Source organism: Pyxicephalus adspersus, chromosome 5 (assembly GCF_032062135.1).
Source record: "Pyxicephalus adspersus chromosome 5, UCB_Pads_2.0, whole genome shotgun sequence".
In the NCBI taxonomy this organism is placed as follows: domain Eukaryota; kingdom Metazoa; phylum Chordata; class Amphibia; order Anura; family Pyxicephalidae; genus Pyxicephalus; species Pyxicephalus adspersus.
Window position 1 is genome coordinate 80,824,913 of NC_092862.1, and position 60,409 is coordinate 80,885,321.

Sequence of the window (60,409 nt, forward strand, 5' to 3'; positions counted from 1 at the left end):
ATATACACCTAAATATATAATTTCCTACCAACCAGTGACTTTTCAGAGCAGTACAAATAAATATGAAATCAATAAAAGCAACATTATGCAGATACACTTGCTTGACAACAGATTGAAACCTTATGATTCACCAGTATTTATGTAGCGCCAACCTATTACACAGTGCTTTACAAAGACTATTGAAATGTCACTAACTGTCCCTACCATAAGCATATGTCACTAAAAAAAGTATATATATATATATATATATATATATATATATATATATATATATATATATATATATATACACACACACATCAAAAATCTGGCAACCTCTGGACCTGAGTTTTGCCGGATTTTTTTTTATACTTACCTCCACACACAGGCCAGTCTTCCTCACGCAGCACCACGGACATCTGGCACAGTGCCAGGGAGCAGGCAGCAGGGACGTCTCAATGTGTATTTAGTTTAGCAAGCAAGACCTAACAGCTGTTTCTGCATATATATATTATATATAATCAGGAAAGTTGATTAACCTAACTGAATTTTTTGGGGATGTGGCTAGAGTGCTAAGCTCTAAGCCAACTGTGCTGCCCTTGATCATGTAACCTTCCTTTAACATGTAATCAGAAAACAGTGTTTTTTTCTCTGCATCCGAACAAATAGCATAAGTTAAAGCAGACCAAACCTCACACTTACCTGGAGTTTATAGATTATCTAAACCTGGGTTACTCTAATCTGTATGGGTTTTACTTTTGTTTAAAAGCTTCTAAACTTCTTAAACTGTCAAAACACTGCTCTGCCCCCTGCCCCCTGGGATCTCCATTACCGTGGCAATAAAGAGAAGACTGCAAAGGCTCATGGGAGATTGACATTATCAGTCAAGGAGAAAAAAAAAAGGAAAGTAAAGAGTAAACTTGCTAATCAATCACAGCAGTGGGAGTGTTTTTTCTCTGTGATAACGTCACTCTCTAAAGCTGCGTACACACTTCCAATTTTTATCGTTCAAAATGAACGACGAATGAACAACGAACGATCGATTGGGCAAAAATCGTTCGTAAAAAAAGTAACCAACGACGCCGACGAACGAGGAAAGTCGTTGGAAATATACGATCGTTCGCAGATATCGTGCAGGATCGTTCGTCGTTCGTTTACCAACGATAATAATTGGAAGTGTGTACGTAGCTTAACTTATAACAGCAGGGGAGACCTCAGTTCTGAATGAAAGATTGTTTTGTTATTTATCAACGTTAACACAAAAGGAAGTGACAACGTGGATTAGGGTGACAATGGGCTCCACAGATGAGGGTAACATTTTGGGTGAGGGATTGTGGATGACAGATTAGGGTGACAATGGGCTCTACAGATGAGGATTATGGTGATACTGTGCACTGGTCTGATATGGCACTTGGATGGGGTCCCTGATCTGTATCTATGACATCAGCACCAACCAATTACAGAAGACAACACACTTACTGATTGGTTAGAGAGCCTGGGTGGGGCTTGAGCAGTGAGGGATGGCTGTGGGCAAAGAAGAAGTTCAGGACTGGTTGGGAAGGCAGTTTGCCAAAGGCAAGATGGCCACTTCCATGCATATAATGTTTTTAATTTTATGGATACAAGCTGTCACTGTCTGCACCACTAAGGGGACTGACATTTCAGTGCAAGAAGGTAAGAATAGAAATCTAATATTTCTGATGTTAGCATTTAGGTCCCCTTTAAGCCCTTGCCTTTTCACCATAGCCCTCAAACACTGGCGTCAGGGACATTTTTACAATAGAAAACCAATTGGTCTCTGCCAGCAGGAGGGGCTGCACAAGTATTGTTTATTATTTTTGGATTATTTGTAAGAACAACTATGAGCACTTATAGATACACCCAACAGCAGTTGTTTAGCAGGAACCTTAGAGCTATTGAAGAGTTATTGATCCTCCATAATTATCCCTCTCTGTTGGTAAATGCTGGACCAAACAGTCAAAAATAATTTTATCTTCGTTTTTGTGACGTTAACCAACTAACATGGCTGATGACAGGACATTGTCATTTGAATGTGTCAAATAAAAATGTATAACGGTGTCAATGTAATTGTTCATATAATCATAAAAAACATTCTACTTGGTAGATCAGAGGGAGCATATTGGGTTAAAAGGTGGAGTCCACACTCCTATGTACATGTAGTTTGTAATATAATACTTAGGAGCCCCCATGCTTCCACCAGAGGAATATGAGAGCTGGATGCCTAATTACAAGAATTCTGTGCACATGTGAACATATACCTAAAAGGTTCTTATGTAAAATAAGGGATTTCTAAGGCGCTAAAAGCACCTGCAACAATATCTAAAATTTTACAAGAATTTTAAGAACCACACAGCACCTTTTTGAAAAATTTAGTTTATTTTTAACACTATTTTTTACCACAAAAATTAAATTATATTATACTCAATTATTACAATTATGAATCAGTAGTTTAAAAACAAATAATTCTATAAAAATTTTAGCCATAATGGAAAATCATCATGATCATGTGGGTCCTACTTTATTGCATCAGATTCAAAATAACCAATAACCTGTGGACAATATCCGTACAAAGTAGAATAAAAAGTGCTGCACTGTGACAAACACAATCATTAAACATCACTGCAAAATTATATAAGCACATGCAGCCATTTATGAAATTATGTTTTGCTTTTTTTTTTGTTTTCAGCAGGTTTCCTTTGATAGGTACACTGTTTAAAAATGCCCATTCTGAGGTGATATAAAATGAACTTAACTTTTGGTCAGAAAGAAGTAGCAATTTCTGTGTCTGGAAAATACAGTAACAATCAAAAACATTTAAACAAAAACTGACATTATAAATAATAAATACATAATTTTCATTTATGAATAACTCTTATGTGATATATCATATGATGGTAAAAGTATGTAACTTATGTTTGGCACAAAGGTATAGCAAGGTGGAGGATGGAGGGAAAAAAATAGCAACAACAAGCCCAACTCTAGCCGAGCTCTGCCTTTTTTTTTTTTTGTTTAAAGAGTGTAAAAAACCTGTCAAATATTTATCAGGTAATTTGTTTTTACCAATGGAGACATGATTCTGGTAGTTTTCAAGGCCACTACAAAGAAACAATGTCCAGTGTATTTTCCTCTAACACAAATTGTCCTTTACCTACACACCAAATCTCTTAATATAATAACCCGGGAGTCTATTTAGAAAGTAGTGAATCCAGCATTCACCTTAACATTCCCTGGTGTAGAATCAATTACTGCCACTACAACACATGGACCATGTACAGCAGATTCCCTGCTTTATATATAGACCCCTCAGGGCTGTCTGGGTGCTGCCACCACAACTGCCACAGTCAGTCACAGACCCAAAATAGGCATTCTGTAAAATGTGGGTAAATTGCCAGAACTACCTATCTCTATACTTGCTATTGGTCATAGGAATATAGGGTACTAGCATGTAAACAAGTAAAGGTCATCAATGGCATCCTCCAATAAAATAGAATAGTCTCCCACACGTTTTACAGAAAGTTTTAAACAAATAAACCAGCCTAATCTCAAAACCTAAAGCTTTACATGTAAACCTAAACATTTAACTCCTAAAACAAGCCCTTTAATTTTATGCAACTTTTTTAGTTTCGGGGCATAGACGGATGAACCCCCTCTATGTTATTGATTTTCTATCTGTGTTCCCCTGGGGAGACTTTCATTTACCTCCTATGCAAACAGCAAATTAGAGAAAATTTTTCACCAACTGTCACCTACTTTTCAGGAAATATTTGGTTTTGAGGACACCTGCTAGGGTTTATTTTTTTTTTTTTCACTTTCTGACTAGGTGACAATGGTAATTAGGACACATGGAGAAGTGGAGTTTACACAGCAAACACATAGATGCCAAAAAGCCTGACAGTTGTTCTAATCCTTTCTACTTTATTGAAAACTAAAATACTAAGATTGTCCAATATGCTCTTTGGGACTTCAAATCCATAAATCTGTAGCATGCAACCTAACAACCCAACACTAACCTCTGTTATGCTGCATAGATAACTTGTACACACCGATAGTTATATGTCCTTTGGTAAAAAAACAAAAACAAAACAAAACAAAGGACAGCACAAACATTTTGAAGCTAGAAGGAACAGATACAGGTTTTTATTTCTGCCCATTTCTTCAAGGAATAGACCTCTATGAAGAGCGTGACCCTATTAACACAGAGCTTTTATAGAGGTATTGTGTACTACAAACTTCTTCAGAACTTTCAGCAAGCTTTAGGCAGTTTTGTTGAAGCCTTTCAAGAACTCCTAAGGTAAAGATTAGTTATGATAGCTGCTGTTAACTGAATGTCCTGCCAAAGCTTACATAATCCTCCTCAAAGACTTTTTGAATGCTAACATACAAGCTGAAGCCATTTGAACAAAAAGTCTAAATCTTAACTATTTCCGCTCTCCAACTGGATAAAATACTTTTTAGCAATAAAAACACTGAAAACAGGATTACCTCAAGTTAGCTCTATCCCTTCTAAAAATTTTGCAACAAAATTGAAACCCACAATGGATTCATCAACCCAGCTGACAGGTAATTTTTTGGAACCTTTTCTTTCTATCTCCAAATTTCTTTTCCAATTGACAGCCTTACCCATACCATAGTGTTCAGTAAATTCTATACATTTTGATAGAACATGAATGCAGAACCTCTGTGGACAAATCCTGTGTAAAGTGTATTCTTTATTAGGCTTTGACATCATCAATGTCTGCTTTTTATAAGGCATTTCTAGTATGAAATATTTTGAGCTTAGTGGAAGTACATTTTCAACAAAACAGAGTAAGCTCCATGCAAAGACTACTCTGTACACAGGTTCACTGTCCAGGTGCTGAAGGGTATTTTGAATATATCAACACACATTTTTTTCTCTACCCACTAGATTAAGAGAGCTACATGTTAGCTCTTACTATTTAAATGTCAAAACATTTTTTTCTGATACTGTTTTCTAGTGAGGTGAATAGGTGAACTTTTGAGGCGTCTGTTCTTACCGCTGCCCCCCTCTTGTCCAATTTCTTGTGGGTTTTCCAGTTTGAGTCTGGGAAGGGAGTTTCACCATTTTGGATAGATACATGCTATGATGTGAATAAATGTGTCCTTTTCCTTTTTTAGTGTTGAAGATGTTGTATATATGCAATGTTTTAAATAATAATTATTATTTATAGAAAAACTTGTATTCATCCTAAAGAAGTGTTTTTTGTCCACGAAACGTGTTGAAAGTGTCACCATGTAACTTACATGAGTTGTTAAAAGAAAATGTCTGTGCACACAAGTTTGTAATTTTAATACTTCTTATTAATGCTGTTTTTATGTATGAAAATTTTCAAAAGGCATATATATATTCATTTGAAAATTCTGCAAGTTGATGTAAACTATTATGCCTAAAAAGTCTCTTTATTTCTCCACCTCTTTTATGTATGAAATATTATAAATTGGGATGTGGCATTGAATATGTATGTTGGGGTACTTGATTAGTTTTTGAAAAAAAAAAAACAATTATGGAAGAGAACTGTTCATTTGAAGTTATAAAGCACATAAATGTTTTCTTCTATTGAAAGAACCTGGCATGATAAATATTTTTTAGATTGCATAATCTTAGTAAGTATGACAAAGACTTGGAGTATGACAAGGATAAAGCACTGCAGTAGACAGAATTGTAGAGTATATGCTTGTTTCAAATCAGAAAGAAGCAATGTGAAAAAGTTGAAACAAGAGTACAAACATGAAATTAATTTAGCATCTAATTTCGGTGAACTGAATTATGACTGGGTGTCATATAGTATCATATATATTTTTAATACTCATATCTGAACCTCTGTTCTGCAACCAATCGACCTACTCCTTAAAGCAAATCTGATGTTTGCCCATACTAGGCTGTCTGCGCTTAATTTCCCATGGCCCTGTTCATGTAAAACACTCACTACTTATTTGGTCTATTTGAACATGCCCTCCCCCACATATTTTTAACATTTAGTGCCTGTGAGGTCAAGTGCCAGGACAGGTGTCTGGGTAGGAAGTAGAGTGTTTGAAAAAGTTGAAACAAGGCAACAGATCAGTGCAAAAGGAGACCATGGGCAACGTAAGTATAGACCACTTACTTGCCCACTTATACAGTAAGCGGTTTACTCTGCCTTGAAAGGGCAAAATACCGTTTTACTTTAAGGCTATAAATCATTTTAAAATTGCATAAAAATGTATAAAAATTAAGCTGTAGATAAAAAGTTTATGTACTATTCAACAAATTCTAGCCTGATAAACAGTGTAAAGCAGCACATTTTGAATATAAAGGCACTTCAGAGAATGCAGAAAGCCAAAATATAAGTTATTCAGTATATATGCATGAAGACATTTTCAGTTCAGCTATGTTTACATGTATGTGGTTTCAGTAATTGAGGCCTGAATTGAAATGATGGATTTTCTATGTAGGTTTCTGTCCAAATTTGCAGGTTTTCCACAGGTTCTACCTTTCAAACTTCCAGATTTGGTTTTTATCTAAGGAGTTACAAGGCTTCATCTGCACATCTGCTCGACCCTCTGATGTGCGGAATGAGCTAATACACATACTTGAATGAGGATGATAGATTGTTCCATCCTGCACATAAATAAAAAAACAAAAATTATTTTTTTTTTCTTCACATGCCTAAAGCTTCTAGCAAACAATCCACTTCAGCCATTTTTTTTTTTAGTGTAAGACAGACAGTGAATGGGTATGAAACTCTGCCAGACTTTTACTGTTGTTTTTAGGTGACCATATGACCATAGTCACCAGGAGAAAAAGACAGAAGGAATCTACAATTTTACATGTCATGTCACAGGTGTAGAGGGGAAGTAATCCAACAGCAATATCTGTACAGTACTTTCTCTGATAGTGGGAAGTTCAGGAAATTCTGCAGATTTTCTAACCCTTCCCAACTCTGTCAAAAACAATAAAGCAGTTTTTGCACGATTAACATATTAAAACATTGCAGACTTTAAGTTTGTGAACATTTATGATCTTCTAATAGTGCAAGTGATGCATCTGCAAAGTATGATTCCAAGTACAAAGTTTGGGCAATAAACCCCCTTACTGCCACAGGTAATAAGTATTCCCAGAAAGCAGTGTCTAATAGAACAAGTACTAAGCTTTTTTTTTTTTTTTTTTTGGAGGGGAAGAGGTTGCACAGGTAGTTTTATATCATGATTCATGCTGTTACATGGATTTTTCAAAAAAAAAGACAACACACATCTTTCTCTAGATGAAAAATAGGTTAACATCATATGTAAAACATGGGGATTGTGTGCCAGATTTTTTTTTTTTTTTTTTTTACACAACAAAATATACAGTTAGGTCCATAAATATTTGGACAGAGACAACTTTTTTCTAATTTTAATTCTGTACATTAAAACAATTTTAAATGAAACAACTCAGATGAAGTTGAACTGCAGACTTTGAGCTTCAATTAAGTGGGTTGAACAAAAAGATTGCATAAAAATGTGAGGAACTAAAGCCTTTTTTTTTTTTTTTTTTACAAAACCAATAATTTCAGGGGCTCAAAAGTAATTAGACAATTGACTCAAAGGCTATTTCATAGGTTGGTGTGGGCAATTCCTTTGTTTTCATTATCGATTCATTATCAATTAAGCAGATAATAGGCCTGGAGTTGATTGGGGGGGGGTTGGGCTTGATTGTGGAAGGTGAAACAAGCCATCCTTTAGCTTCAAAAACAGTAAAAACCCATCCGAGAACTTGCTACAATATTAGGAGTGGCAAAATCTACAGCTTGGTACATCATGGGAAAGAAACAAAGCACTGGTGAACTCAGCAACGCCAAAAGACCCGGACGTGCACGGAGGACAACAGTGGTGGATGATCGCAGAATCATTTCCATGGTGAAGAGAAACCCCTTCACAACAGCCAACCAAGTGAACAACAGTGTCCAGGAAGTAGATGTATCGATATCCAAGTCTACTATAAAGAGAAGACTGCATGAAACTAAATACAGAGGGTGCACTGCAAGGTGCAAGCCACTCATAAGCTTCAAGAATAGAAAGGCTAGATTGGACTTTGCTCAAAAACATCAACAAAAAAAGACAGCACAGTTCTGGAAAAACATTCTTTGGACCGATGAAACCAAGATCAACCTTTACCAGAATGATGACAAGAAAAAAATATGGAGAAGGCGTGGAACAGCTCATGATTCAATGCATACCACATCATCTGTAAAACATGGTGAAAGCAGTGTGAGGTGATGGCTTGGAAGCAGCCAAATGAATCCTGAGGTGTTCAGAGACATACTGTCTGCTCAAATCCAGCTAAATGTAGTCAAATTGATTGGGAGGCGTTTCATAATACAGATGGACAATGACTCAAAACATACAGCCAAAGCAACCCGGGAGTTTATTAAACCCTCCTAGTGTTCTAATTCTGTCAGTTTTTTGATGCAAAAAGTGATCCTAATTCTTTTTGCATAGAAATCTTTGTTTATATTGTGGGCCTGTAATTCTTAGGATTAACTCCCAGGTATGATAATTATATTTATTGTAATCATAAATTACAATATAATACATAATTATAAATAATTTTTAAAAAATAATGAAATTTTAGACAACAATGTAATTTAAAATAAAATATAAAATTAAAAATGTACTTTATTTATTGCTGTAAAACACATTTAAAAGCAGATTACATTGTAATCTGCTTTTGAATTTCCCGCCCGGCCAAACCCTCGAATACATTACCCCTCGCATCACCCGGAAGATGTCACATCCTCCCGGGTGATGCGAGTGGGGATGTTCCTCCCGCCTCACCCAGACACTGCTGCTCTGCATCTCCAGGGAGATGCAAAGCACAATGCAGACCTTCTGCATTGTGCATCGCATCTTCCAGGAGATGCGAGCAGCAATAGCAAATTCCAGGGTGGTGCCAGCGGGCATCACCCCCAGAATTTACTATTGCTGCTCGCATCTGCAGTTAGATGTAAAACACAATGCAGAAGTCCTGCATTGTGCTTTGCATCTCACTACTGATGCAAGCAGCAGTGTGGCCGGAACCCGGGTGGTATTTAAAAGCAGATTACTCGGTAATCTGGGTTTAAATTTCCCGCCCGGCCACGCCCCCCGAGAGACCAGCGCCCTGGTATCACAGCGGGACCATCAGATCGCCGCTGGAGCACGGGGCAAAGGTGGGGGGGGCATCTAAAGTTACCCCGAGTATGACTCGGGATTACCGCTTTTTGCTTGTAAAATCACACTCGGGATTACTGCTAGGGGGGGTTAAAGCAAAGAAGTGGAATATTCTTGAATAGCCAAGTCAGTCACCAGATCTGAACCCAATTGAGCATCCATTTCACTTGTTGAAGACTAAACTTTGGAAAGGCCCACAAACCAACAGCAACTGAAAGGCACTACAGTAAAGGCCTGACAGAACAGAGCAAATTAAAAGGAGGAAACCCAGCATCTGGGTATGTCCATGAGTTCAACACTACAGGCTATCATTTCCAGCAAAGGGTTTTCAACCAAGTATTAGAAATGATCATTTTATTTTCAGCTTTTAAATTTGTCCAATTACTTTTGAGCCCCCGAAATGAAGTGATTGTGTTAAAAAAGGCTTTAGTTCCTCACTTTTTATTGCAATCTTTTTGTTCAACCCACTGAATTAAAGCTGAAAGTTTGCAGTTCAACTGCATCTGAGTGGTTTGATTTAAAATTAATTGTGGTAATGTACAGGGCCTTAATTAGAAAAAAGTTGTCTCTGTCCGAAATATCTCTCTCTCTTTAAACATTTCATTCACTCAATATCAACTATGTAAAACACAATTTTCATAAATACACCATTTAACAGAAAACTTGCTTTTTTTTTTTTTTTTTTTAGACTTTTTAATTACTTACATCTCTAAATTTCCAAATGATATTTTCAGGAATAGGACTACCATCTTTAGGACAATGAACCATACCAATATGTGTCTGATGTTCAGGGACTTCTGCACATAGTTCAGTTACCGAATTGAAGCGAATCTCTTGGTTTGTAGTATATTCAAAAAACTGAAAACAAAATACCACTTAAGTTAAGTTTATATATATATATATATATATATATATATATATATATATATATATATATATATATATATATATATATATATATATATATATATATATATATATATATATAAATAAATATATACCTATATATAAATTTCAAATTTTAAAGCAGTCATATTATCATATTTTTAATATTATATAAAAGGGTGTCCATAAAACACCTTATAAAAACAACATGTGCCCTGCCTAATACACGTTTTTAACACTGTATGTGTCCTCCTCTAGCCATGGATACCACTCCGCTTCTGCACTTAAGGACATTCAGCATAATTTATTCTCCTTGCAAGCCCAGGGTATCCAATACCCAATAATATTACACAGGTCAACAGAAATTTGTTTCGATAATCATCAGAAACCATAGCAAACTTTTCTAAATCAGTTTTTCGAGCAGATTTCAGAACAGATTTTTCCCTAACATGTACAGTTCCTGAGCTATGAGTACTATTATAGTTAACATGTACGTGCATGTATTTTGTACTAAAATGTAAGTACCATTGAAGTGAATGTTAATACATCTTCAGTGTAAAGTAAAATAGGCCCACTGTGGTAAAGATCTACTGAACAGTGTCAGTATGGGAACCATTGTTTCTCAAAAAATGCTTAGAGTAGGATTTTCTTGTGTACTCTTTGGAATGTCACAGTAGAGCATCCAGCAATAGTCAGCCATCAAACTTTCATTCCAGAAACCTTGGTAGTGGTGCTCCAATAACAATGTCCTGGTGAAAACGTTTACCTTGTTTGTCACTCACCATACCAAGATGTTCCGGGAAGAATTCTAGATGTGACTGCAAGAAATGTATGTTTAATGACATGCGACAATTCAGTTTCTGGTATGTATCAAGCACATTCTGAACTGCTTCCTTGAATGCAGGAGACTTATGGTTGCCAAGGAAATTTTTTTACACAGCCACTTGAATGCATTCCAAGCTTAAAGCTCAGCTGCTGAGAAAGGTTGTTTGAAAACATCATCCTGCAAAACAGACTTGATCTGTGGCCCTAAAAAAATCCCTTGCTTCATTTTTGCAGTGCTCATGTTTGGGAACTTTTCAACAAGGTACTGAAAACCCATGGAGTTTGATTTACCCATGGCCCTGACAAGGTTCTTCATCAAGCCTAACTTGATACAGAAAGGTGGCAGAAATATTTTATGCAGATCAACCAGAGGCAGAAACTTGACACTTGTTCCGGGCTTATAGGTATCTCCTGGTAGCCATTCCTGCTGGACATATTGTTCTCCTGTAGACCGGCTGTCCCACAGGCATAGGAAACAGCAATATTTTGTGAATCCTCCTTGCATTCCCATCAGCAAGCAAATGACCTTTGGATCCCCACAGATGTTCCACTGGTGTATTTTATACTGGATTGCTTCAAGTAGTATTTTCATGTTGCAATGGGCAACTGGTAATTTTGGTTTGGAATTACCATTATGCAGTAAGACTGCTTTCAAGCTGCTTTTAGAGGAATCAATGAAGATACGCCATTCAGATGGAACATGCTCTTGTGACAAACTGGTAAAAAGTGCATTTATATCAAGACAGCAGCACAGTGAGCCATCACTAGCGAAGACCGTTGACAAGTTATCATCACCTTCTACAGAAGCAAGTCCATCATGTGGCGGTACCGGAACTGGCAATAAACCATGGGGAACAGACCTAATTGCAGAATCGAGGCTGGGATATACAATTTTGTGCTTAGTTTTACGCTTTTTAGTGCATTTTTTAATGCACTTTTGTTGACGCGGCAAAAAAAGAAGTCGATTAGATGGTCTTGCGGTTCTCTCCACACCATCAGGATTGCAAATGGCATTGATGCTTTAAAAGATTTAGCCAGTCACACAGTCCATTGGAACAACTGGTACAGATGACATGTGGAACCCAAGATTTATCCTGGTCACCAAGTGGAAAGCCGAAAAATAATTTTTATATCTTTTAAAGTTCTGTGGAATTTGGGGACATTGTGCTTTCGTCGTGTATGAACCACACATGTAACAAACTGTCTGGATCATTAAGGCAATTTCTAGGCATGACGACAAATGAAATCAAATCACAGTTAGTGCGGTCTCTAGCATTAAAAAAATAAAACTGTTGTTAAATGTTGTAAAATGTTAAAGCTATTTATAAGGAATTTCACACAATATATATTTAGCTGCATCACAAAAACTAGACGTGCTAGAGAAAAACTGAACACCGATTTGAAATCCAAATCAAAAATACTAAAAAGCCCACATAAAATTATATCTGATGAAAATGACATGTTGACCTGTGTTATGCCAATCTGGGTATAAGAATAATGTACAGACTGTCTTTGCATCAATGAGGCCTGCCCACTTCTGATGCAGAAAGAAAATGGTACATACTTGCATCTTTGAGTGTATTCTCACCTCTACAGTAATGTAATGTCTGTGCTTCCTACTTCCACTCATTTGCTTATGCTGGTCTTGCATCTTCTTGCTTCAACTATTGGAGTCTTTCTAATGATGCCGGGAAGGTGATGGGGCAATACTGTAATGCTTGGGGAAATACTGTAATGCTTGTGTGCTGCAGTTTGTGTACAAATTAGAAGACAGGTAAAGATGCTTTGGGAAGAAAACAATTCCAAGACATCCTGATATTTTCTTCTAATTTAGTTCCAATGTCTTCCTCAAATTTTGTAATGCTAGTTTCTGAATTAAAACACAGTGGAAAATTGTTTGGTTTAACCATTTACCATTTTGTTGTATAGCAACCAATAGTTGCAAATTTGGTGGAAACTGGTCCAAGGCCCCAGGCTGTGGAATAAGGGAGAAAAACTCATCCAGACAGGACCTTGAGTGCTAGGGGTTAACTGTGCTGGGAGAGGTAAAGTGTGTGTACCAAAGTTGATGTGAATGCTCATGTGTAGTAACATGCTAGCAGGGTTTCCAGTTAAAGCGGACCTATCACCACAATTTTTACTTTATATAGAAGGGTAGATAATATAAACATAATAATAGTGTTACTTTATATATAAAAAAAAGGTAAAGCCCCTCCTCTTCTGTCTTTGCCCCTTGGTAAAGACTGAATGGGAGAGCAGAAAAAGCAGCCCAGGCCTCCAGGGATTTGTGAGGTACGTATCCCAGGAGGCTTGGGCTGCTCCTTCTACACATGCCTAACATCAGCGATTTTCTGTCATTGAAGGGAAAAAAAAAAAAAGATGCCAATCTCACGCATGCACAGCAAGATTGGCACTTTCTTTTTTACAAATATAGCGGCATACTTCCTTCTTCTGCCTACATCACCCGATCTCGCACTGCACAAGCACGAGATTGGGTGACGTAGGAAGAAGACCGAAGAAGATGTCCAGGACAAAGCATGAAACCAGGAAGCCGTAGAACTGAATAGAAGACCACACCGAAAATCGATGGATCTGCAAAAGTAAAATGAAGTGTTTTTTTTTTTATTTTCATTTAAGTTTCACTAAGAAGACTCAAGGACCACAGCAAAAAGCACCCATGTGGTGGAAGCTACAAAACACAAGTTTGGGACTATATTGTTAATGCTATTTGCCAGTTTGGACTTTAAATTTGCTGTCTGAAGCTTATGTTTTTCTTTTTACCATAGTGGTGATGAAAACTATTGGCAACTATTCTCATTTTCTGTTAAATTATTTTTCTTTAACAAAATCAGTACCTTTATCTATCCAGGAATTTTTAATAAACAAGAACAATTTTTATTATATTCGCTCATTCCTAAATATGATGTATGTGTGTACTGTATGTGTTACTAATAGTGCACAATAAACCTGAAAATTACCAAATTACACAGTGCTGCATACCTGATTGCCACCTTGCCCGTGACATCCAAAAAGTGAGAGATGAGCCCCGACAGGATTATGATCTGGAGCATTATAATCTAGACACTCTGACAATATGCCCATACTCCGCACCTATGGAAACACAACATTTTGTTTCTTTTAATATTTTGAAGAAATAACCCATTAGCTAGTTGTAAGGGATAACTATTACCAGGAACAGTCGAAGTAATACAAAAGGAAGACATTGACCTTAAATTGTAAAAATGTTAAGGTGCCAATTACCAAAAAAATGCACGGTTTTTAATGTTTTGCCTGAACACAACATAACTAAGCCCCGAATAGTACCTACCGCTCCATGCCAGCCCAACCGATCCTCAGGCACATGCAGTTCTGGAAAAACATTTTTCAAGTACCAATCAAAACTCTTGCACTGAAGTCTCTCTCTAAGTAGTTTACGTTCAGAAATATCCCCATATTTTTCCTGTAGTAAAAATAAAAACAAAGAAACCAAGGGTTTTAAAAAATCGTAATGAATCCTAATTTAAAAAAAAAAAACAAAAAAACAAACCACATATTTTGCTTTTACAGAGTAATTATTATTTTGTTTATATACCATTTTGTCTTTTTTTCTCATTTAGGTTCTACTACAAAGAATATAAGTTACCATTACTGTGTTCCAAGCCCTAAAGATAAAGACTTTTAAAGCAGAACTATAGAATCTATAGAAGGGCTGTCCAAATTCAGAGCTTGAGAGCCAAGATATGTTTTATAATCAGTCAAAAAAGAAATGTTTATATAAAATTACCAACCTGTGTATAGTACACGAGGACTAGAGCTGGACAATCCTGAACTATAGGGTAAATTTAAAAATGGGAGAAGAGAAAATAGAGCCAAATATCAAAAGAGAATGGAACCAACATGGACAAATAAGTTGATTTTTTCCCCCTCATGAAAAAAAAAAAAAACAACTGACTAAAAGTAACTAAAAGTGGACAAAAGTACCGTATTTTTCGGACTATAAGACGCTCCGGCCTATAAGACGCACCCAATTTTAAAGGAGAAAAACCTAGAAAAAAAAGATTCTGAACAAAATACTAAAAAATCACTCTGTGTCAATGTATCCCCTTCTAATCACTCTGACACAGAGTGATCAGAAGGGGATACATTGACACAGAGTGATTAGAAGGGGATACATTGACACAATGTATCCCCTTCTGATCACCCTGTGCCAAAAAATCATACTCACCCGATCCCGCGATGCTGTGGGCTTCTTCTTCTCCTCGCTCTCCTCCTGGCTGCAGCGCGTGTCCCCTCCTCCTCTGAGCGAGGAGAAGCCGACACGCATACCCCAGCGATCCCATAAGCAGGCTGATCCAGCCTGCTTACCGGATCGCGAGGGCACGTGTGCCGGCTTCTCCTCGCTCAGAGGAGGAGGAGGGGACACGCGCTGCAGCCGGGAGGAGAGCCAGGAGAAGCCGGCACCCGTGCCCTCGCGATCCCGTAAGCAGGCTGATCCAGCCTGCTTATGAGATCGCGGGGGCACGGGTGTCGGCTTCTCCTGGCTCTCCTCCTGGCTGCAGCGCGTCTCCTCCTCTGAGAGAGGAGAAGCCGACATGCATACCCCAGCGATCCCATAAGCAGGCTGATCCAGCCTGCTTATGAGATCGCGGGGGCACGGGTGTCGGCTTCTCCTGGCTCTCCTCCTGGCTGCAGCGCGTGTCTCCTCCTCTGAGAGAGGAGAAGCCGACATGCATACCCCAGCGATCCCATAAGCAGGCTGATCCAGCCTGCTTACCGGATCGCGAGGGCACGTGTGCCGGCTTCTCCTCGCTCAGAGGAGGAGGAGACACGCGCTGCAGCCGGGAGGAGAGCCAGGAGAAGAAGAAGCCCACAGCATCGCGGGATCGGGTGAGTATGATTTTTTTTAATTACCGGTATATTTAACATGTATTCGGTGTATAAGACGCACCCACTTTTCCCCCCCAGTTTTGGGGAAGAAAAAGTGCGTCTTATAGTCCGAAAAATACGGTAACTGACATTATTATAGTTTATTCTGTATTTAACAAAAATCATACTTTGTTTTAGGGTTTGATTCAGTCAAGTATTTCAAATAACACACATGAAAATGGCATGGTCCAAAATGATGGGTCCCTTATCCCTCAACAGCACCTATCAACAGGCTTATTCTTCCTGAGCAAACTGCTCTAAAGTTGCTAGGTCTGGAAAATATTTTCTTCAGACTGCATGTATTTGTTCACTCTATGGATGTTTAAATGTTTAAGATTTAAATAAAGTAAAGCATAAGTTTTTTCCTTCAGACATTCTCAGGTGCTTTCATTAGCATGTTGTTGGTCATTATCTAACCCGTGCGAGGTGCAGCACAGCTACCTCATAAAACAAAATTGAGCCTCCAGCATGTTTGACAATAGGTATGTTTTTTTGTTTTGCTTTCAACAAGGACATTCTCCTGGGTTTCTTCCAAAAAGTCACAAAGTGATGGATGGAAAGATCAGACAATGATGACTTTGACCTTGTTCATCTTCTATATTTTTTGGACATTGTCCTTGATTTTTGTCTATTCTCAAGGTCAATTTTCACCTTGCAGCCACATCAAGGGACCTTAAACATTTTGAAACAGTTGTCACAAGACATCGGTCTTTATTACAGTTTGTCTTTAACATGCTTGTGTATAATTTTCTCTCTCATCTACTCATACAACTATCTTTGCTCTCTTTGCTGTGCCATTTTTAGTGTGGGACACACAATACCAAAACAACTACTGTTAGTACTTTTTATCATTTAAACATGCTGAATTGTCAACTGTACAATTGGAGATGTGTGGTACTATTTTACTAAAACAATTAGACAAAGGGTATATTAATAAATATATAAACAAAATAATAATGTTAAAAAAATTGTTGATGCTTTTATTAGTGCTACAGAAACCTAAGGGCAGCACCAAGACCACTGCTGTATGGTACGGCACCAACCGAATTTTCAAACACTGCTTATTTATCCCTAGTAATTTTTTGATGTCACCATGTGGATTGCAATGTTTAAACCTTACCTATAGTCCACTCCTTATAAGTACCCTCAAACCCCACTCTCCTCCCCCGTGTACTGTTCTTTAGTACTTTATTTGTTATTTAGACAGTGTACTGTATAATTTTGCTTCTTAGTTCCTGGCACATCATTACAGGGGCTGCAAAGGATTTGTCCTCTAGAAACTAGAAAGATGGGTCCTAAATCCCTGCTGCCCCCACAGCTCAGACCAGTCACGTGGTTTATCTCCAGTGTCATACACGTTTCTGGTTCATGGTTCTCATACTCTAAAGGCATGTTGTACATTATAATGTGCAAGCAATGGTTTATCTGTGCCATTTTCTGAAATCAGCACTATCCTCTTTACTGTGTTTGCACTGAGCTCAAGACAAACCGAAATATGTTTAAATATGTGTTTCACTAATTGTTTTCATAACTACCATACTGACAGCACTATAAATCACAAACCTTGGCTGCACGTTTGTGTTGTGTCTGTGCAGAGGTTGTATACAGAACCCACTAGGATATGTCCACATAAAGATGAAACATAATGACTAAAGCTACGTACACATCTTCAATAATTGTCATTTAAAACGAACAATCAACGATTAATAAAGATATCTGAACAATCGTATAGTGCCGATTATGTACATGCAGATAACGATACAATTGTTCAAAGATAATGTACACATGCTAGATGCGATTGTTTGAATGATACAGGAAGTGACGTGTGCCAGAGGAAGTGATTTACAGGAAGTAAGGGTCTGAAATTTGTTATAAAAAGAACTTGTGTACAAAAGATCGGTCTTACGAGCGATCATTCGGCACACTGCTCCTTTGTCTCTCTGTGCAATATGTCTTTACGACTCCTCTCAAGCAAGAAGAAAGCAGCTTTTGCTGTGATATCTGCTAAGTAAACATGAAGATGATGTGAAAGTTGTGAAGCACCAGGTTTGGTGTAAAGATTGGTTGTTGGACCGAGACAACATTTCGCATGAGAATCTGCTACAGGAACTGCGCCTGAAATTCCCAGATGACTACAAAAATTACCTTCGGATGTCAGATGTGTGTTTCCAGAAATTACTTTCCGCAGGGGGACCTTTTCTGCAGAAACAAGATACCTTCATGAGAAAGTCCATACCAGCTGAGCAGAGGTTGATCGCCACACTAAGATACCTCGCAACGGGAAGATCTCTGCAGGACATGAAGTTCTCCACTGGGATCTCACCGGAAGCAATGGGTCAGATCATTCCAGAGATGTGTGCATCAATTATCAACAGCTTGAAAGATGAGTACATTAAGGTAGGTGCCCCATACAATCATTAAAAAAAAATTACACTTTCACTTCATAAAAAAAGATAACATTTAATTTACCAAAGTGCAAAGTACAAATAACAATAAATAACAATTTTACAATGTTAACAATAATATAAATGAAATAAAAAGTTGTGACACACTCGTTATATTTCTGTATATTGGTGGCCTTCATTCACAAAACTATAGTTATTTGATCGAACTGAAGATATTCTTTTTTTTTTTTCCAACGCAGGTGTTGTTTCCAAGAAAAAAAATGACGGCTGAGATGTTTGCCCTGCAAAAAAGCTTGCAGAAACTGTCCAAGGCACTGAGGCATGCACCAAGGGACCTGGAGGCTCTCAAAAAGGACATGCAGCAAGTCCAGTAGAAACTTTTTTTTTCTATTTATTCTTTTTTATGGTTTTATATGGTTAATAATAAAAAACCGTGTCATTTATTAATACTTGTAAGGACTGGATGGAGAACTGCACTGGAAACTGCCCAAATTATGCGCACACACACACACACATATTATATTCACACACACACACACACACACACACACACACACACACACACACACACACACTTATTTAAAAGCAAAAATGTCCCCATTTTATGAGGTTATAAGTTCTATAAGTTATACATATACACACACACACATATTATATTCACACACACACACACACACACACACACACACACACACACACACACACACACACACACAGTGAAGCACCCTGCAATGAACGTTCGTTCATCGCGCATGCTCAGAACATTCACGATCACTGAACGACCGTACAGACAATAGATAGCGAATAATCGTCACGCAAGCAGATCTGCTGGAACGATCGATCGTTTCCAGCGACTTTCCTCGCTCGTCGGTGTTGTTGGTCAGTTGTTGTGCACCTTTTTTGTTAACGATTATCAGACGAACGGTCATTATTCGTTCGTTTTCAACGATAATTATTGCAAGTATGTATGCAGCTTAAGAGGACAACATTGATTGGCAGAAGTGGGCTGGATAATCATGTTAGTCCATGACAGTAATTGAGGTGGACTTGGGGCACATTATTGTTTCTAATAATGGTTATGTGGAAAATAATACTAAAAAAACTTATTGCTTTCAACACAGAAAAGAACTGTTTATATATGTAAAAAATGAAAGGTAGAAAATTCTCTTTCCCTAGTGGATCTCAGATCAGTGCCTTGGGTGGACCACTCCCTTCTACAACCAATCACTCCTTTACCCGGCCTTACTTCTGACCTTCTACATATCTGGGAAACTCATCTATACGGGTAAACTCTCTACACGCCCTGGCCCCATGACTCAATTATTTGATAACCCGGCATTCCCCTCCCCCCCCCCCCCCCCCCCCCCCCCCAATGGGCAAATTAAAGTTTCTGGCCTGGAACGCCTCGCGCGACTGTCAACTATGAAGTATACCGCATAATAGAAAGGTTCCCCCCTTGCCATCCCTCACTATATTCCGACACCCCTGTTTACACCAGATACTGGGAAAGGGATTTAAGTAACGCAACATCAGAGGACGATTGGGAGAAATCCTTTTCTCACTCAAACTTGCTCTGACATGCAAAGCACAGGAGACTAACTTAAGATCCTGTCCAGATCGTACTATTGCCCTGTAGACTTGCATTGTATTTCTCCCTCTGCGTCTGATAGGTGCTGGCACTGCCTTTCCCAGAGGGTTTCAATGATCCATATATCATAGGAATGCCCAGTGATTTTCCGTTTCTGGGAAACAATAATTCAATTGTTTAATGATTGTATGGGGTCTGATGTACTTAATATTCCCAAGGTGACCATTTTGTCTATAGTCCCAGGGTCCAATAAATCCACCAAAAAGGATGAGCTTCATCACTTCCTCACAGCCGCTAGGGCCCTTATTCTGAGACGACCCCTTCTACAAAGGGCTGGGTCTCGGAGCTAGAGAAAATTTGACATATAGTATTAATGGTGGCAGAGGATGATGATCAATATGAGCAGTTTAAATTAACCCGTGCTGCTTGGAACTGGTTTAAGGAGTCCCCCCAAATTCAGACATATCTGAGGATATAAAACCGGGTCCTCATTTACGGAGCCAAAGGCTACCATTTCTGTATTCCCTACCTCCTGTTTCCCCTGCCCTTTCCCCCCCCCCCATGTCTCCTGAGCCAACATGTTGGTTTAGTTTATCTCAGGTTTTAGGTACACCAAGAACACACTGAATATGGTGTTACAATGATGTGTACAGGCAGCTAATAAGTTACTGAGGTCAGGTTCTTTCAGAGCTATAAATTTGTATGAGTAATGCTGTCCAATTATTATTATTACACCTTTGAATTGTCTTTCTTATTACTATGTATCTGTATTGTAAATGTTTGTTTTTCTGTAATCTTTGTTTTGTTTGAAAAACCAACAAAAAGGATTGACACAAAAATGAAAGGTAATGCGGGAGTTCAGTTTTAAGCTTTTATAATATACCAATTCAAGAACACTAAAGAAATACCTACGTAGGTCTGCCAAACTCAAAGTGATCTTTTCTGTTGTCTTATGAAAAAATATATTTGTGCTTGTGCCAACAACTTAGGTAACATACAAACTTACATAGTTAGCCAAGTTAAAATACCAGTTGTTAATCTTTTGCCAACATCTTAGGTAGCAAATAGTTTGCCAAATTAAAACTAGGCAATTGTTCATCCACTTCAACTAATAGAGAAATAAACAGAAGTTGGGAAATACAAATATGACCCAGAGGGATGCCTCAAACAAAATGAGCTTTAAAACACAGTCAAATATTTCCAGATTCCATAAGGTAATTACATGGTATAATATATTACCTTAGGCCCCACACCAAGTCACCTGGGAACTCAACAGTTCCCAGGTATAATTCACATGTGAAAAATGCATGGGATAATAGATCATTCTGGGCTGTGTTTTTCCTTAAACTTTCTTAGTTTGAAAAAAAAAAAATCTCAACATTCATACTCAGGTTTCAGATTTTTATGATGTGCCAAAGTAATGATTATGGTAATTGTCCCGCCTATTGTGTAAAACTTTTCCTACTTCTAGGAGGAAAACCATCTTGCATTATTTGAAAATAAAAATTGACAGCATAAATGAGTCAAATTTCAAAGCTCAACTCAGCATGTAAAATTCGGAAGAACCTTTACTGCTGAAAGCAATAATGTCAGATCAAATTTTAACAATTAGCTCCACAGTTTCAGCATGGCAGTAAGTCAGATTTTCTTTTTTAAAATACAGTGAAATCCATTTTCATATCCTTTTTCCTTTTTAGGATTTCAAAAGTGAACCAAGATGGATTTCATTCTTTCTCTGTTATAAGGTAAAACATGGCTGTGTAGAAGTTCAGAGAGGTGTTCAACTATTCTTAAATACTCTAGAATGCATAATTTTAGGTTGCAGTTTGCTTAAGAAATAGTTCTTTCATAAAATAGTCTTTTAGAGTGAACGGCGAGTTCCAGGGATTGATCACGTGGTCACAGGTCTTGTTTACAGTTTTTCTGTCTTAACGTGGGCTGTCAAGTGATCTACAGTCATTTATTTATTTACTTTTTGTGCTTTTTACTGTACACAGATGAACCTCACCAACGTATATCGAAGGCTTTGCACATTATCAAGCTGCATAATAAACATATGAACTTTGTATTCTCTTAAAATGTCTCTTACTGAATGTAGGATGCAGAATAAACCCAACAAAAGGGTAAACATAGCAGTGATATCTAGTTATTTTCAAGGGAATTTCAGAGTCATTATTAGATATGTTTGTCATATTCTGGTAAAATAGAATGGGAAAGGGACTGCACATGCATGTGGACGCTTCTTTTGGCTCCCTGTCCCACTACTCATACTGGAACTAATCACTCCACTATTCGGCTAGATCAGAGGTAGGCCGTATACGGCCTAGCCAGTATTCCAGTCCTGGCTAACGCCCCCTAGTTATTAATTGTTGCATCCGACCTAATTGAATTGTCGCGTTATCGCGAGTTCCCACGATATCATTGAGTTCTTGCACAGTAACCCCTATTACTATGCCTAAAGAGCAGAAGCAAAGTGCAGCTATCAGTCTCTGGAAAGTTGACCTCAAGCATCCCGTCGTCAACCCCGAATGGACAGGCGAATTATTCTTCGTCCAACCCAGCAAAAAATCCGTGTTTAGTGTGCAACGACACCAACAGCACTTTTAAGCAGTCGAATCTCAAGGGGCATTTTGGATGCCAAGCACGCGCACACGTACAGAGACTACACCGCGGATGAGTGGAAGACTGAGGCTGCTCGCTTGCAGTCATGGTTGTAAAAAAACCTTTTCTTGGACATCTTGTTTCTTCTGGCCTAGTGTGCCTTCCTGAAATGGCCTGGTAGTCCAAAAAGTTTGCCGACCCCTGGGCTAGATCTTGGGTCGCCACTCACAATGGGGCGACTGGAAGCACAGGGGCACCTTCCAGTCTTGTTAAATCAGAGCGTTCTTTTCTAAATCGGGAGTTCTACAGGAGGATTCTGAGGGCTTCACCATGCTCCCTGCACAGCATGCCTCCTGAATTACAACTCTTCCTTTCAGCAGTGGCTCGCTCCAGCAGTGGCTCGCCCCAGGCTGCAGGAAATATGAGAAAGCAGCTGCAGCACACAGGCTCTTCCAGGGAGAGCATTCCTGACCTCCCAGAAAAGGGTGACCAGTGGGGACACAAGCACATTATCAGTAACTTCTCGGCTGAGAGCTTGATCATCCAGTGTTAGTGAGGAGGATGAGCCTGTTCCTCTCACCAAACAGGATTTAATGGCGTGCTTTGGCAAATTGGAACACAGTTAAAGAAATCGCTACCCTCCGGAGAGAAATCTCCATCAGAATGGAGGATTTTGAAAAGACAACAGCAAGATCTCCAAGCCCAGGTAAATCAACATACTGAGACTTTAAATTCTCATTCTTTGCTTTTACAACAGCTGCTGATGCACCAGTAGTCACGAGTGGGGAGTGGGATGGGGACCCATGCCATTGCATAGTGTTTCTTTCCCACTTAGGCCTCTCAGCTTATCCGAGTTTCGACATAGATTGGTGCCCTAATTTCCCCAAGAGACCCCGCCCCTCTTCCCTTTTCAATCCCTGCCCCCGGTACATACCATCCCTCTTCTAACCACCCTTCTGTCCCCTTCTGGACCTCACCCCCAAAACGCATACAAAAACATTTATACTCTGTGGCAACCTCTGTAATAACTCATGGGTCGCTTTTAATGTCAAGGGACTGAATGTACCTGGAAAATGACCAGCCTTACTTGGTGAATTGGCCAAGCTCTGGGTCCAGGTGGCGCTACTGAGGAAACTCACTTTAAGCAAGCTAAAATTCTCAAACTTTCTAGTAAGAAATATCTGATTGGCTATCATTGTGGGTCATTAGATCTTGATTTCTGGTTCTGTGCCCTAGCACTTTATTGACTTATAAAGATTCAGTGGGCAGAAGGGGATGCTGGAGGAACAAATGGTGACATTTGCAACTATATATGCACCCTAATTGCATCAAAAGAGCTTTTTGCAGGATATGCTTAAGAAATTTGGAGAATTTACAGAGGGCTTGTTGGTATATGGGGGAGACTAACTTTGCCCCTGATCCTGATATGGATACATCTGATGTGGCGGTGCAATCCCACGCTGGACCTTCAGATCAGTTGAAAAACTGCATGCAACAACATCAATTAGTGGATGTCTGGCAGATTGTGAACCCCACTGGGAGAGATTATACATTTTACTCCCACCCGCACCGGATGTATTCTAAAATTAATCACTTTTGGCTTAAACACGCAGATCTTGCACAAGTTCTGGAATGTACTATAGGGAACATTGCATTTTCGGATCAGGCCTTGGTCCTGCTCACATTGACCACAGGTTATGTCTCCCCTATGTCCTGGCATGGGAAGCGGAGTGAGTCCCTTCTCTCTGACCCGGTGGTGGTTGCCGATTTGACCTCTCAAATGAAACAATATTTTGAAATGAATGTGGTGCCAGAGTGTTCTCCAACCATGGTTTGGGAGGCACATAAAGCAGTTATGAGGTGGTTGCTTATAAAACATGGTGCCAGAATTAAAAGAGAAAAACAGGCGGAGATCTCGTCCACTTCTAAACGTCTACAGGAGTTTGAGGTGGTGCACACACGTACAATAAGCAAACAGGTGGCAGCAGAATTGACCCTACTACGGCAAAAACTAGCCTCACTGTGTCTGGGTAAAGCTAAAGCGGCCCCTAATAAATGTTGTAGGTCCTACTAGGAGTATGATGATAAATGTGGAAGGCTGCGGACAAGGGCACTGTGAGAATTCCGAGCACGCACGAATGTTCCTTTCCTGTCCACTAGTACAGGAGATAAGGTCCACCAGGTGAAGGAGATTGCTGCAAAATTCAGAGATTATTACGCATCCCTGTAAAATCTTTGACAATCTCACCTGAATGCAGAAGCATGCAACTCTAACCTGGTGATGACACAGCGACATTTAGAGGGGTTAGAAATGGCTAGATTATCCTAACCTGCTATGTTGGATCTGGAATCTCCAATCACTGTTGAGGAGTTGCAAGCAGCTATAAAACAAACCACAACCGACAAAGCTCCGGGCCCGGATAACTTTTCACTCCGTTATTGCAAGGTGTTTGCAGAAGGCCTGGCGCCACATTTTGAAGCCACTTTCAACTCACTAACTGGGGAAGGACCACTACCAAACACACCTTTCGGGCAATAATTTATGCTTATTCCCAAAGCGGATAAAGACCCCTAAGTGTGTAGTAGCTACAGGCCTATCTCACTTTTAAACCAGGATCTATCTAAAGTTATTCACCAAGATTTTAGCCAATAGATTTCAAAAGCATATCTATAACCTCATACATTTTGATCAGGTGGGGTTTATGCTGTATGCACAGGTAGACCTTCCATGCTGCTCTGTACTGATGCTAGCCACACTTAGGTCATGGATGTGGGAGACAAAATGATGAAATGGATCAAGGCCATATATTTTTCCCCCTTTGTCTTCGGTGAGAGTAAATGGCGAAGCGTCAGCATCCTTCAATATTACCAATAGCACCAGACAGGGTTGCCCCTTGTCTCTCCTCATTTTTACTCTCTCTCTGGAGCCATTACTTACAGCAATACGCTCAAACTATGATATACAGGGACAGCTATTAGGTGGTCGCAAGCATAAGGTCGCAGCCTATGCAGATGAGCTAATATTTGTCACTAACCCAGCAACATCTCTCCCAAATTTCATTTGGACAATCCAGGAGTATGGTACTGTGTCTAATTTAAAATTAATTATTCCAAGTCAGCGGCCTTCAACGTCTCTTTGCCCCAGGCTTTTTGCACCCAACTTATACCCTCCGTCTCCTTATAAATAGGACAAAAAGGCAATTAGGTATTTGGGGACTCTGCTCCCAGCGCATTTATCACAGCTCTTTACATTAAACTTTTCTCCATTACTTACCATCATCACAAAAGATCTTGAAAGATGGTCCTCTTTGACTCCTTTCATGGTTCGGCTGCATACAGGGTAAATATCTTACTCAGGATCTATTACCTCCTTCAAGCATTGCCAATTTTTATACCTACCTCCTTTTTTAGATCCCTGCATTCCAAAATATTCCAGTTAATTCGGGGCAAAAAAGGCACCTGTCCCAGCAGGTGTCTGCTGTTCCTGATCAAAGGGGTGGGGGGTTGGGAGTTCCCAACCTATCATTGTACTACATGGCGGACCATATGGTCTGGATCCTAGCTTGATTCAGACCTCCCGGGAATAAACAGTGGATTTGAGTTGAACAATCATTTACTTCAATTCCTCTTACTAGAGTCCCATGGCTGTTGAAGCTACCTCAGCCTGCCTTAGGAGCCCACCCTCTAATCTCTGCCACGTGGAAGGCATGTCAGAAACCCCTGTTTAGACTCAAAATGTCTCCCTGGCCCTCACCTGATACCGATTATAGGAAATCTGTCTTTTCCCCCGGGCCTACAAAATAGGAGGTTTTATGGGTTGCAAGAACAGAGGGTTCAGTGGGCGGGGCATTTTTTTTCATCAGGGTCAATGGGTGACAAGATGATTGATGGCCGAGATGTGGAGATGTGGATAGCCGACACTGCCAGGTACAAATTAGATTTCTGGAGATCATTACAACTCCTACATTTTCACAAGTTCCTCCCTACATACCTCCAAGCATAGGAGGTGGAACTTGGGTATTCTATGGAGGCCAATCAGAAGGGGATATTACTTACCCTGGTACATAAGTCCTCTATCAGCAGTAGATATCGTATCGCTTCTTCCCTGAGGTCACTGACAGATGCTGGTAAAGGGTAATATGCTACACATTTTCTGGGCATGCCCACTACTACGCCCCTTTGGGTACAAGTGAGGACCCTTATTCAGAGAGTCACAAACCCCAAAATACTGGCTCCACAAAGCGAACAACATTATGATGATGGAAGACTTTACGACTAGTTTACTGGGTACCCAAGATAAATTTAATGCTATGTGGGTTTGCTGGACCTAATATAGGAAAACACTGGACCCTTTCCGCCTAAATGTTAATGCAATTTCCAGATTCTGTTATGTATTTCCATACAGGCCGACAGTTCCTTTTCCCAAATTACCAATTGACTAAGTTATATTATTGATTTGATGCTGTATGTTACTTAACCGCAGATTTCCAATGGACTATGCAGAATGTGCTCTGTACTGTTTTTGTATGTCATGAATATCCTTCTTTTATCTGTCCTGTTAATGGTATTATGTTTGTTTATTTTTTGATAAATAAAGAATGTTTAAAAAAAAAATAGAATAGGAAAGTTGTAGATTTTCTCAAAAATATTCAATGGTAAATCTCATAGCTGTGGATCCACCAGGACGGTCGTTCGGACGATGCCGACTGTACACACTCCAGATTTTCGCCCGATATCTGGCCGATGCTGATTATCGGGCGAGAAAAATCTGATGTGTGTACGCAGCTTTAGTTCTATTTGGCAGGTGTCACATGGCTGAATGCTCTCCTCTCCGTTTTCTTTTTATACTTTTATCTTTTTCCTTTTTCTCCTTATCTTGCCCTTGGTATGCTAGGAAAATTACTCCATTTTGATTTGTCCTTAAACATTTTTGAAGTAGTACTTCCACAGACATGGACTTGGTATTTTATATGCTTCAGTATTAGTTTTATTACCTGGACTTTTAAATGCATAGTTCTCCCCAGCAGTTTTTACATGGGCAATGTGCCAAGCACTGTGACTGCACCCACTCTCGTCAGCAGCTCTAATCTACCGAATGTATTGTGCCCAGCTGCCATCTGTACAGAAGTTTAGTGCTTCTGATGACAATTGGGCAGGGGGAGCAGTTGCCAGTGGTCAGCATTAACGAGATCAGGACACTGGCAGTCCTGCCCCTATCCGCTAGCACAAGCTGAGTGTTCTATAGAATTAAAAAAAAAAAAAAATGCCTGCGATATCTACATACCCACTTTGTTCAGTTCTACATCATCATCAATGCTGCATCACTTTTGAATATTTATAAAAAAAAAAAAGTTTTTCACCAAGGGGAAAAAGATGCCGATCACCCAAATCACAGTGTGAGATCAGGTGCTGTAGCAAAAAGAAGGAAGAAGAAGAGCGAATATGCTGGCACCCGTCCCTTCCTTTGCGTCGAGACAAAGAAGGATTCAAGGACAGTATACGACCGGATCGAGGAAAGGTCTAGTCCGATCACAGGATTAAAGGAAAATGTTTTCTTTTTTTTTTTCTTTTTTTGGTTTGGTTCCACTTAAAGCAATTTAAGAAAATGGGTCTGCAACTAGGTGCACACATACCTTTCTGGCAGGTGGGTTTCTGTTATAAAAATGTTCCTTATAACGATCCATCCACACCTCAGCAGCACGAGCTGTGTTCTGTAGAAAGTTTGGCCTTGCATAAGGAGCTTTCTTGGGAAAGACATGTCCGACATGGGAACACGGATGAATTTCTAACGTGCCACCACACTGCCATACCTGTCATAAATAGAAGATGGAAATTCAGATCCCAAAGCATTTTGTAATTGTGTTTTATTTCATATGAATATCTTTATTCATAACAATTAGTTTGCCTTTGTGTATTCCAAAAGTCAATTCCTCTGCTCACCTAGCCATCCTTATGTTACCCGGAAAAGTGAGGCATGCAGAGTAGAGTACTTTGAGTACTACCTGCCCCACCATAATTGCATGGTTCAAATTATGAAAAGAAAAACACTAGACATAAAAAATAACTCAAAATTTCACTAGTATAATTTTAAATCAATACTAATAATACCAAATTACGCAATACGGGTAAATACATACATAAAGGTTCATACATAGTTTGTTTATTTTTTTTTTTGATGTTCTGAAGAAAAAAAAAAATATCATAGATGGGTCTGCCATTACAGTGCATATCGCGGTCAGTGCTCAGATACTCTATGTATAAACTCCTGCTGTCATTCTCAAATTGGGGTAATAATGAGAAGTAATGCAGGGTATGGCAACATTTCAAATTCTGTTGCTTAATACTGCATAACCACAGAGCAACCCTGAGGTGTCTAGTAGCTGAGAGCAGTATCAATGTCACTAGAACTATGAAAGCAAAGCTGATGTTCTTTTGCTTACATGTAAAAATTACATTCCTGAACTCTTGTCTCGAAAGAAAGCGAGACAGAGTTCTGCCTTCAGTTTTCTCTAAAGTAATATATACTTTCAACTGATCAATATCAACACATTTTCCAAATCTGCAGTTGTGTTGCCTATTTTCAATCAAAACACATGTACTTATCTGCATTTGTACTTTGCTTTCAGTGTTTAACATCATGTGTTTGTGTTACAGTGGATAAAGTCGGCATGTTAATGAAATTAGATGTTTACTATGCAAGCTACCACGCAAGTACAGAAATGGTAATTTGTGTATATAGCGGACAGTTACTATGTACACAGCAAGTACACCACCCGATATAAACCATAGTAACCATTCACATACTTGCATTTTCAGGACTATATATTATTATACAGAGACAAAAAACTTGTTTGAAAAAAGACAAACGATTCTGAGGTACAAAATCATCTTTTATATAAAATACAAAATATTATAAATATGTATTTATCTATCGTTATACCAGAGCCGCCCTTCGTGACATCGGCACGGGTGTCACTTAGTGGGCGGCTCTGGCTCCATATACGGACAACCCTGCATTGAGCATGTCCAGGTATCCTTTGAAGTGATCTGCTAAGCATAAAGCCAATGGGACATGTGGCTCTTACCAGTATTTGAAACTTTTATCTTCAAGTAACTTAGTTTAAACATTTTATACTAATGTATCTAACTTCTCTACAGACACTTCAAGAGGTACGTTCTCTTTGTAAGGAAGTTTTTCTTTTCTCCCTTTTTATGAAGAAGAGTTGACACCAGTCTTACTATATACCTCATGCATGTATTTATTTAAACGTTTTCCACTGACTTCCAAGTTTTTTTTCGAATAATTTTTTTTTCCAATTGTAAACAGTTTGTTGCACCAAAATAATTTCTGATGAAGTTTATTGAATAAAACGCGTCAAGTTGGGGGTCTGATTATTAGATACGTTGTCTCACGAAGCTCAAGTCTTTCAAAAATAATTGACTGGCAGTAAGTGAAATATTTTAATGATATTGAGTTGTATACATGTTTGGTGAAAAACTTAATGGTTTATAATAAAAATGTGTATTGCTTAAAAAAGATTATTTTGTACCTTCTTTTTAAACAAAAAATGATTTTCTTGGTACTACATCCCAAAATGCACAATGTAGCAGCAAAAAAACAAAAAACAAAACAAAACAAAAAAAAACACAACAACATTTATTCTTCTGTATAATAATCTAACTTCACATGCCAGTTTTGTCTTCCAGCTGTAATTCAAACACAAACACATTGAAAGCACATCAAAACATATATGTACATGTACACTACATGTTTTGCAGGGTTTTAAAGCTTCTGAATGACCAATACCTTGTTTCTTTGTGTAACTCTCTGGGCAGCCCGCTTCTGTAATGTAACAGAGCAAAGGCTGACAGTGGAGGCATGCACACAGGTAAGCTGGGCACTAATCGCTCATTACTAGTAAAATGAAAAATAAAAAAAATGGCATACAGTTTCTGTGGTCACCAGATCAGACACACGAATGAGGTGGCAAAGAGGGTGGGCAAAGGCCAGCTAACAGTGAAAACATTTATTATTTCCAAAGCAAAAATGCCAGAGTTTTTTGGGCCTTCGGCTGCTTTGCAGTGGGTAAAAAACTTGTATACACTTAGATGGGAACACTGTTTCATGTGCCAGTTAACTTTATTTAGAGGAAAATACATATTTGCTGTTTTTTTTTTTAAATAACATTTTTATTGAAAAATGAACAAGCTTCACAAAGTACAACATATTTGGTGTGCAAAGAAAAATAAGTAAAATGAGAAACAGGTGGTCATCCACTGTACAACATTGTGTGGAAAAATCAAATAATTAAAAATTGCCAGTACATATGTTGTCAGTGAGCTATACAATTCACAAAAGCTGTTCATTTTCTTGTTTTATATTGTAGGGGTAGGAAAAAAAAAAAAAAAAAAAAAAAAAGAGCAGGATGTCTTGTCCCTATTTTTATAGATCTTTCCTCCTTAGCTACAGGTTAAATTCCTTTGTAGTATAATTGTTTGCCATGTGTCTCTTTTTATTGCTTGGGAGATTTACTATCTCTTTCTTTACATAATAGACATGGAAGGCAACACAATTTATTATTTTTTTTTTTTTTTTCTGAAGCAAGTAAAATAAAAAGGTCTGTCAGGCTTTTCTTGAGGTGTGTGTCCCAGTAGGAAGATTACACTCATTTGCTAAGTAGTCAACAAGACACAATAAAATCTCCAGAACAGTGAAGCAATAAAAGCCAGACTAAAGATATACCCTTTCCCATTTAAGCATAAAAAAGTCACTATAATAAAATATGTTACACAGTATAAAGTATACATATCAATTAACATTTATACTCACCCTAAATGAAAGTTCTAAGTTTTCTCCTCCCCAAACTTCCATCCCCATGTCATAAGTTCCAAGGTATTCAAAATATTTCTTACTTACTGCAAACAATCCACCAGCCATAGTTGGAGATCTAGAAGTATAATTTTAAAATTATGGTAGAAAAATATCACTCCCAGGCTTAGAAACAAGATTTTAAAGTTAACATTTTTAGACAAACTTATGCAAGGGGACTTTTTCATTTAGCTAACCCAGTTAAACAATTGGGTTGCATGTCTGAAGTACTCCCAGACTGTCCAAACCTACAGATTGCATATACTGTTCAACATCTTTAGAAGATTATATTTTAGATAATATCAATTAAAATCAATAAAAATCTTAAAAAAAATTGTGATCAATACTGATTAAAAAAAACAAAACAAAAAACATTCTTTTATTAACCACCTGGCCGTTAAGCCCGAGCATGTTCGGGGTAAAAACTTTTGCAATTATCGTTAACCCCGAGTTTTTCTCACCAGATGGTTAAATGTAAACAAATGTTATATTGCAATCCGATTGTCATACATTGTATGACAATCGGATTACAACTGAAAGGAAATACTTACCCAGTGTCCGCAGCTCCTCTTGCAGCAATAAAAGATTTGCTATTGCTGCTGGCATCTGCAGTGAGATGTATAGCACAATGCAGAAATCCTGCATTGTGCTGTGCATCTCTCTGGAGATGCCAGCAGCCTCCATCGTCTGTCTCTGTCTGTGTGAGCTGGGCAGGGAAATCACTCACATCACTCGGAGGATGTGTCATCTTCCGGGTGATGTGAGTGGTGATGTATGGGGGTGTGTCAGGGAGGGAAATTTAAAAGCAGATTACAATGTAATGTGCTTTTTAATGGTTTTTACAGTACAAAAACACCACACAACATGAAATAAAAATAAAAGTACATTTTTAATTTTATTTTTAGATTACATTGTTGTCTATTATTTCATTATTGTTTTAAATTATTATTTATATTTATGTATTATATTATAATTTATGATTTTAATATAATAAATAAATATAATTATCATACCCAGGAGTTAATCCTAAGAATTACAAGCCTACAATATAAACAAAAATTTCTATGCAAAAAAAAAAAAAAATAGGATAGGATTTTATTAAAAGTACATTTTTTTTTTTTACATGATTGTGTGTTTCAAACTTTTTTTTCTATATTCATGATATCTACTAGACCCTTGTTCGGACATATTTCTGTAACTTACAGGTCTAAAATGTAAAAAAAAAAAATTTCATGAAAAACAGTGTAACGCTTTTGGTACAGAAATCTAGACATCAGTGTAACGCCCAGGTAATTAATGGAGTGCATGGGAGGTATGTTTGCAAGTTTTTTTTTTTCAAATCTCGCGATCGTGCTCTAAAACAAACCCCGCGCTCGGTTAAAAAGTGAAAGTGCAAAAACACCCCACAAAAAACGTGCACTGGGGTACTATTTGTGATCCCTCCCGCCTAAGCGGGTCCCAACAGATACTAAACTGGGAGCTCTCCCGAAAAGACACTCCCACTGTGAGAGAGCATCTGGCTGTTAGACCAAAGCACTCTCCAAGACTTCAGGGCTAGCCCATAAGGGAATAGCACCCTCCATCAAAAAGTGGCAACAAATACCACACCAGTGACATGTGACAACATAAAAATACGTAAATAATATGTGCTCAGTGCATAACACACTGGACAAGGTTTTAAAAATTGCCCATCTGCACTAGCCGCAGCTAGTGCAGATTAAAGGCGATGTGCCAAATCAGCATAGTGACGTGCCTAGTGTACATTAAATTCAATGGGTTTCCAGCCCAGTGACTTTAAGGTACCCCCGGATCGCCACTCCAGGGGGACGAAATGCAGCGAGATTCCCATAGCTCTCGAGACCGAGTGGCCAGACCAAGCTTTCCCTGCACCAACTGATGTTTGCAAACATTTGAAAAAATAGTACTACTTAACTGACAGAAACAATGTAAAACAAAAACAAACTGGTACAGGTAGCCCCCAAGTTAAGGACATCCAACATATGAATATCTCCTAGATACAAAAGGGGGATTCCCTGCTTGCTCATGTGCAGGACGGAGGCTGGATTGGCGGAGGGGGCGGTTTGCATGCCTTGCACAAGAAATCTTTTGCTAAACACAGCTGAGGTTGTGGGTGATCTTAAGAGTCGAGCTGACCTGTAACATCTTGTAACTCTTTAATGACCAAGACAACTCTGCAGCTGTTTTCTTTTTGCATATCAAAGCACAGCTTTCTCCAGAAGGTAATAAATGTCTAGGGTCCATAAAGTTTTATTTTATTGCTTTGTTTGTGATTAGTGCACATTTATTAAAATAATGTATCTGTTTTGACTTGCATACAAATTCAACAGGACAAACCTACAGTCCCTATCTCGTATGTAACCCAGGGACTACCTGTATATGGCAAAAGAAACATAAAAGCCAAAACAAACATTTATTACATGATCTCATAGTAAATTAACGCCATTGAAAAAAAAAAAAAAAAAAAAAACAAAAAAAAAAAAGAAAAACCAACACAGAACTGTATATGGGTTCGATTCATTTTCTGGCTCTGTGATACTACATTTTAAGACACCCTAGACTTAAGAATCTCGGACCAGCTAGTAAGCTTTAATTACCAATAAACACCACATTGACTCTATAATTAGCCCAATACTTTTGTTATTACTAAACAAACATTGTAGCACTTAAAAAAATGGCATGACTAGCTTTCTTAGGATTATTTGCAAAGGAGTGGTAAATCCATTAGCAAACATCAGCAACTTGGAACCTGGCAATACAACCAGAAAAACTGGATGGACAACTTGAAAAATGTAACCTGTTTGACATCTGCTCATTATTTTACTATTACTGTTATTATGTTTTCTTCTATTCTCTTTTTTTTTCAAACTTATTTTAAACCTGTAACTAAAGATGAACTGTTAAACATGTAAGGCAAAGCCTGGTCACGTGATCATGGTCACAAACAAAAGTTACTGAGCCAGCTCTAGAGCTGCTAGATGTGCATTACCTCTGTTTTCAGTGCTCTAGTGCTTAGTCTGCAATGCACTAGAGTTTTCTTTTTGTCTTACAGTATTACACTGTGGGTATATTGTAACACACTTTCATAAATTAAATAGAAAACAAAAACACATATATATGCTTCGGTGGCCTAATGACACAAGCACTTTGTGCCCGTATGCCATCAGCTTGTGGAGGTGGGAGCAAGATTCGCTTTGCAATACCAAGCCAAGCTCAGTGTTACTCAGTGAAAGGGGAGACCAAGATGTTTGATGACCCACAAGTCATGATCAACAGGATTCTCAGGATATGGGAGTTGACCCATGAATAAGGCGATATAGCTACCTTACGTGAGTTGAGGATTGGAGAGGGTATTGCCGCAACATATACAAACAAGAAAAGGAGTGATTGTTGATCATTGATCATTTTGAATAAAAAAAATATCACCCCTATAGGATTATATCTTCCATTCTAGATGAAGAAAGCCAGTATGTTATGGCAGTGCTAGAGATAGCAGGCATAAAATATTCACTGTGTTCAGTATATGCACCAACAGGTAAATCATTTTATGCACACTTAACACAAAATGTACTTGAGGAAAACTACACTAACTTAATAGTGGCCGAGGATTTTAACGAGAATGCTAGATGACACACTAGGTTTAGCCAGCCCATAAAATTCCAGGAACATCTTCATTAGATCTGCATAAGCTATTAACCCAGACAACCCTAAGAGATGCATGATGCTAATTAATTTTTTAAATTGCTACAAGAAGATATTGCACCCCTCCTCAATGAGGTTTTTAATGCTATGGTGCTTCAGAATGACCCATTCTCTGATTTCGATAAAGCACACACAATCCTATTTCCCAATGAAGGCAGGAACCCTGATCTAGTGCCTCTTACAGACCGATATCACCCTTCAATTGCGATTACCAAACTCTAGCTAAATTAATGGCCAATAGACTGCAACAGTTCTTACCCTCTTTATTGAAAAAACAAACTCGTTTTTAAAAGAGGTAAACACTAAATGCTAGGGTTCCGCATGGCTATTGCGTCAACAGTGGCAGCCACACTCCCCAAAAACTATGTTGTTAGGCTTAGAAAAAGGCTGAGAAAGCATTTGATAAAGGTACAGTGGCCACTTCTGTTTGCAATCCTTGCACAATGTGTGTTTGGACATAATTGTGTCATACATCCAATATATTTACAGAACTCCACATACTAGACTAATGGATCGCTATTCAATCAGGTAGGAATGATGAGAGGTAACTGCCCCCAGAAGCGCAGCAAAATTCACTTTTATATTCTAGTTGGCAAGTGTGGCAAAAGATTAGGGGGAGATTTTGGCTAAAAAGCTATTCTTCCCTTTATTTCCTGCTTTTGTCCTTAAAGTCCTTTTGACACACAAAAAAAAAAAAACACTATCAGCAGCAACATCATCCTTGTAACCCTTTATGAGAACAGAATTTTTTAAATACCATCAAATCACTTCCTTTGTGTCCACCATTATTAGGAATCTATCGGAGAGGGATTGGCCTAATGCATTGGATCAGATGTTGTCAGGCCTGAACCCACGTAACAAAAAGAAAGTCTAGTTTGAGTAGGTAGGGTATTTTCCGACTAGGACACCCACTGACACTAACAGATTATCGATGAGCCTAGAGAACCATTATCTCTTCCATTTATAGAGAAATTATATTTAAATTTTACCACAGGGCTTACATCCCCCCTCTATCATTTTTTAAAATGGACTGGATAGAGGCCTCTTTAGAACAAGAATAGAAAATGGGTACATTCTTGGATCGTATATTGCCATTCGCCTACCAGAAAGCAGAATTTTTTAACAGCACATGTCTACCGTTTTTTTATCTAATGACCCTACAGTTCTGATATAGGTGTATATTCAAATGTTATTATGTAAGACTTCTATTCTGATGAACAAAATATAAAAAAAAAAAGAATTTATGCACCACAAAGTAGTTTGTATCCACATGCGATAAAGTATATAAATACCAATATTTGATAGTCTCATCTCTGTAAAAATTAAGTCACAAACAAAAAAATGTCTTGCCTATTTTACAATTGTAATTAAATGAACTGCCCTGCAGGAGACATGTAATTTACTCTTATTTTCTCAATAGAATTGATAGCATATGGATAATAAAGGTTACCAATAAAAAGCTGCCCTCTCACTCATTCAGCTTTCTTTGACCATCTTTTTATTTACTTTTGTGTGGCCAGAAGACCCTGTTTTGGTTGATTTTGCAAATAAGTTCTTATATATCACCTTATTGGATCTATCCTAGATTTCCTTCTTTTTCGTTCCTGCTCTGGCACAGAATGCCACTGGAAAGTAAGCCGCCAATCAAATCCTCCAATCATTGGTTCCCCTGTCTGCATGTAAAACTCAAAGGTGTTCCAGTCAATGGTATCAATCACAGGACAGACAACTGCCGTTTCGTTTTCTCCAATTCTAAAAGAGACAGTAAGAAGGCAGTTATTCAATGAGATCAGTTAACACTATATTCATTTGAAACAAGACAGGTCAAATTGTGATGAAAACAGCAATGTCTAGTATAGGTGCTACAATAATTATCTAAAGCCCAACTAAAATCAAACCCAAACAAGGTAAATGCTAACAGGGATCAGGCTGATAATTGAATGAAAGTGCATAGAATACGGTGTATAGAAGCCAGGTTAACAAAATACACATGTACACATCATTACAGTTATCTCCTCTCGTCTGCTCATTCAGCTGGTGGGAGGATAAATCAAATAAGGCCATCTGAAGTCCCTTTATTTCTTCTGGATATGCAATATTGACTGCATAAATGAAGAATAACCATGCGGGCTACAATGCAGAACACTGATAGGTGAACATGAAGCTCAAAACCAATATAACCAATAGCAAAGCAAGAAAAAAAATCACAGCAACACTATTACTGCTTTAAGGTCCTGAAATCTCCCTTATATGCATATCTAAATATAGTCTAATATGGACGAATTGTTAATGCGTTAATATTAATATTATACATATTTTAAAATATGAGCATGGTCACCAACTATTCAACTTGATTTCAGCACTTACTAGGTCTTGAGTATGGAGGTCACCACACCTTTCCACCATGAACTTGTTTAAAAATTTGTCTCATTAGTATAAACCTTTTCACCCAATTAAAAATATGTTTTATATAAAGAGTTTCAATAGAGGATCACTGCAGGTGTTGGTCGTGACAATTCATTGATATGACATGATAGTTACCAGTGGCTTAAAATTTGCATCCCAGAGATTTACATTAAGCTACCCAGGCAATGTGAGAATACTGCAGTTGAAATACTAAATAGCTAAGGTAAATAAGACACATTTTTGTTAGCTCTGGTGTATGAGATCAGCACCTGTGTAAATGTATATTGCCATGTTCCTACTGGGCATATTCAATCTGTTTCTCCTGGTTGTCAGAAAACCCAACATTTAAAGTTGCTGCCAGAACAAAAATAGTAGTAGAAATGTTTCCATGGGTAAGCTTTTTACAGAGACAACACTATGAGGAACTTCTCTTCTTTTTACAAGAAGAGAGAAAGCTCCTCAATGGGAAAAAGATCCAAAATAAAGAATAATAAATTCAACCATTTTTGATCAATGTTTTAACCATTCAAAATTAACAATAATAGCTACACATACCTTTCGAGAATTGGTTCTAGCCAGCCAGTAACACACTCACAATGGCAATCCAAAAATGTGAGTACATCACCTGTAGCATAAGTTGCTCCGATCAATCGAGCCCGTACAAGTCCTTCACGTTTTGTTGTCCTGATTAGTCGAACCCTTTCCAGGGCACTAATATAATTTTCCAACTGAGACTTTAAATAAACTACCAAAAAAATATATATACATATATTTTATAAGCAATTAAACATTATGATACACAGCAGACACTTATGACTTGATGTAATTGACAAAAAAAGTAAAAAAAAACAAGAAAAAGCTTGTCATTTAAAAGCGTAAGTACAGAAAACATTTTTTCACTTAGACACAGACATAAGTCAAAGCTGTTCCAAGCAAGTACCTTTATCACTGAAGTCATCCACTAATATGATTTCTCTCAGAAGTACTGCAGGGGAGGTTTCTAAAACACTGTGTATTGTACGAAGCAGTGTTGAGAAAGCTTCATTATAAAATGCTATTATAACTGACGTTGTTGGAAGTCTCCTATAGTTGAAAGTTTTGGATTTGCATCTGAAAATGTAAAATATAACAGCTGTAAACAGATGAAAACATTCCATTACAAATAAAATAATTTAATTAGGAAGTTATAAACTAAATTTAGCATTATTTTTTTTTGTTTTATTTAACAGCAATAAATCAGTAATTTTGGTGGACTGGAGCAGTTCAGCAACACCACATCAGTACTCAAATAGGGGAAGAAAATACTAAACAAAAGATAAAGACTAATATAGGATCGAAAAAAATAATTTGTTGTGCTCACCTTTTTTTCCAATCAATGGTCAAATGGTCACAAATAAAGATGATGATTTGTGTGTCTACAATCAGTTCAAAGCTTGGGGGATTTCCTGACTGATAAGTGTGGCAAAAATTGCTTTAACTCTCTGTGGTGAAAGGTATTTAAACATTTATGCTATTGTAAAAAAAAAAAATAAAAAAAAAAAAAAATTTTTTTTTTTTTAAGAAACCTTTTGGAAATTCTGAATATGCTCTCAAGGGCACAGTTCTTCCCAGCCACTTTTAGCCGGGCTCACCACCCAGCAGTTTTCAGCAGCCACCCAGTGTTTTTGGGTGCTTACTGATGAGTAATGTCACAATACAGGGGCTGCCTACCTACGGTAATTTTGTTCCCACCCAGCTTAAAAAAAAATTCTGGGTTGAGCACCGAAGGATATTCCAACTCTTGCAGGCAACTTGCCAGTTTTTTTAATAATGATTTTGAGCTATTTACTTTCATATGATATTAAGTTAATATTTTAACTGAATAAAACATTGGAGAAATATCAACTATTAATATGCGGTAATGTGTATAAACACAGATAAAAGTCAGATAATCACTTCAAACATATATAGGTCTGTGGCCTTTTTCCTTTGAGATATGCAAAACATTTTGTTTAATTAATAGATTTAGTTTATTTGTGCATATGCATACTAATTATTTTTGGTATTACATTATTTTGGTAATGTGCGAAACAGAAAGAATACTATTCTTAATTAGCTTAAACAGTAGCTAATATTTTTTTTTATTGTGATGTTATGCAAGTTATATAAAAAGCTTTTTGTTTCTTTTTTAAAATTTCATATACTATTTTTTTTTTTTTTTGTAACAGTAGTGCTGAACCTATATTTAAACCAATGAAGCACATACACAATCCATATAACAGGGTATAGTAAATTTTAGGAGAAATTCTGCACAAATATATATTCAAGGAGTGACAAACTGAATAGCAAAGAATTTTTCCACTGACTAACAGATTTTTGACAATCCTGGTAAAAATTAAAATTAAATTTGCACCTGCAATGTTTCATATCTACTATGCTTTAAAAAATCTCGTTATTTGCATGCCATGACTTTTATTTATCTATTTGAACAAAAGACTTTCTACTTCCTGTGAACGTTGTAAAAATTTCTTGTAGCCATTTATCTTAGTAAGTATGTTCTATCTCCCTGTCTTCCCCCTAAGCCACACAGTTGGTACCATACTAGATCAAAAGAGCCTATGCACTTGATCACAACACACAGAAACAAAACAGACCACACATACATACAGCACAATATCTTTAGAACTCAAGAGACTGCATATTTGTCAGAGCAAACAGAAAAAAGCCACTCAGTTACACTGACAAAAACTGCACAAAGAAAAAGACCCCTTACAGACACAGATTCTACATTTATAGGATTTAGATAGACTACAAGCACAATCAGCAAACTTAGTCAGACGATAAACATAACAATGATAAAGGAAAACACAAACATTACACGTGGCACACACGGAGGACAAAATTTTACAATAACTTTTATTGACATTGGGCTAGGCATTTTTTAAAAAGCGTGATGGTGGTGATAGAATTTCTCCTTTTAACTACAGAACTGACATTCTTGCATGTAAGACACTGATGAAAACATCTGAGAGCTTTCCCTGTTGATGCCTACAAGATTGTGACTAGGTCTAGCAATATATGGGGGCCAACAACTCCATGTTTTTCTTTTACTTGTCTATGTTTATTCCACTGCACACAAGAATACAAAATATCTTGATAAGTACTTTTAATATTCATATAGGCCAAGTAATTGAGAACAAGATTAAAGATACTTTAGATGCAAATTAATCAACATGCTTTTCTTCTAGCAGCTCTGCAGGATTTAAATCCTCTCTAGCATTATAAATTACATACAGCTGGTCCCGCAGTTGAGTCCCCCTATTCCTAGTAAGTTGACAACTACTATTTTAAAAAGGTATTCACAATAAAGTATGTTTGTGCCATTTGATTGCTTTATTATCTAGAAGAATATGTTAAAGCAAAAAAAAAAAAAAAAGTCTAACTGGCAGTTTTTTTTTTTTTTTATTGAAGGGGAGAAACTCCTTCCTGCGGACTTTTACCTGTATGTCACTATCCTGTTTACTATGTACAGTAAACCTAATTGTGAGCACACAGCTCAGTGTACAATCTGGGAAAGTGTCTGTGATGAGGAAGCCTGCAAACTGCTCATTAACTTCCCTAGCGGTAACCCCGAGAGTGACTCGGGGTAGAAAAAAGTTGCTACGAGTGGTAACCCTGAGTCACTTTTGGCGTTGGAACACCTAGGGAAGGTTAGTAAATAGAGCACTTACCTGATCCACCGCCGTCCTGTGCCGTCCAGCGCCGCAATCTCCGTCTTCTTTCTTCTTCCTGCTTCTGCATCCAATGAGTCACCGGGGGATTTCCCGGTGACGTTGGTGCGTGTGTACGTCCCAGCCAAATTCAAAATCCATTTGTATTGCATTCAATACAAAATAACTGTATTGAATGCAATACATTGGATTTTTATGTGTAAAAAAAGTACATTGTTTTCAAGAACATTTATTTTACAGTATATATAATAGTATGAGTATAATGTGCATTGTTTTTTTTTTAATTATTATTTTTTTTTTTTAATATTATAGATTTTTTAATTTATTCAATTTATTGTTTTTAAATGATTTTGTTTTTCAAACTTTATTATACTCATACTATTATATTATACTGTAAAATAAATTTCATGAAAAACAATGTACCACTTTTAGACATATAAAACCGGAAAGAAATGAACCGCTAGGGAGGTTAATAGGAGGTAAAAACAGTATATATTTCTGCTTGAAGTAATACAACAGAGGTAAAAACAGTATATATTTCTGCTTGAAGTAATACAAAAAATAATGAGTGTCTGTTTATAGACTATGAAACAAAAAAGGTGGATAGTATTTACTTGTGTCAGTTTGAACTTATTTCATAACACATAGGGATTCTTTGGGAAAATGTGGAAGGGTAGTGAGGCTATTTTTTGGCTGCAAATATAATGAAATTACAAATAAACTCAAATGTTGAAAACTGTTTCAAATTCTCCATTTAAGCAACTGATAAAACTTTTAATACAAATTAGTAACAAGCCTATCATAAGTTTTTCTTATCACTAGCCTGCACAACAGACGCAGAATAAACCCTGTTGGCAAATGGCCTGCAAAATTTTAATTCAATATTTAGGTTTTAGTTATTTTCAAAGAATATTTGAGCGAGCTCAAGTCTTACCTTTAATCTTACACAGAGATACAGATTCTCTCCTGTACTGCCATAGTTTACACTGTATACAGTCAGCTTTTCACATTGTACATTAAAAGATGCAGCATGTTAGACAGATACCATCATATTTCCTGGCTCATGGACACCTAACACAATCTACCTCTTTCCTTATCTTATTAGATTTGTGTCCTTTCAATCACGGAGGTTAAACATCATGCATGGGAATTATGTAGGGTGGTCTGCATGAGGAAGGGCATTGTGAAAATTTTCAGAAGCTATGTACAGAACCCTGCAAGTCCCTCCCACTAACCATGATGTGCCTGCATTACACAAAGTCCCATATAAATAAAAAAAGATAAAATAAGGTATGTAATAAAATACCATTAAAATACTAAGAAAGGAGAAGCCAGATAAAAAGCAAAAAAAATTGAACTTTTAAACTGTCCTAAAACAGCCTGAAGGACTATATTGGCATTTTCCCTAAAATGTTTCAACAGGTTGGGGGGGGGGCGTTGTTGGGTCAAAAAAACAGAGGTGCAGATGATCCTGTGGAAGCAAAGCAAGAAAAAGGTACAAATCAAAGATCTACACCTCATAGCATATAGTTGGCAGGCTTCCTGGAGGTTCAATGACATTTCAATCTACATAAAGGCCGGCTTAATCGATTGTCTGATGACAGCAGGGCGGTTATTAAAAAGTGCCGGGCGGATAATCCGGCTAAAAGAAGCTAAGGAAAACACTGTCAAGTGATTTTTTTCAAATTTGTTGTTTTATTAGTATCATACTGCTCTCCAATCATGCTTTTAGTCATTAAGCCTGTTTAAACAGAGAAAAAGTAGTAACTCTGCTGTTTGGAATCACACTTAACATGGGCTAAAGCAAAGGCTAGAAGGTCATCTTAAAACAGCTTGATATTCATAATTTTAAGTTTATGGTCTATCAGAATGTACCCAATCTCCAATGGCATGCCTCAAGAGGAAATTTTTCTTCAGAATTGAGAAGAATTGTAGACAAAAACAGTCATTTACAAAAGAACATTTGTCGTGGTCATACCCCACTGTTTTACTATTACAGGAGAGCAGAAAAGATCCTTTATGATAGCATAGAGTAGGTGACAGGTCCCTCAAAATGTGTTACTCCACTCTTAAGGATAAAAAAATCCTCTCTGGGCGCTCGAGGCATGTTAAAACGTGATTACAAGGATGTTAAATGTTCTGCCAGATTTTTAGAGCAAAACTAAAGTTATGCAGTTCAAAATTTTGATCAGGAATGCTGGGACTAAAACTCTTGCATGGGAGGAGTTCTATTCCTTAATAAAACATTGTGATCAAGCAGGTATGTTTATTTTATGCAGAAAGGATCACCTGTCTTCTGCAATAAAGGCCTTCCTGCTCAAATTTTTTTTTTTATTTTAATCGTTTAGCTCTTTAATTTCGCTGTTCTGGAAAAAAAAATATATCTGTTTTACCATCTAATTGGCAAAATATTTCCAAATTGGATTGCCTGGGTTATTATAATCAGCTGGTAGATTCCTCATGTGCTAATAAGAAGATCTCTAGGGTTGTTAGTCATTTAATCTATGTAGAAGTAATTCATATACAGAATATCCCATCATTATTCCCAACCCCAGAGTGCTCCAAGGAGAGGGTTTCCAGGTTCATGCAAGAGGAAGAATGAGTTAACACAACTTAGGCATTGAAGAAAAGGTTTTATTCATGGGGATAACTATTTTTAAATTTGATTACTGAAAGGTGGGCAGGGGAGCACAGCATAGCTAGGATGAGATCGAACAGAGGCACTGTTTGACGCAACAACTTGAAATTTTTAGGGACAAAGGACCCACATAGCTAGTAGTAATTGAAATTTAATCCTACCAGCGGCAGCATTTCAAGATATGGGAGTTACAAGTTTCAAAACTTGAAAATACAACAATGGGAGTGCCATTTCAAAAGCAAGTGCATTCAGGAGCCCTTTATTGAAAATAGATTTGTGACTGGTAGGGATCAGTTTAGGGCTTCACCCCAATGCTGGCCTCGGGGATCCCCAATTTGCATCTTTAATTTAGCCTCCTAGATGCACTTGCCCCATTAATGACGCCGGACGGACAATACTGGAGGACGCTGCGGGCTTGTCAGGACCAGGTAAGCCCGTTATATAATGCAGTTTTCCCGAGTGTGGCACGGTGTTACCGCTTTTGATACTGAAAGGTAACTCCGAGCCACACTCAGGAACACCGCCAGGAGGTTAAAGAAATTTTGGTTACTAGTAGCTATAAGGGGTCCCTGTGTACCCTAACATTCAAGTTGTTATGACCAACAGTTTAGAAGATAAAAGTGTTTGAACACAGCGAGTTGTTAGACTGCAAAATATGAGAAGCAGCCTTTACACACACACACAATTGTATATGAACAATCAGGAGGATACATTTCACAGTTTTGTTTTCCTTTATATAAAATATGGGCAGTGATAAGGGGAGCACTGGCTATCCTGCCCTCATCTGCTAACACATGCATGATGCTTTTAAAGCATCACCACATTTTAACATTTAATAAAGGGTGACTTTCTCCTTTTACATAATCGAAAAATGTTTTTTTTTATTTTATTTTATTTTCTGGCGTGTGAACTGCTGCCCTTTTGTTTTTACTGCCATGGTGGTAAGAATCAAAGGGTAAATCCACAGCCTCTTGGGACAAGGTGTCACATATCCCAGGTGGCTGTGGGTTGCTCTTTGTAACCTAATCTTACGCCTGTGCAGTGCAAGTTCAGGTGACCTGAGGAAACACCTGTAAGAAAGTATATGGCAGCGCTGGATGAAATGGCGAGCATCAGAAAGGAGAGGGAAGCTGAGCCAGTGTGGGACTTGCTAAACTCAGTTTGTGGATGGATAAAGTGGTTTTTTTTTTTTCACAAAAGTTTCTCTTTACATAGATAAAGCCCTAGGAGGCCACATCTGAAGCAAGGCTGTATTCACACTGGTAGCAAGGTTGCAGTTCCTGAAAGGAGTCACTGGTGTTTAAAAAACTGCTAGGCCCAAAAAGGCCTAGCAGTTACTGCCGGTTACCAATTTCAGGTTCCCAGCAGTTTCCATCAGTCACCCAGGAGCGGTAAAGGAGCGGTAAAGGAGTGGTTTTACTGCTAATGTGAACTAAGCCTAACTTGTTTCACTACATTCATTATACTATTACACTACTACATGGAATTACATGAGTAACAAAAACATGGAACACTAGGAAGTTGGATCACAATACAAACCACTGAACAGTTTGGACATAATACAAAAAGATGGAAAAGTTGGACATACTAACAAGCCATGCATTAGAAAGTTGGAACAAAGGGAGGAGGTAGAACACTGACACAATATTAGGGGTTACTGGATACCTATGGCAAATACTAGGAGCACTAAATTGGCTGCGTCTTGCCCTGCCCACTTTCTGATCACCCAGCTACAGCTTCCCACCACCCTGGTGAGAACACTGTAAATTATTTACAATTAGTATAGTACACAAAAAATAAAACTTGGTGAAATCACTATATTGAAGCTTAGTAAGGAATAGCAAATTCGATTACTTACTCTTGCATTCGGTTATCCTGTATGTGCCGATGCAAAGATATCTGGTCACTCAAATAAATATTAATAGCATATTTCTCTATGCTATCTTCCTGCATCTTTTTTTCTGCAGAACTTAGAGATAAATGTGCAGCTTTTCCCCATTCTCCAGGAAAATTGGAATTTGGCGGAGGTTTTTTGTAAACTGGAAGACTCAGGTCCTCATCTATCTCCTTGGTACCAAAAAAGTCTCTTTCCCATATCCTTTTTGTGGAAGAGTTCTCTTTCAATGAATGGGAATCAGAAACATATATTTCTATCACCATATACGTAAGCATGAATATGCCAAATAGTACTAGTGTCTTTAGAAGTACAGGCCATTTTCTCAGACGGACCCTCATTGCATGAGACTTCAGGCCTTGTCAACACCAAGTCACCACAAATTGCACATCTGAAAAGAAAACAATATGGTTGAACATTCAGGATGCTTTTATTATATAAAAATAGATATAAAAATGAAAACATGTTCGGATTCTTGCAGTTATTTAGCATTACACTCTCAGTCTGCTTACTGCCTCTCCAAAAATAATTTTGTTTTCAGTTGATCCTGCTAGTTAATTGTTATTATTACATTACCTGTCATAGCAGCATTGTTATAGACAGAGTAGTTTTAAATATACAACTGGTTTATAATATACACAGTAAGAGACAAATAATGAAAAGCCTAACTCCAGCTCACACTTTTAAAGTAGTTACAGCAACAGTGATATTAAACTATATATAAAAAAGTGGACCATAGTAGATTCCACTGTAACTATCACCATTGTTAGACAGCTTGGCATGTTATAGGAAGTATAAAATAAAAATATAAGTATAATATAAAAATATTACATTTACTGGCAGGATCAATAAAAAGATTGATGTAAGAACACTTCTACTGCATAGTCTGATTTCATTGCACACATGAGCTGATATCTGTTCTTATGTCAAGGAAAAGTTGGGTCTGTAAATTGTTCTGGGCAGGAAGAGAACTTAAAAATCAGTTTACAGGACAGATATGCATCAGGAACAGAGATGTTTGTCAGTAACATGAAGCTCCACATTGTCATCAGATGAGGCAGGCAGGATGGCTATTGGTGTGTGCAAAAAAGAGTTTAAATTTTGCTATTGAAAATTGTCCCCATTCCCATCTATGGCTTTGCATGAAAGTGGAGGAGCTGCATTTAAAACCACTGCCAATAAAGTATTTTTATTCAATATTGTATTAAAAACAATGTCAATGCAAATACATAAATGTGCATGATCCCAACACACATTTGAAGACTACTGCAAGGAGATGTGTTGGAGGAAAAAGGGTCATGTATATCGTAATAGATATTTGCTAGGAACTGGATTAGGAATGTAAAGGAGCATTGACACATATTCACCATATTGTAGATTGTCACAAATCTGAGTTTACCTAAAGGGAATACCCAACTCTCTGATCAAGAAGCCCTCCTGACTTGTTTTATTGTTATTAAGAATAGTTCATCTAAACACCACCACAAACAAGGGGGTAACCATATACAAAAGTGATTTCAAAGATTAAAACACATACCCAGACTTCACATATTTCCTGCTCAAAGTCTCTTATGGGGTGAACTTTGAACTTCCAAGAAAGCCAAGAGCAATTTTAGCAGCACAGCAGTGAATTACAGCTTACTTGTTACAGGTTATCCCTATCTATATTCACCAGACTCTATTTTATCCACGCAGCACTACTAACATTTGTTGATATTTGTTAGATCAAACAGGTACTCACACTACAAACCGCCATCCATGAACACATCCCAGCCGAGTGTAGGGTGCCGTGTAATCTGAGGATGGCGCTGTAGCTTCCTATGTGCTGCTACCGGGGAGGCGCCCTGAACGCGCTGCTTCGTTTCACTTTGTCAGAGGCCTCCCGACTCTTGTGTTGTAGCCCCTCCTCCTCCCTATTCCAGTATAGTGATTGCTGAACCGCAACCTCCGCCTCATTTTCTGCTTTCCTTCTTGTCATGTGTTAGTAATCAGTCAGACCCTTTGACAGAAAATGAGGCCAAACTAGTATTTCTCGCTGTGACAATGGATCTAGGTCATCGTCTTGTTCATACCCCAGCAGCAGAGAGCTTTTTTCTTCCCGGCTATGGGCTTTTTGTGTCATTACAACCATCTGAAATTCTACATTTTAGCAGTTTTCAGTACAAATAAAATACGTTTTCACTTGTAAGTATATCTACATCATGTAATAACAGATTACTAATCAGCTCATAGGAATCTAATGTTCAGCTGAGCGCAATTTGACCGCAATGTTTTCCTTCTGACATTTCCAAGTGAAGCTGAGATAAGCATTGTGCAAGCCTTTATATATATAATTGTGTGTGTTTGTGTGTGCTACTGGTAATTCTGGATGGCCTGTGAGAGTTGCAGAAAAGGTTTGATATAAATACACTAAAGTTTACACAATATAACGTCATCTGACATGATCACCTCCTAGATTGTAAGCTCTTCAGGGCAGGGTCCTCTACTCCTGTGTCACTGTATTAGTTTGTCATTTGCAACCCCTATTTAATGTACAGCACTGCATAATATGTTGGCGCTATATAAATTCTGTTTAGTAATATTAATGATAATTTTTGCATTAATAACAAATATTTGTACATTTAAAAGTGTGTCTTTTTGCAAAATAGTAAAAATCAAAGGTATGCAAAATTGTAAACACTGTTACGGCTATGTTTAATATTATGATACTGTGATGCTTAAACATTGCTCATAAATCTTTAATGTGTGTCCAGAGATGTTATGTATAAGCAATGTGTATAGTGGAAATTGTTCTAATAAGAGCTGTGAATGGACATGATGTTTGTGGTTGTAGGTGTTATAGATGTATATGTACCTTCACCACATAAAGAACGCATAAAGCTCTGACTTCCTTTTTAATGATGATTAGAGGGTTACAATGGCCAAGAATGGGAGCTTAAGTACTTTGGAAGAGAACAGGTTTATCCTCTTTTATCTGCCCTTTTATGATGTAAATGTAGAAGGTGGCCTTCCCTAATTTGTACAAGGATAAAAGAAAAAGATAAGGTTTACAGGGTAAAGTTTCAAGAAATAGTAATTATGTATTTATACAATGACATATACACAATTAACAAGGATCATGTAAAGTCCACCTACCCATTCAATTCTCATGGGATGGAATTTGACATATACATACAAGGTGTTGACATTTTTTGGTGAACCGTTTAAGTCTTTGACACATGATGAGTTTCGCCATGTTCGCTTCCTCAGGGGTATATGGTAGCAACTTTTACGGTCTATACAACAAATATAATAATATATATATATATATATATATACTGTCTTATATTAGAGGGATACATCATCATAGTTACATTTAAAATCTATATACCAAATTTAGAAAAAGGATTTATGAGTACATTCGTTCTATCCATTCTAGCAAAATTATCACCCCAGTATTCCATTATGTTGGTAATAGACATATTTTTGACCTGAAGTATATACTATTCACTGGTCTTGAACACCTTCCCCCTATTCCAAGGGGTGGAAACATTAGCAGAAAACTACTACAACTAAAATCGAAATAAATAGTAACCCTAAAGGCCACGCAACCACTAGGCCTGAAGGATATGCTTAGCTTCAAACCATTTCTATAAGCTAACAATCACACCTCATTTTCATACGCAACTGATAAAAAACTTTGATAGAGAATTGTGTCATTGCTGTAAACCTAACCTAATATCTGAATAGGGACCCCTGTAAATTTATAAAATTTGTACAAATTACACGTAGACATAACTTACCACAGTTTGGGCTATTCATTAGACATAACTGGGAATAAATTCACCATACCTCTGACTGCTTTATAGGATTACTGCAATATATAGACGAAATGCAATTTATGTATGTATAATGCTATATATGAATAAGATCTCTGTACTCTGTAAACTTCTCCTATAGGAGGACAATACCTGATACTTACATACCTACCTATGGGTATTGATACATATATATTATTTGATGTTGATATAAACAATCAATTTTTCTATTTTTACTGTATTTTCAATCTCATAATGTTACTTATATGTTCCATTCATGTTGATTGGATATTTTTACACCTTTTGTTGGTGCACACAGCTTAAATGATCTATACTTAGGCCCCTCCTCTGTGTATATCTGTAAAAAAAATGTATGTATTTATTAACCACCTGGGCGTTACACTGAGGTCTAGATTTCTGTACCAAAAGCGTTACAGTTTTTCATGAATTTTTTTTTTTAAATTGTAGACCTGTAACTTACAGAAATATGTCCGAACAGGGTTCTAGTAGATATCATGAATATAAAAAAAGTTTGAAACACACAATCATGTAAAAAAAAAAAAAAACTTTTAATAAAATTAAAATACACAAAAATCAGCTTAAACAAGAATACATAAATAAATGAAAAATACTGAAAATGAGATAATTCGGTATACTGTATAGTAATATATTTTTCTAAAACACCTCCCTAGTGTCCAACGTCACATACCTATAGACAAAACCACATAATTATATTTAGTAGTATTTTGTATTGGAGTGGATACAGTACTTTGTATTGAATCCAATACAAAATATTTGAATTTCCCGCTACGAGCCCCATCGACGGGCGCATGCACGGACATCATCAGGAATCGCCGAGGGACGCGTATGCGAACGCCGGGTATTCTAATTCTTTCCAAACTTCTGTACTTCCATGCAAAAAGTGTTACATTTTTTGCATGGAAATTTATATTAGATTGTAGGCTATAATTCACCGAATTACTCAATAATTACTTATAATTCACCGAATTACCGCATAACTCACCCAAATATGTCCAAAATTTTATAAATTTAATAATAAAATTTTTTTTATAAAACATAAAAAAAACCTTTAAAAAAAAAAACTTAAAAAAAAAAATCTTAAAAAAAAAAATCGTATATAATGTAATGTACCTGTACAGTAGCCTATATAATATATATATATAATACAATTATATATATATTATATAAAGATTTCTTTGTATTGGACTCTACAGCTTTTTTGTATTGAGTTCAATGCAAAGGAACTCAATACAAAATTTTGAATTTCCCGCCCCGCCTCCCTCCCGCACCGACGCATGCAGCGACGTCACCGGGAAACCCCGGTGATCGTCACTGCACTCGCTGGCTGAAGCAAGAAGACGTGTCCGGAGGAGCTCCGGGGAGAGGGTGAGTATTTTTTTTTTTCGATCGACGCTGGATCATCGCAGCGTGGACCAGGTAAGTAAGGAGAAATTAGGTAGGGAGAAAAGTTCGGGCTTATCGATAGTTGTAACTTTTTTTAGCCCGAACCAAGGTCGGGCTTATCGGTTGGGTGGTTAAAGAAACGTCAGCTGTTAATATTAGGTTAATATTAGGATCGTAAGAAAACAGACACCACTTCATATAGAGTATAGGTACAGAAAAGTAATTAAATGTTTGAAGTGATAAATGACTATTCAGGATTAGTGTTCCTAAACAATGTATGGCCTTGATATCCTGGGAATCTCTTCACACCTCCCCAGGTGACCATACCCTTTGGTTTGAGCTAGGTCCAGAATATTGCCCTAAACCAGTTATAAGGATTTAAGCAGGATAAGCATGATACATCCCAATCATACTATTTGGTTATCTGGACCATACTGTCTAAAAAGGAGTACTCTGGACCCATCTCATCCCAGCCCCTCACCACTAGCAAACAACACATGTACAAAATATAAGACGTTTCGTGCTTGATTCTCGACAGTCACTTTCTTGCAGTAAGAAACGTGTATCCAGGTGTCTCTGCTGTTGAGTTTGACAGACGTATGTGTAGTCAGTTGAACTTGGCAGGGACCATCCAACCTGGGTTCCAGGGTTCATTTAGTGTTTCTTTTTATCACCACCCAATCCCCTGGTTTAAACTGTTGGAATACAGTTGGGTTTGGATCTGGAATAGAATCAAACACATATTTATGCACCTTGTTTAGACATTTCTGCCAAGAGGTCACATAACCTGTCACATCAGAATAGAGTACTTTGGGCTGTTGGGGAAAGTACAGTCCTGTTCTAGGAGCCATCCCAAGTAATGATTCATAAGGTGAGAACCTATAATTCCCTCTAGGTGTTGTTTATCTATATATATAAAAAATTGGATGTATGTATGCATGTATGTGTGTGTGTTCCACCATCACTCAAAAACACATGGAGACATTTCAACCAAACTTGCCATACATATGACTGAGACTCATGTGAGTGCACCTGTCATCTTTGTACAGCGCTGTGCTATATGTCAGAGCTATATTTGGATGAAACGCATGGAGACATTTCAACTAAACTTGCTGTTCCACCATCACTAGGAAACGCATCACCAAACTTGCTAGTCATATTTACCTACCTTTGGATACATATATATTCAATAACTAAGTAAGTACCTTGAAGCGATTTTGGACACAGTTAAAAAAAAATACAGTTCACTAGCTCTATTCCATAGTGTATACCTCAATATAACTCTATTACTCTCTACCTATAGGTGAATACACTAAGAGACATTGATCTCATACTCTAGTTTTCTAGCGTTCACCTTCTTTGGACCTCTAAATAGTTAAATGACAGTACTATAATGCCTTCATATACTCAGTCAATAAATATGTACAGTATAATAATTATATCCTACATACTTCATATTTGATATGATACTTAACAAGTCTTATCAATCTCCCTTGATAGGCAGTATACCAGCATATCTTGTTTTTTCCTTATCATGACATCATTTAACATACCGGTATTTGATATAAAATTCTGATGACTTCACAAGTAAGTGAACTCTTTTACCATTAGAAAGTATGCCTTTAGACAACATAACCATAATAATAATTAATATATATTTTACATTCTTTATATATATGAACACCTCTTAAGTAACATTTGACCTGTGTGCGCATATTATAGGGTTTTGTAAAAAATCATAATGGATAGTGACTCCTATACAGGTTGACATTCAAAAGTCTGGCAACCTCCGGAGTGACAGATTTTGGAAAATTCAGGATTTTTACAGTTATATATGCTGTATATATTTAACAGAAAATGATTACCTGTACAGTCCTTAAATGGATGCTGAATTAATAATCGGGATATACACCAGCAAATAAATGAGAAGGAAAGCATGTGCAAGTGTCACACTTACCTGTTCCTCACTAAAGCACAGGCATCACTCTCCTGCACATGCGGGCAGTCCTGATGCTGGGCGTGCCTCTGTTTCCAAGCTTTATCAACTTCGACCAATCCGCTGGCCAATCAAAAAATAGCCTCTTGATCAGCCCTGGTGCATTTGTGTCACTGCAGTCTGTCTACTGGATTCCTGGCTGATTTTCCTGGCGTGTGACCTGACCTCTCTTGCTTGCTGCCTGCCTCCACACCGGCTTTCCTTGACTATCCTTCTGTATTGTGATTTGGTACCGTGCTTTGCCCTCCTGGGTGTGCCCAAGGACCGCAACCTGGCAGTAACCAGCGGCGCAACATCCTCACCATCAGAGTCTCTGGAGAAAACCTGGTTACTGCTTAAACTCTGCGTTTGGGCCCTTCTCAGGGCTTACACCGTGCAAGCCATAGCAACCCCTAGTGGTCCTGTCTCTCCATGCATGACAGCAAGCAAGACCCAACAGCTGATTCTGGAGTACAGCTCCATCAAAATATAGGAGGTGACTCCAGAAACAGTGTAAATTTGAAAATGCGCTCTGAAATACATCTTGGAAATCTTTAGTACTTGCCAACCCCTTCATTTAAAAAGCTGATACCCTAGCTTACCAATGCTTTTTTTCAAATGGTTTGCCTTATTTGTCCAAACTTTGAGAAGAATTTTATTCTAAAGTATGCTTCCCTTAAACCCCCTACAGAAGTCCAATGGAATTTGGTGGATTGTTGCTGAAAACAATCCTGATAATTTTTAGTGGCAGAAGAATGAACAAGAGCTGTACACAAAGCGCGGGTAGTGTTCAATCAAGGAAGTAGGACTAGCAAGTGATACTTGCTCTTCTCTCCTCCATTGAAATGCCTGGTGATCGCTCCTGATCAATCCGCTTGACCAGTGGGTGCCAACCTTTGGACCTCACAGACCACTAAATTCACAGAATCCAAACTGCGCAGGGGCCGGGAGCTGTGTGTCACTCAGAGTGACGTCATAATGCCAGAACCCGCCCATTCTTCCATCGCAGGTCTGAGTGGGACTGTGTCCATACGGGGGACATGATCCGTGGCTCTGGCTGGTGCGCCCCCCCAGCGAGGTCCTTCCCCTGACTCTGCTGGGGGGGGGGCACCAGCCAGAGCTGCAGACCAAAATTTTCTCACAGACCACTGGTTGGCGACTGCTGAGCTGGATTGCTGTACACATGTCAGATTTTTGCGAGACGAGGATGTGACGTGTAGAAAGTTTTAGTCTACAGTGGAGCTTGCAGCAAACATTAAGCAATTTAAACTTTAAAGATCGCTTATCCAACATCCTGTGAACATAATGCAGACAAGTTCTCCCATTTTTAGTATGGAAATGATCTTCCACCAATGATCCCCAAAACATCATAGCTTGCAGGTGCTGCCCTTATTGCACCCCCTTTCCCGTGCTGAAGCACATAGGGAGGCCAAATTTCGAACCTACCCTTCGGCCCAATCCTGGTTCTAATGTGTACATGTGTGTCATTTATGTAAAGATGTATGGGAGGTTTTCTGCAATGTTTTCTATCCTATGTTTCATATCCTCTTACAATTTTATGGAAACAATACTAAAAGATGAGCAACCTGTAAAATATTTATAGTGGTTTTTAGAGTTCCATGGATGGCAACATTCATTTTCTCTTTTTTGCAGGGCCTTGGCTGCAGATGGTAACTAACATTAAACCAAAATGTTTGAACCCATATTTAGAAAAAAGTTCAGAAAGCAGGAAACGAGTAGTTTATTAGAGTCGATTGAATACTACACAGAGCTCCACTGTCACGTTAAAAATAATATACATATAAATCATTATAAGGGTTAATCATTCATAATCAGGAGAAATTGGCATGTTTTGCAGTATTGGCTTCTTCAGAGGAGAGTGAGATGTGCATCCAACACTATAGTAGGTATACATAACATCTATGACTAAATAACATAAATCATATGGTTATATATCAATGTTACTCTGTTTTAAACACTAAACAGAATAGTGTATAATTTTTCTCATATTTAAAAGGCATAATGGACTTACATGATCTAATGATATTTTAAGGCTTAGTAGGAGCATGGCCTCAGAACTAGAAGAGTGTTTCAATAATCAACCTATATGGGTTCATATAAGTTCATCAAGTTCAACCACTAGGGGGAAAAAACATATCCCATATATAAAACTCTATGGACATAGTTGGTCCAGAGGGTGACAAAAAAAAAACCCTGGTACAATTTGCTTTAACGTGAAGAAAATTCCTTCCTGATTCCATGAGGCAATCGGAGGTTTCCTGGATCAACAGTTTCTGCTATCTTTACTTTAAAGCTTTAATACCCAGTTATAGTCTGTGCTTCTAGAAAAGTATCCAGCTTTTTCCTAAAGCAATCTACAAAACTTGCTAAAAAATTACTTCCTGAGAGAGCTGATTCGACATTTTCACAAACCTTACAGTGAAGAATCCCTTCCTTATCTGGAGCTTAAACTTCTTTTCCGTCAGACGCAAAGAGTGCCCTCTTGTTCTTGTTCAAAGTGAATAGTTGGGAAGAGAGTTTTCTATATAGACTATTTATATATTTATACAGGGTAATCATATCCCCCCTTAAACATCTCTTCTCATGGGAAAATAGATTCAGTTCAGCCAATCTCTCCTTATAGCTGAGTTCTTCCAATCCTTTTATGAGTTTAGTTGCCCTTCTCTGCACTCCCTACAATTCCACAATGTCCTTTTTGTGAACTGGTGCCAAATGTGGACTGCATATTCCAGATGTGGTCTGACCAATGCTTTGTACAGGGACAGGATTATGTCTCCATCTCTGCAATCTATTCCTATTTTGATACAAGAAAGAACTTTGTTAGCTTTTGATATTGCAGCTTGGCATTGCATGCTGTTATTAAGCCTATGATCTACCAGATCCTTTTTCATTCCTGACATACCCAAATGTATTCCCCCTAGACAGTATGAAGCATGCATGTTGTTAGCCCCCCAGTGCATAACATTATATTTATCTATATTAACCTCCTGGGCGGTTCATTTCTGTCTGGATATATATGTCCAAAAGCAGTACATTTTTTTTAATGGAAATTTATTTTACAGTATAATATAATAGTATTCAAACACAAAATCATGTAAAAATAATAAATTAAATAAATTAAAAAAAATATATATAATTTTTTTCTACTTTATTGCATGCCCAGAAGGTGCATGCAATAAGAAGGGCATGCCCAGAAGGTGCATTTTCCTGAACACGCATGCTCAGTGAGATCAGCTATCTTTTTTTTTTTACCCCCCTTTACAGCAGGCTATGTCACCCAACCCCACACCTGCACAGTGCCAGATCATGTGAGGTAGAAAGAAGAAGAAGGAAGAAGAAGTGTGAACATGCGGAGCCCGGCGCTTCCCCAGCACTGGGACTAAGGAGAATTCCAGGATGGTGCAGGACCCGATCGAGGAAAAGTCCAGCACGATCGAAAGATCTGCAGGATTAAAGGTAAGTGGTATTTTTTCATTTTTGGGTTTAGCTCCACTTTAAAGTATTGGATATCAGCATCGGTTGCAGCTTGTAAGGAGAATGATGTTTTAAAATATCTTTTGCAGGCTTTTTTTCATTCATTTTGTTTTGTTTTATTTTTTCCCCCTCCAGTTAACACTTTCACATAATAACATTGTGCTACTTCATGAATTACTAGTCTGAAAGCTTAGGGCAACTGGAAAATGTACCTCAGAAGGTTCTAGGCTTTTAGTAAAGTGGGATAAATTATGCCTTGGACTGGTGACATCTTGTGGTGAAAAGAATTTAGGCAGGTTACAGAGTTAGATATCAAGTTTGTAGTGCAGTACAAGTTGCTTTTTGTTAACTTGTGATCTTATCAGCACCTTTAAGTACTGATGACTAGTTTTTAATTCCGTTTAATTACACTTTACAGGAGATGGTAGCCATGTTTAGTTTACTTCCCCCTCTCCATCCTGTAAGGAAAGCCAGCAATGAGACCAGCAAGACAGGGGATGCTAGCGTCATCAATGGCAGGGACAGCAGCAGCAAGGAGGAGGACGCACTGAGGAGGCACACACATCTTTGCAAAATGATTGAGATTGGTGTCTTAGGTCAAGTCTGGAGATTTCTGGCTGAAGCAACCATTAGGTTACAGCCAAAGAGACTACAGCTGCCAAAAGGTATTATGAAATGTGATACTAGCAGTTATACTTCTCCATACCCTTATGGCTGCAGCAGGGAAATGCCTAAATCACTTCTTATTATTGATACATTCCGATTGGATGTTTAATTTTTAAAGTTCTTGCTTTTTGCACAGGACTGGTGAGAATGGGCTATAATTTTTACAAAATTCAAGCATCTTGACCATCTTGATTGGCCAGACTGGAATGATGTAACTTTTGCGTTCCTTTTTTATCTTCCTAGATGCAATCTTCGGCCATCTTGATTGGCCAGAATGGAATGATGTAATTTCTGCAAAGTTTTTCATTAATTCTTGGCAACTGCAGGGGAAGCTGGGATTGTCAGGTATCTTGGCAACCAGTGATAAGTATTTTTGACAGTTCAGAGGAGCAACAAAGCAGGTAGGAATGATCACTGCAGAGGGGCATTGCCTGTTCCTTTCTAGAATAAAGCCAGATCCCAAATTGGTAGTTTCACTTTAATCCTAACCCCTGCACTCTGTGTTACATATTACTGACTGCTGCACCCTACGTAAAATACTACTAACCCCTAACTCTGTTACATATTATATACCAGGTTACTAACTACTGTCCCATACGTGTCTTTAATATGTATGCAAACAAATAAAATATGGGTTCCAAAGTAATCCTTTGTGCTGAGGTGTCTGTAAAACAATTATTTGGTACAGTAATTGAAGCAAGTATTGTAGGTACAATGACTGTGATGTACTGTATGTGTGCAATGTATACACTTTATTGCACTTTATTTAACCATGTCCCTTGAAACATACCTAAACTCAGAAATTTCACATTACATAAAAGGGTAGACAACCCTTTTATGTAAGGTAAACATTCTGTTTGAGTTGAGTTTTACTAATGGCAACACCCGATCGAAAATGAATAGGAGCGCAGAGCCTCCCGGGATACCTACGTCATGCATCCCAGAAGGCACTTGGCTGCTCCTTCTGCACATGCCCGAGCATCTCAGGCATGCGCAAAAGGAGTCCTTTCACCCAAAAAAAACTGCCTTTCACCTGCCTTCTCTCATTTTTTATAAGGAAGTCTAATGCCACAATAAACCCTTAGCAAAAACAGACAAAAACAAGGCTGCAAACTGTGACTCGCAAGGTCAAAGTGGTTAAAATAACCACACAGATATTACATAATTCCTAACTACAAATAACCAAAACAAGTTATAAAGATTCCTATCATTGATATCCTATCATATACCTACAGACTAACCTCCCCATGTCTGATGAAAAAAAAAGAAAGTCTTTCTACTTGATGCAATATGATTTATCCTTAGGGCAGGTTCTGACCTGCAAGGAGATCAAGCTATCCCACACAGCTCTCGCAGCTAGCACTTTGCAAGTTTCTCAGTCACTTGCACCACAGCATTGGTTCTTAAATAACCAGTGTCTTCACATTTAGCAGCTACTAATACCATTCACTGCTATCCATAATCATTCTTTATAAAGCCACTGCTGGGAGAAGCTACATAGTGTCTCCCAAGGGGCAGCGGTTCCTTGGCATGAAAAAGCCATAAATGCACCACAACGTCACCACTAGTGTGAACATAGCCTAACTCTTAATAATTTCTTTATGTTTGTAAATAAATACTTCATACAAACCAGGAGCACAGGTACAAGCATAAAGTTTGCCCCCAGTTACACAAGTCTAACCAATGAAATACCTTGAAACCTTACACTAACCTCAACTCACATATAATCCTGAAAATTCAAATAGCTACATATGTTTTCATAAAAGAAAAAACATTAAAAAAATGAATATCCGATTGGGTGTACCTAACACATTGTTATACAACAGAGCAGCCCAAATCGCAGCGTTAGGCCAAACTACTTTTCCGCATTCATGACCACAGTCAACTGACCTAAAGGCCCTAGCCTGCCCCTCAATACCAGTCGAGGTCTTTATGTGGATCCTCACACTCTTTGACAACTCACAATTTCCCCTTTCTGATCACAACCTTATCAACCTCAACCTATCAAACTCTTGTCCCCCCTTTGCCACATCCCAGACCTAGTCAATGGCAGAGAGATATCCATAACCTTGACCCCAACCTATTCTCAAACTGCCTTGCTGCCCTAACCCCCACTCTCTCCAAAATCACTTCCCCAGATGAAGCTGCCACCCAGTTAAACCACTCTCTTTCTTTGGCTCTGGATAAAGTTGCCCCTGCCACCTTCAGCTACCACCGCCCTGCCAACCCCCAACCCTGGCACAACAATCACATTAAACAGCTACAAAAGACTGTTTGTGCAGCTGAGCGCAAGTGGAGAAAATCTGGCCTCAACGCTGACTTCATGGACTACAAAGCCAAGCTACAAAGCTTTAACACTGAACTCACTGTCACCAAGCAAAATTATTTCTCGGCTGTCATTTCCTCTCAAGCTTCCAACCCACGCAACCTCTTCCCAACAATTTACTCCCTCCTAAACCCCACACCTGCCCAACCTTCTCTGCCCAAGACATAGCCAACTACTTTAGAGATAAAATTGACAAAATCAGACATGATGTCTCTGCTCACCGAGCCACTTCAACCATACCCACCCCATCCACCTGAAAATCATCACTGGCCGACCTTAGCCCTGTTACTGTGGACGAAGTCTCCTCTTTTCTCTCATCATCTCCATCTACTACCTGTCCGCTTGACCCAATTCCCTCTGATCTACTCCGTGCCCATTCCTCAACCCTGGCCCCTGCCCTAACCGAACTATTCGACCTCTCCCTTTCTACTGGTATATACCCCTCCGCTTTCAAACATGCCATAATTCTCCCTATCCTGAAGAAACCCTCACTGGACCCCTCCCCACCCTCTATATATCGTCCTATCTCCCTCCTCCCATATATCTTCAAACTTCTTGAACGCCTTGTCTATAAAATACTCTCCGATTACCTGAGCACCAACTCTCTCCTTGACCCTCTACAGTCTGGTTTTTGAGCTGCCCATTACACTGAAACAGTCCTTACTAAAGTGGCCAATGACCCCCTCAGAGCTAAGTCTCAAGGCAACTTTTCCTTTTTTCTTCTCCTTGACCTGTCCTCCGCTTTTGACACTGTTGATTACCCCCTTCTAATACAAATCATGCGCTCCATTGGTATCGGTGACACTGCTCTCTCTTGGTTTGCTTCCTATCTGTCTGACCGCTCCTTTCCAGTTTCAATGGTAATTCCTCCTCTCTCACTCTCCTCCCTATTGGTGTACCTTTGGCCTACAGTACCACCTGTATGCTGATGAGGTGCAAATCTATCTGTCCACCCCTGATTTGTCTCCTTCAGTCCTGTATAAGATGCTGCCTGTTAGCCAAATCATCATGAATGTCTGACAGATTTCTGAAACTAAACCTGGATAAAACAGAACTCATCATCATCCCCCCC

General features: G+C 38.1%; 1 protein-coding gene across 1 annotated transcript; it reads right to left on the bottom strand.

Moving 5' to 3' along the window:
* Positions 1-2,357: 2,357 nt before the first annotated feature.
* GALNT4 (polypeptide N-acetylgalactosaminyltransferase 4) lies at positions 2,358-47,531 on the bottom strand. The gene is made up of 11 exons (XM_072411932.1): positions 47,395-47,531; positions 45,618-46,044; positions 38,352-38,521; positions 37,967-38,156; positions 36,572-36,757; positions 31,247-31,364; positions 28,050-28,226; positions 14,225-14,356; positions 13,897-14,007; positions 9,892-10,044; positions 2,358-6,616 (listed from the first exon to the last, which is right to left on the bottom strand). Exons 2-11 carry the CDS (start codon positions 45,992-45,994, stop codon positions 6,485-6,487), a joined length of 1,746 nt encoding a protein of 581 aa, XP_072268033.1. The 5' UTR covers positions 45,995-46,044; positions 47,395-47,531; the 3' UTR covers positions 2,358-6,484.
* Between the last annotated feature and the right edge of the window lie 12,878 nt (positions 47,532-60,409).

Excerpts from the sequence above, each read along its gene's own strand:
- GALNT4 (XM_072411932.1), bottom strand. The coding sequence starts at position 45,994 with ATGAGGGTCCGTCTGAGAAAATGGCCTGTACTTCTAAAGACACTAGTA. Across the intron at positions 28,227-31,246 it reads ACTTAGAACTTTCATTTAGG|GTATGGCAGTGTGGTGGCAC; the intron begins GTGAGTATAAAT and ends TATTTATGACAG. Across the intron at positions 6,617-9,891 it reads TCATTTGGAAATTTAGAGAT|GATGGAACAATCTATCATCC; the intron begins GTAAGTAATTAA and ends ATTTATGTGCAG.